Source organism: Catharus ustulatus, chromosome 1 (genome assembly GCF_009819885.2).
Source record: "Catharus ustulatus isolate bCatUst1 chromosome 1, bCatUst1.pri.v2, whole genome shotgun sequence".
NCBI lineage: Eukaryota > Metazoa > Chordata > Aves > Passeriformes > Turdidae > Catharus > Catharus ustulatus.
Window position 1 is genome coordinate 86,604,192 of NC_046221.1, and position 69,556 is coordinate 86,673,747.

At 43.2% G+C, this 69,556-nt stretch overlaps 4 protein-coding genes across 10 annotated transcripts; 3 read left to right on the forward strand and 1 right to left on the reverse strand.

The window, feature by feature from the left end:
- Positions 1–233: 233 nt before the first annotated feature.
- On the forward strand, positions 234–8,747 carry LOC116999912 (carboxymethylenebutenolidase homolog). 2 transcript variants are annotated; one of them, XM_033067038.2, is made up of 7 exons: positions 234–524; positions 2,015–2,139; positions 2,970–3,192; positions 4,738–4,845; positions 5,869–6,011; positions 7,170–7,261; positions 8,245–8,747. In XM_033067038.2, exons 3-7 carry the CDS (start codon positions 2,978–2,980, stop codon positions 8,422–8,424), a joined length of 738 nt encoding a protein of 245 aa, XP_032922929.1. In that variant the 5' UTR covers positions 234–524; positions 2,015–2,139; positions 2,970–2,977; the 3' UTR covers positions 8,425–8,747. The 2 variants fall into 2 exon arrangements, with proteins under 2 accessions (XP_032922929.1, XP_032922938.1); XM_033067047.2 differs by lacking the exon at positions 2,015–2,139.
- A 14,036-nt stretch (positions 8,748–22,783) lies between these two features.
- Positions 22,784–35,400, forward strand: LOC117010152 (serine/threonine-protein kinase SBK2-like). 2 transcript variants are annotated; one of them, XM_033085640.1, is made up of 4 exons: positions 22,784–24,943; positions 32,122–32,317; positions 33,036–33,238; positions 33,485–35,400. In XM_033085640.1, exons 2-4 carry the CDS (start codon positions 32,131–32,133, stop codon positions 34,052–34,054), a joined length of 960 nt encoding a protein of 319 aa, XP_032941531.1. In that variant the 5' UTR covers positions 22,784–24,943; positions 32,122–32,130; the 3' UTR covers positions 34,055–35,400. The 2 variants fall into 2 exon arrangements, with proteins under 2 accessions (XP_032941531.1, XP_032940669.1); XM_033084778.1 differs by lacking the exon at positions 22,784–24,943 and adding an exon at positions 25,191–25,262.
- A 15,845-nt stretch (positions 35,401–51,245) lies between these two features.
- On the reverse strand, positions 51,246–59,060 carry CCT5 (chaperonin containing TCP1 subunit 5). The gene is made up of 11 exons (XM_033072216.1): positions 58,888–59,060; positions 58,055–58,115; positions 57,792–57,956; positions 57,105–57,303; positions 56,146–56,338; positions 55,138–55,287; positions 54,698–54,817; positions 54,116–54,301; positions 53,022–53,159; positions 52,466–52,646; positions 51,246–51,530 (listed from the first exon to the last, which is right to left on the reverse strand). Exons 1-11 carry the CDS (start codon positions 58,990–58,992, stop codon positions 51,403–51,405), a joined length of 1,626 nt encoding a protein of 541 aa, XP_032928107.1. The 5' UTR covers positions 58,993–59,060; the 3' UTR covers positions 51,246–51,402.
- A 116-nt stretch (positions 59,061–59,176) lies between these two features.
- On the forward strand, positions 59,177–69,065 carry ATPSCKMT (ATP synthase c subunit lysine N-methyltransferase). 5 transcript variants are annotated; one of them, XM_033077613.1, is made up of 5 exons: positions 59,177–59,405; positions 59,759–60,090; positions 61,979–62,116; positions 62,855–62,905; positions 67,662–69,065. In XM_033077613.1, exons 2-5 carry the CDS (start codon positions 59,824–59,826, stop codon positions 67,857–67,859), a joined length of 654 nt encoding a protein of 217 aa, XP_032933504.1. In that variant the 5' UTR covers positions 59,177–59,405; positions 59,759–59,823; the 3' UTR covers positions 67,860–69,065. The 5 variants fall into 5 exon arrangements, with proteins under 5 accessions (XP_032933504.1, XP_032933512.1, XP_032933494.1 ...); XM_033077621.1 differs by having other exon boundaries at positions 59,773–60,090; XM_033077603.1 differs by having other exon boundaries at positions 59,819–60,090.
- Positions 69,066–69,556: the final 491 nt, after the last annotated feature.

Sequence of the window (69,556 nt, forward strand, 5' to 3'; positions counted from 1 at the left end):
CAGCCCTCTGATGACTTTAAATATGCCTCTTACCCATGGATGAATAATCTAAGGAACTGATTATGCCAATGTAGTGTTTAAAAGTGGGTGACCCTAGCCTTTAAAAACAAAGAAACACCCTTAAAAAAAAAAACAAAAAAAAACAGTGTTGTTTTTTTTTTTTTTCTAGATGGATTGTTCCGCTAAATCAACATGTTTTCAAAACTGAAAGGAAAAGCCCTCCAGGGGTGAATACCATCTCGCGTGGGCTCAGGAGAAGGCTCGGCGCTCAGCTCCCCATGGCAGCACACCCCGCCTATGCTCGCAGTGAAATGAACAGCTTTAAAGAGAGTCCCTCGTCACTGCTCCAGGCACAAAGATAAAGCCACGGGCTTATGTAACTCTCTTTTAAAGGAGCCTGATCCTTGCGCTCACCCTCTGGTTTTGTGAGTTAGCGCTTGCTTTGGGGATCCGATTCCGCCGCAGCCATCCAGGCTCAGCTCCTGCATCCTGCTCCTGCATCCTGCTCACCTGCAGTGCCACAGGTACGTGTAGGTCTGCTTGGGTTTTAGTTTAAACTCCTGCCTTTTTCTCCCAGAAACGCAGAACAAATGCTGGCGAGGTGTGACTCAGCATGTTCGGGAGACTTTCATTTTATTTGCAGGCAGAGTGCAAGCTCATTTAAATGCACTTGGGGGTTGCCTTTTTCCCTTTCTATTTCTTCCTTTCTTTTTCTGTTTGTGATGATGTTTCAGAAAGCTTTTATTTTCCCTCCAGAGGTGGGGAAGACCTCTGAGAAGGAAGACTCAGGAGAGTGTGTTGAAGGTGATGGTGCCACACTGCAATAGCTGTATTTTTACTGGCTGTAGATTCAAGTAGCTGAAAATTAATTCTTGTTTGCTCTTCCATTAAATTCTCAAGTGCTTGCAGGTGGAAATGGTGGTACACCAAGGCTATGGGTTTTCAGATCCTCCTAAAATAATAGCTTTGATAAGAGGGGGAAATCAATTTTTAGGTAATGTTTCAATAGCATCTTAGAAATGGAAAAAGATGCTGTTTGTATGCACTACAACAGATGCAGAAACACTGAAGTGTCTTGCCTATGCTACAGAGCTTGTGAGTCTCTATGGCTGATAAACCATACAAGCCACTGCTACCCCTCAGAGTCTTGTATCTGGAGATGTTTTCATCAGTAAATATGTCTACATCTTTAAATATTTCATGTTCTATGTGTTGCTTTACATTTTATCAGATAGTATGAGATGTTTTCAATTAAAGCCTTCGGGGATATACTGGTAAGGGCATTGTATTTGTGTTTCTGGAGTTCTGAAATATGTTTCTTTAATAGATAATCCCTGCTTTTGCAATATTTTTTAATTTAGTCTAATTAAAAGGAAACAGTTTGTGAATGGAAAATTAGTTATGAGCTTCTTCCTATAATACATTTGCACTGTATTTTGCCTTATATGCTCATTTATTCATTCATTTTTTCCTGGTAAACTTATTTCAAATTAGAAGTCATATATATGAGACCACAACATGTAAGGAAAAAAAGGACACTTATGGGATTGGTTTATTTAGAAAAGGTAGAGTACTAGTGTAGATACGTACCTAGAGATAATACAGCTTTCAAATATGACACAGCTTGTCTTGAACTGATCTGCAAGAATGAAATCTCCTCATATCTGCAGTCTAGCCCTGGTGATACTGCTTGGGAGATTCTAGGTTTTAAAGTCTGCGAATCGAGAATGTATTGGCCTCTGGAATTCTCTCCAGTTTTTCTGGCTGCCAAGTTATCTGTTGGCATTCCTAAAGGTGTTCCTTTACTGCCACAAATCTTTAAGTCCCAGTTGTCCAGGGACAAGTTCAGTAATCTGCTTTTTTTCTCTTTCTCTCTGTATTTTTGACACAGTCAAATTTGAAGATCCTTTTTTCTTTACTAGCAAAGTTTCTGTGGTAACATACATGATTTATCTGTAGAGAGATTGGGCAAAGCTTTATCTAAATTCTTTCTGTGTTCTTGAATCATTTGTAGATGCTCTGTGAATATTCAAAGGAGTTATTCAGGTCTGTTCACTCAGTTGGTTAAACTAAGCTTGATGGCAGAAAATCATTAACTTGAGTCCAAGGAGCTACATACAGATGTGTTAGATTCTGCAGGTACTTTTTGACCTTTGTGATTTACTTTTTTATTTTCATTTAAGCAATAGTTTGAAAAAAATTAACCATACCCTACTCTTATCTTCTTGATAAAAGATTTGGCTCAACTTTAAGCTTTTGGATTTTATGTTCAGTTTTGTTTTTTCCTGTCTTGGAGTTCTAATGCATTCTTTATTTAATATTCAAGAAATACAGTTTTATACTCTGACTTGTGCTGGTACATTTTTCTTGACATGTTTCTTAAGTATGCTTTTTCAAAAGTCTGCAACATCTGAGGCTAAAGCCATTAGAAAAAGGATTTATTGACACTGAAAATTTCAGTTATGTAATATTTTAAGTCCCTGGATGAAAATATAATGTGTAATTATATCTTTCTACACAGTAGCTGTTGTTTTTTGTGTTTCAAAATGCTGAGTCTTGTATTAAGCCTTACTGTCTACTAAAGACATTCTTGACACAAAATACACATGATGAAGAGTGGAAGGACTGGCTTTATTGCTATGTAAATAATTTGTGATGTTTGCTCTGCTGCTTGCTCATAACTTTGTTTTTACTGCACTACTCACTGTAGGGCATGGAAATCCTAGCATGCACCAGGTCCCTGCTGAAGACTTCATAACATGAGAAACTCTAACAAGAATCTTATTTATGTTAAATAACCTAACGGGCTTATTAACTAATGCTTCATTTTAGATCAAGCAGTAATGAGCATGTTCATCCTATTACTGTAGTGATTAAAAAATTCAATAGTGGGTGATACCTGATGTCTTCTGATGTTTTTCAGTGTGCCATGCTTTGGTTTTCTCTACTGGATATTTTTTATTCTTTAGCGTCACACATGGCCAATGAATCGAGGCCCTGCCCATGTGATATTGGGGACAGGTTTGACTATGGAGGCCGTGGGCAGGAGGTACAAGTTGGGCACATCAAGGCGTATGTCTGCAAACCTTCTGCCAGCACTGACAAAGCTGTGATTGTGATTCACGATATATTTGGATGGCAGCTCCCAAACACCAGATACATCGCTGATATGCTAGCAACTAATGGATACATGTAAGAAATACTACTCTTGTCAAAGTGTCTTTTTAATAAGAAAGTTTGTTGAACCATTTTCTTTCCTCATATAAACCATACAAACACAAATAATATCACAGTCTTTCCTTACTCCTTTCTCCAAGGAGCTTTCTGGTAAAACAGTGAAAGAAGTCTAAAATAATTGAGTACTCTCACCATAACGATGTCTTATAGTTAACAGTCTTAGTACAGTAAATTCACGAATACAAGCCGCACTGAGTATAAGCCGCATCCCTGGGTGTTGGCAAATATTTCGTTTTTTGTCCATAAATAAGCCGCACCTGAATATAAGCCGCTCTGTCGTTCGCAGCGAGGACCTGCGTGCAACAAAGTTGCCAAATAGTAACAGAATGGCGGCAGGGCGGGGTCTACTGGCTCAGCTAAGGCTGTGCAGGCTCGGCCTGCTAGGGGCTGCTGATGGGGCCAGGTAGCCCAGCCTGGCGCTGCCGCTCGGCGGGGCCACTGGGGGCCAGCTGCCGCTGCCACTGGGCTCGGTCACCATGGCCCGGCGCTGCCCTGTGGTGGCAGGCAGGGATGGAGCCCCCCGCCGCCTCCCCGAGCCGTGGCAGGGGCGGCCCGGGTCCCCCCTCTCCTCCCCGGGCCACGGCAATGGCGGCGCGGGGCCCCCCTGTCTCTCCCCTGGGCTGCGGCAGAGGAAGGAAGGAAAGAGCTCTCCCTCCTCTCTCCCCGCCCCCCGTGCTGCCTGCAGGCAGCCAGGCTCCACCTGTGGTGCAACAGAGTAGCAATTTGTAACAATCGCAAAATGCCGACTTTGCAGCAACTCAGCTCGGCGCTCTGGCTGGCACTTCTGAGGTTGTAAATGTCAGAAAATTATTCACATATTAGCCGCTCCTGAGTATTAGCCGCATTTCCGGTTTAGGAGCAAAATCTTAGTCAAATTGGTGCGGCTTGTATTCGTGAAATTACTGTAGGTAAGTGCATAAGAAGAGAGGGGAAACAGAAAATTTTCCTATTCTGCATCTTTCATCCTTCATGAGCCTGAAGCAGTCTGCTTCCTCCTTTCCTCTGTGCAACTTGGCTGTTGTGGTAAAAATTCCAAAGAAGCTGAACATCTTTCTATGAAGGGAAAGTGTATTAGCTTGTGCCAAATAGAGAAACAAATTCTCAAATATGTGAAAAGCATATTGAGTATCCTCTTTCCTGTATTACTGGGTTAGTGTTCCTTCTGGGATAAACATACATATCGTGTAAATTGTAGTTTCTTTGGTTTGGTTTTGGATTTCTTTATTTAAGTATGGTAGGAAACCACCAAGAATTTCAGTTACAGTTAACAGTTTATCAAATTAAGTAATGAATTTTAACAGGGAAAAATGTAACTGGAAATTATAGAGTCTTCTTATCAGATGTAGAATATCTTTGAGGATTGCTGGTAAAATGCTTTGGTATGGGTTAAGTTCTATGTATTCAGCAAAAGGAATTTGATGTGTAGTACATATGGTCTTCCTTTTAATCCTTTTCCAGTATTTTTTCATGGACATAAAATATTTTTCATTTTTCTTGCAGAGCCATCTGCCCAGATTTTTTTGTGGGACAAGAAGCTTGGAAACCTTCTAACGACTGGGCAACTTTCAATGATTGGGTGAAAACACGAGATGCCGGCAAAACAGACAAGTACAGCCATTGTTCCTTGTCCACTGAGGGGACATCCGTGTTTCATAGGAATTTCTACCTCAGTAAAAATGTAAAATTAGATCCTAAATTATTAGCGGGTCAAATATAGCTAGATGTCCACAAACAGAAATTTCATGCAGCTCATGGGACAAGCTCGTGGTTATGTGAGTGGTGCTTTATGGATAAAAATAGATATCTGAAGAATAAAAGTGCCCAGTGTTTGTACATAAAGTAGAAGCAAAATTAATGACTCAAAAGAAAAGAATCAGCAATGGAACTCACTTAGGCCACTTGGATCCCTCAGGAAGGAAAATTCCATGGATTTTAGATAGGGTGCTAATACACACACTGTATTTCTTCTGCTCCTCATCAGATCACAGCTAGTTCAAAGCATACTGTTTTCCCACTTTTCTGTATTTTTCCCATTTTTATCTGACACATAGCTTGATTGCATAAAGTAACAGCTGATTTAGAAAAAATAATTTGAAATTTGCTTCCACAATTTTATAAAATTTTGTCATCCTTGTGAGAGATACTTTGCATGTAAGTCACATTTGTGATAACAGGATGCTCTTGAACTGGCTGTGTGTTCTCAAACTTTTATTTTTTTAGTCTATATGATAACTGCTGCTATTTGTGAAATTAACTGGACTGCTGTTCATAAAGTCACCTCATGTCCTAGTAACAGTCATCTAGGAAGAATGATTTTCTCTTTTGTCTTCTCACCCGGAGTTTGTCTTCTATTTTAGAAATCAATAATAATATAGTAGTTTTGTGGCCAGCAGCCAACAATCTGGACCACCCAGTTGCTCTCACAAGAGGAAGGGGGAGAGAATAAGGGAAACAAAGCAAGAAAACTCATGGGTTGAGATAAAGACAATTTGATAAGTAAGGGAAAAACCAGGAGTGATGCAAAGACATCCCAGAAGCAGACTGATGCCCACCCAGTCTTTGAGTAGCAACCACCAAGGAGGCCAGAGAAACAGGCTAGAGCCTTAATTCACTTTCATTTGCGTGTCTCAGAGAAGTTGATGTCGTCCTCAAGTATCTAAAGGACCAATGTGGTGCAAAGAAGATTGGTGTCATTGGGTTTTGCTGGGGTGGAGCAGCAGTGCAACATCTGATGCTGAAAAATCCTCACTTAAAGACTGGAGTGTCCATCTATGGTAAGCCTGAAATACCTGCTGCATTCTGAGCAGAATACCACTGCAGGAAGCAATTCTGTAGGGCCGTTGCTGTAACAAAATTCAGTGTGACATCTAGAGAACAAGGTGATTTTACTACAAATTATCTATAAGTGATTTGATTTTGCACACTCATATTTTTACACTTGAGTGTACCCAGCAAGTTCTGTGTATTTAAAGAGTGGCATGACCAGGATGACATTTGTGAAGGGAATGCCAAATGCCACAGCCTCACTATGGCTGAGGTTCCTCTTGGCTGGTGATGACAGAAGGGCTTCTGGGCATATCTTTTACATCTTTTAGACAATGGTCCCTCATTACTAATAGGAAACATTTTTTAACTCTCTGCTTTAACCCTGTACTCTCATATATTACTCAATGCATTCATGCTGCCTTTGATACTTTTCTTATTAACTTCTGTACTTCTACAGAGCCCAGACCAACTTATATTAATTAGAGGTGAAAGCAAATTGAAGGTATTTTTCCAGAAAGATTATTGGGATTGTTTTGCTGCATTGATATGCTGCTCAGTTGAGTTGATTCAACAGTGTTACTTGCTAATATTTTACTTTTTTGTTGTAGTAATCTCAGGAATAAAAAGAGCAGGCAGGGTGGCAGCTGGTTAATTCTACTGTAACATTTATTTAAATATGTTTGAATAGTCAAAATTGCAATGTCAATTTGTTATGAAATGATATCAGTGTAAATATATGTACACTTAAATTGTTACCATGTATGTGGAATGATGAAAATTTACAATTATCTTAAAAATGGTTTTCCCAAGCCAGACATGAGCAGTTCCAAAGTGTCCATCTCTCACAGAACCCTGTCTCTGACAGTGGTCAGAAGCAGTTGCTTAAAGCAACCCCCAAAAATGGGACAAGTGTAACAATTCTTTCCTGATTTTTTTCCCACCGAACTGATCTCTGGTCTCTTTTACACAAAACAGATATTATCTTTAATGAGACTGCAAACATTTCACAACAAAAGGGACTTTTAAGCAAAGTGTGTTAAATTCCATTACAGACTGATCAGCTGTAACTGATGAAAACGTTCTGAAGTTTCACTGTATAAATTTTGTAGTGTTTTAGCTACTTTAGGTAGCATAACTCATTGTATGTATGTTTTCTTCTTCCTTAGGAGTGATCAGCCGTTTTGAGGACAAACACAGTTTGCTGCATCCTACCTTCTTCATTTTTGGCGAGAAGGATGACGTTATTCCATTGGAGCAGGTGAGTTTCCTATCACAGATATTTGTCTTTTTAATGCTTTTCATGCTTGTTTTGTAATTTGGTTTTTAATGAAAACAAAGTAGAAAACTAATTTGCAGTCTTCTTTCTCTTTCATTATTTCTTACAGTATTTCTGCACAAATTTATGTTGTTTATTCCCAAACCAAAAAGTTTTACCATGACACTAAAAAGAATTTTTGTTTCTGTTTGAAAATTTGGACGATTCTCATCAGTTCCTAGGAAAAGAGCAGGACTCCAAAGAAAACCTTCTGACAAATTTAAGATTGGAGATGCTTTTTAGTGATACCAATGGTCCATAAAATCTGCCTGTTCCAATGGAATCACTTGTTACAGGAGAATTAAAAAGATCCTGTGGCTATCCTTTTCCTTTTTCCACTGTCCTGCAGAGATTGTCCTTTCTGTCACTCTCTCAGCAGCCTTTCTCTGGAGCCTTAGTGGGGAGTCATTGGAGAAAGATGATTATCTGCCAGGGGGAACAAAGGGAAACATGTTTTTATTGAGTCATGTTGGCTTTAACTTTCCTAGCAAAAATTCTGATCACTTTGAACTGCTGATTTTGTCTCTGCCCCTCCTCCCTCGACTTCAAATTAATTCAAACTCTTGCCCCATTTTTTTTTTTATGTTAGGTCTATCAGCAGCAACTCCTACAGTATTTACTATTTCTCATGATGCTGAGCAGTAGGGTTTTTTTACCCTTACAGGTATTCAAAGTATTTCATATTACTTTTTTTTTACATTTTATACAGTTACATGCTGGTATTTTATTGGGGGAAAAAAAGCCTAGTTAAATAAAACAAGTGCAGTAACAGAAATGCATTTAAGTATAAAATTAGTAGAAGAGAAAACAGTGGCAAGGATAAATTATGTCTTTCAGAAAAGTAGAAAATGAGGACAGTTTTGGGACTGTAAATATAGAACATGTTAGCTGTGTACTCAGCCAACATAGAATGTTCTGTGTTACAGGTCACCTCGCTGGAGCAGAAGCTTAAACAAAACTGTAAAGTTGATTATGAAGTTAAAATTTACCCTGGACAGACACATGGGTTTGTGCATCGCAAAAGAGAAGATATCAATCCTCAAGACAAACCTTATATTGAGGAAGGAAGAAAGGATATGATCAACTGGCTGAATAAATATCTTTAGATTAAATTAATGGCATTAAACAAAATCAATTGTTGTAGGAAATCAGAAAATAATACAGGCTATATTGCTTAAGATGTTTTTACAACCATAAAAATATTTTGTAAAACTCTTCTGCAATAACACTACTTATTTGCTCTTACCTTCTAAGTAGGGGCTTAGAAATGATTTTTCAAATGCTGAAAGCTATAAATGTAAAGCAGGTTTTTAACACTGGTCTTGTATATTTTAAAATTATTAGAATTTCTTATTGCATATTTTCCAGCACCTGAAAGTTTAAATTTTTTATATCAATGTCAACACTATTAAAAATCATTGAAACTCTGCCCACACTTGATAAATTCTCTCCTTAAAGCTGTGTTTAGCGTTGTTTAGCTGTGAGATTTTCAGCTCCAAGATTTTCAGCTTTTAGGTAAATATAGTTCTGGGTTGGAAGGCTGGGAGATTTTCTTGGAAACAGAGTATCCTATTCAGAATTAGTGAAAAGGGAGCTAGAAAAGGGAAAGAAGTGTATGTGAGCAGAAAGGGAACTGCAAAAAGTTGGGAACCATGACTGAAGTGAAGAGGTTAGAGGAAACTACATAATTTCACTATTATCTTGATGCAAATCCTTCATCTCTCATGGTTTCATGGTTGCCCTACCTACTGAACCTAATTCATAGTTTAATCTAAACCAACCTCCAACATTACTTCCTCACCTCCACAAATCTTTCCTTTATCTTCAGGTTTCTGTCCGCTCTGATTTTATTGGGTATTGGTAAGGCACAGCCCATTCCTAGTGACTGGGGGAACATCACCCTGTTTCAGCTCCTTTGGACCCTCCCAGTGTAATTCCCAAAACCATGTGGTGAGGTCCTGCCTGTATTTGTGATGCTGAAGGAATAGATGTGGCTAAAATACTGTCCTGAACATTGCCTATTTTCCTCTCAGGCAAATACATGTGAGCCCAGGGAGCTTTCACAGAATATTGCCTTTCAAGTTGCAGCCCTTCTGTGGTTTCCACTGATCCACAACATTCTTTATTTTTTAGTTTGCTGCTGCCAGCCATGCCTGCCAGCTCCCTCAGGAAGTCACATTCCCTCTGGCGCTTTTCTAGCTGGGGGCCTAAGTAGTCTGTGGTGGAGTTGTAGCTGCATGTCTGTCTGAACTCCATGGTCTCTCTTTGGAGTCTCCCACCATGTGGGTCCCACCTCAGGTCCCAAATCCCCAGCAGTGCTTCAACCACCCTTCCATTTCAACCCCCTTCTTCACATCATTCCTTCCCTCCTGCAATGCACTCTGTATGTCCCATGAGAAGATGCTTCTGCAGTGCACTGGTTGGTTGATATCAAAGAAAATCTCCTACCTTTCAAAAAGATTTCATGTGGATCTCTGAGGCAAAAATACAAAATCTTCCTCTGCTCCTTGGTTCATGCCCCTGGTCAGTAAGTATTGCTGTTCTGTGGTTTGGACACTGCACATTGTGTTTCCATCTTCTTGCTCAATGATTTCAGGAGAGATGAGCCTTCAGTTCTTACTGGGTGCAGCCAGTGCAGGGAAAGCCTCCTCAGGTCTGCAGGGCGTGGTTTCCATGCTAGAAGAAATAGACCCTCCACACTGGAGAAGCTCCATGATGCCTCCCCTGATCCTCCCTAGGGCTCAATCTATGCAGATTCCCAGTGACTTATAGACAGAGGGAAGGGCCAGACAGTGACTTCTGTGCTTCCTGCCAGTCCTGGCATGGCTCTCAGAAGAGGAGAAGTTTCCCGGGAGAGAGCTGCAGACACCTCCATGCACTGGCACAGGCACATCTGACGTGTATGCCTGCCCAGCTCTAGGGAATGGGAACATAACAATGCACAAACCTTCCTAGAAGGAAGCAATGTAGGCTTGTGGTTCAGGTAATCTGTAAAGTGTAAATTCAGTTCCCAGCTCTGGATTCATGCCAAATTTATCAGGGTTGCTATGAGAACAGAGAGGGATGATGAAACTGAACTCTCTACAACTATTTCCTCATTTGGATTTTAAACAAACGAGCCTTGGTTTCTCTGAAGGTAATGTCTTGGTTGGCAAACCTGTCCAGCTCAGTTTTTATGTGAGTGAACAGATGTCTTAGGAAATATGGCTAAGTGTTGCCAATTTCCCCCTGAGATGGAGAAAGACTGTAAAACTAAAGACCATGTTGCCAAAATTAATTTTCCTTGGAGAATTCAGTCTCTTGCTGTAAGAGAGGTGTTGTATTTTATTATATATGATTTTATAGAAAAAAAAAAAGGTGCATTAGAAAAAGTTATTGCTAGCAGTTCAAGGGACATTATCCTCTACTCAGCTCTGGTGAGGCCACATCTGGAGTGTTGTGTCCAGTTCTGCCTTCCTCAGTAAAAGAGAGATATGGAGTTCCTGTAATGAGTCCAGAGGAGGGCAACAAAGTTGATGAGGGGAGGGAACCGGAACATCTCTCTTACAAGGAGAAGCTGAGAGAACTGGGCCTGTTCAGCCTCAAGGGGAGATGGCTGAGGGGACCTCATGTGTGTCTGTCAGTATCTGAAGGGAAGGGGTCAAGAGAACAGAGCCAGGCTCTTCTTGGCGGTGCCAGGCAGTAGGACAAGAGGCAATGGGCAGAATGTATGGGAAGTTCCACCTGCATATGAGGAAGAACTTTACTGTGCAGGTGACGGAGCACTGGAGCAGATTGTTCAGAGCAGCTGTGGAGTCTCCGTCACTGAAGGTATTCCAAGACTGGATGCAATCCTGTGCAATGAGCTCTAGGATGACCCTGTTTGAGCAAGGAGGTTGGACCAGATGACACACTGTGGTCTCTTCCAACCTTACCAGTGATTTTGTGATTCTGTAAAATACACTAAGATGAAAAACTCAGAAAACTCAATGCTGGCACAAGCATTTTGATAGCATCTGTTATCTTTAATCAGTTTAATATTGCACAAGCTTAACTTCTACTCCAATTTGCTTACCTTTTTACATGCTGAATGGGAGCTTTTTTATGAGTTTCAGTTAAATCATTATGGCAACAGATTTTAATCCACAAAATGCTTCTTCCACTCTGTTCCTTTTTCTGCATTGCTCACGGTCAAGTTCACATTTATTTTTGGTTGGTTTTTTTTTCACTGTGATGTCTAAACCAGATAGCCACTGTTTTATCTTGTTAAATTTTCTCAGCTTCTTTGACTCCTAAATTGGAATGGGCCTTTAGTGCAGAGGCCATTATCAGCAAAGATGAAGAAATGCACTCCTGCTTCCCTCACACTCCCCACCGGACATACATACATAGCAGTGCCAATATTCCCATAAAAGACTGTACACTCATTCACTATAAAAAAATGCCCTCCACCTTCTGGCCTGCAGGCAGGAGGGGCATCTGTGCTTTATCGTACATCATAAGAGACTGTGCACTTGCTTTAAAAATATGTCCCTCTATACAGCACCAACTGGATGGATGTGGGGAGCAGCTCTTCCTCAGCTGCAACCTCTGACTCCAAGGAACTATGCTGCTAGGTCTTGAAAGGGCTTTTTTGTCTTATTTTTTTCTTCAAAGCCGGCCCTAGGGAAAGAGCTGAATGATTGCTATGCTGGATTAGTGAGGCTTCAGGGCCAGAAGTCTGACCAGAATTTGAACTTGATGGAAGTTGAAGAATTGATGGAAGATGTGATAGAGATGACGACACCAATAGATTCAGGTCCAGCTCATCTGAATGCCTTGTTGTAATCCATTTTTGCCACATTCACAGTTTGCTGTTTAGGACTGTAGTTGCCTACATAGGTTGTGATCAAACTGGAGTCCATGCCTTTAACTGATGAGAATTCAATGTGTTTTGCCACAGACCAGGAGTGGTAGCTTAGGCACTAGAAAGGCGCACTGAGGACACAATTTCTGATGTAGGTTGTTTCGTCACAGGGGCAAAGAACAATCTAGTTTCATTTGGAATAAGAAAAAAATAAAGGTAGATCCACTGAAAGCACTTTAGTCAGAGCTCCCATGGGAATTTGGTACCTACTTCCTCTTTATACTCTCAGAAGTCTCCAGCACACTTTGCTTATTTTCTGATTTCTCACATTTGGCACTGAAGTTTATCAAAGCCCAGTGAATAACAGAATGATAAATTTCAGAAAGTGAGGAGTAGAATGGGCTAGTGAAGCTTCAAAACAAAGTTCCCCTTTCAGACCATCAGTGGAGCAGATGGTGACACCTGTGGCAATACATTTCCTTTCCTTCCCTCCCTGCCACTGCTGTACTAAGAGCTCATGAGGAAATTTCACATCTGGGCTGGTAGTTTGCCCAGAACTTCAGCAAAACTATGCTAATGTAATTTGTTAGGGGGATTGCAAGTTATTCCAACTGCACTAATAAGCTGTTCTTCAGTTTTACTTCCAGTTGTTGAGCTTACAAATTGTTGACAATTTCTTTAAAGTTCTTTCTTTTTTTTGCAGAATCCTTAGAAAACTGAGAAAGTTGCTAAGAAACTTTAGATGGGTGGCTAAGCCAAAGTAAAAAAACTTTGTCTTTCAGTAAAGAAAAAACCTTTTATTTCCCTCTGACTGCTTTGAGCAAAAAGCAGAAGGTAATTTTTAGGCATGGATGTTTGCAAGAAGAAAGAGATGTGGGGGAAAGGATAAGCTTGCATGTTGTTGTATATATTTGCAAGAACTGTAGTTTGCAGTGCTCTGTGATGCTGCTTTGGAGAGCAGTGAGCTGTGAAAGCTCTCCCTGTCAGTAGGCCAGCAGTAGGGTAGCAACTCAGGGAAGGTTAGCAGTGCAAGGTAAGTTGATCCTGTTGGATAGCTTGAATAGAATGAGAGCTTGTGATTGTCCTGCCTTTCCCCTCTTCTCCTCACCCAGCTGGTTTAGCTCCAAAATCACTCTGAATTTTTCTTTCTGAGACACAGATGTACCTTGGGTGAAAATTAAAGGGACAGACTCACTCATGTGTGTTATCTACTGCAGATGAAACCAACTTCTGGCTCCAAGGGCAAGGTATGGTAGAGGTGTCCTCCTACTCAGGGTTGTTCCTGCTCTGTACAGGTTGTATATCACACCTGTGTTTTCAGATGTGATAACCAGAAGAATGTTCTCTATAGTGGTGTATAACAAATAGTGTAAGAAAAACTAAATAAATAAAATGATGGGACTTTCTTTGCTGATATAACTGTGAAATCACATCAGTAAAATCTCTCTAAGCTGAAAAAAATGGGAGTAACAATGTCCTGCAGCAGCATTATTAATTGCTGCTCATCTCCAGCCCACCCTTTGCTGATGCCCCTTTGCTATGTAACACCAAGGCAGAGGGTAGCACTGCTGTGCTTGCCCATCTCAAGGCTGTGGCAAGCAAACATTAATTTGTTCTGCTCACAGCCTGAGCTGGGCTAAAGCTGCAGAGCCTCCTCAGGTGGGTGATTAGTTAAACAATCTTAGCAGACTGTATCAGCTTGAATTATTATGCATAGCAAAGTGGGACTGGGCTTGTACTGTAGTGACTGGCAGCAGGGCTAGAGGGCATACAGTTCTATCCTTTTTTGCCTCTGCAAAACACTGCTGAGGCCCAGACCTAATTATCTGTCTGCACAACATCTCACTTTTGCACATTTGTCACTTTTTGCAGATTGAATATCTGTGAGCAGCTACCTATGGACACCTAAGTGACTGCAGCTACCTAAGTCACTCCATGCAGAGCAGCAGAGACCACAGAACAGGAAGAGTTTTAGGATCTTTCCAGCAAGCTTGAGAAGAAGGAAGCAGAAGGAGTCTGATAAAGCTGGAACAGACAAAAAGTGAAGAGTTACCCAGCGGGATGAAGAGAGAATGAACAGTTGGCTGTGAAGAGCAAAAATGTGGGAGGTAGTCACTGAAGAGAGCAGAGAGTGGTGCTGTTTGATGAAAATCAGAGTTATGGCAAAAGTAAGAGTATTCCAGAACTTCAGCACAAAGCAATAGTGACACTGTGAACAGGAGAAAAGGAGATCTGAGACTGACCCTTGAAGATCACTTTCACTAGTCCGTGTTCGTCCATTCATTGTTTTCTTTACTAATAATCTGTTGATTATTAGTGAGGACAGCCAGATGGAAAATCAAATAGGTAAATAAAAGGTGGTATAGAAAAGACAATAGAAAAGGGACAGGGAGAGGTTAGGCAGGAAATTCAGACGTGGGGTGCTAAGGTGAGGAAAAAACATGGGCAGTGGTGGTGCCTCCTGAAATCACAAGTATCTCATGCCTCTGCTCCACTTTCCTGACTTAATGAGCCAGGAATCAGCCCTGACTGAACACTATGTAATGTTAGCAGAGATGTCTCCATTAAAGAGGAGCAAAAATTCAGCAGTACTAAGTGGAGGTACACTGTGGAGAGAGGTAAAGGGAGATCTGCTTCAAAGGAGAGGCAATGAGTCAGCACCGGAAAGGCAAGGCAGAGGATGCCAGGTACCCAAGAGATTTGAGGAGATAAACACTTCTGACTGTCACTAAGCCTTTCTCCATCACACTGTGAGCAATGGCACTCTAGGAGACAGGTGGCCTTCTGTTGCTTCATGGCTGTTGCTGCGTGATTGGTAAATCGTATGTCAAAGTTCAAAGCTAAATTCTCAGGAATTGCTCAACCCAAGATAATGCCAGGAAGCAGTCAGCAAAATCGGTGAGAGGATGGAACTTACTCCTCAGTAAGACAAAAGCTTCTTGGGAAAAAATCACCACCTGGGATTTTTCTCACCCACCCCTTTCCCTTGCTGAGCCCTAGTTTCATTTTCTCTCTAAATGTACTTTTTCTGCTGGGCTGATGCCAAGTGGTACATGCAAAGGGGGCTGAAGACAAACGTGTCAGGATGTTTCGGTAGAAAGTCAAGGTAAACAATTCAAAACAAGAGGTAAATCAGGAATTAATAAAGAGTTAATTATTTCTTTCTTCCATGTAAACTGGGGGATGGTGAGTCTGAAGTCAGGAAAAGAGCTGGAAGAGAAAGGAAAAGAAAGATGTCTGTATAGGTTCATGCTATACCAGTAAGAGGGAGCTGGGGAGGGCTTGGCAGCTCCCTGCAGGCTAATGGGGTGGAGAGGGTACCATTCCAAGCCTTACTGCTTTCCAGCTGGCTCAGATTGAAGGTGCTTGCTATTCCCATGATATCTCTGATAGCATCTGTCTAATGTACTAATGACAAGATGCTTCATTCACCACTCAAAAGAGGGATTAGGGCTCAAATCGCCATTCCAGCTTGTCACTCACCAAGGAATTAAAATCTTCTTTGAATGAGGAATTTACTGACCCCGCGGGAGAGCCTAAGACTGAGGAAATGATGCTTTAAACATGAGATCACTGAAATAAAATAGCTCATTAGCTGGAGAGCATTCATCTTTCCAAGCTGTGGCCGAGAGCCACTGGACAACATGACACAGGCACCACTCTCATGGTCCAGCCAGATTATCACAAATACCCCAGACATGTCCTCCTCTGAAGAAATAGCAGAGTATAGTGCAGGAACACCAAGAAATGGTTTTTAAGGACTTTATGTGGTTGTTATGGAATAGGCTTTGATCTGTGTCTTCCCTCATGGAGCAAATTATCTACTTCTTGTCTTGACTTGCCACTGACAGCTGGCCATGGTCACAAATCTGAGTCAGGAACTATGAAGAAAATCACTTTCAATTTCATCTGAGCAGAAGACTGATGCTGATAACAATGCCTTAAATGAACTTACATAAATGTGCCCGCAAAGGAAGACAAGTGTCCTGTAGCACAAGCTTGTGATCTGTGCTGGCTCATCTATGCTATGAGGTTCTACAGTAGAAGTGAGCTGGTACTGAACTAAATGCGCACAATGGTGGAGAGCAGCAGTATCTCAGGAAACTTGATGGTTGGGAATGATACACAGTCACTCTAGGTGCTCTGCGTTCCTCCAGGAATTATTGACATTGTGGTTTTAGAAAGTCTGAGGACACTGCCCTCCTTCTCCCCTCCCTGCTCTCCCCCTCCTCTCCAGCCCCACCTAGTTTTTGAAATTTAGAATTGTCCAGGAAATAAGATCCTTTAATATATTAACATTGAATTCCAGGTCTTACTATTTTGCATTGGTTGTGGGGGTTTTTTTTGGTTGGTTAATTTTTTTTTAATTTTGTTTTTATGGGTTGGGGCTTTTTTTGCTATGCTAGGTCTAGCTTCTCTTCATACTACACATAATTTTGTTGGAATCATTCTGAACTTATCTCCTTTAGAATACAAGTACAATTTGAGTCAAAATATGCTGCAAGTTGAAGCAATTGTGTTGCAATTGATGGAGTTACCATGGATTGAGGGACAACTCAAGGTCAAAAGACCTTCTTTTTTTGGGTTCCTTTCATCTCTGAAACAATCCCTGCTAACATCTCCACACCAGTGGCTCTCTCCAGCTCTCTGATGATGGAAGGCTCTCAGCCTCCCTTGACAGAAGCCTGTTTCCATGTGATCAGCGAGGCTGATGAAATCTTTTTGGAAGATTTCAGCTGTACCTGAGCTCCCCTAGGAGTGAAGCACAGTTGGGTAGCCTAGCTTGTGTCATGTCCACAGATCATTCCTCAGAAGGTAGTTCCCTGGATGGGCTATGCAACCTGAAAAATCTCCAGAACCCACAGCAACTGACAGCTCCCACAGGGTAGGATAGTAAGAAGGCAAGCCCAAACTAGCAAATCACAGTCCTCCTCAAGTCTGCCACAGCTGTCCTGCCTCCTTGTTTCTGTGCAAAGAAGAATTGTGGGTGCAGGGATGTTGAACTTGAAATCCCTACCCTTGCCATGTGTGTCCATCCAGGCTAAGGAGATTTTTCTGTCTCTTCAGATTCCACCTGTATGTCTGTATATCTGCCTGCTGTTCTTTGTTGTCCCAGGTCCTCAGCTATTCATATACCTAGGTATTCACTTAGTGTCATCTCACACCAGAGATCGATCATTGGACCACAGTGGCAAGGGAAGGTGAAGCTCAGACTCTAGAAGGTCCCTGATTCAGAAGAATTAAGTCTTGAAGGTCTTGAATTTAACAGATCAATTCTTTGGAACTGAATTTCAAACTGGGTAAATGAATCTGTTCAATTAATGCACTTTTCTTTAGTTTAATATCACCCCTCCAGTGCCATTTGAGTCCAGTTTCCACTGTTATATTTTCTCCAAACCAGTCTAAATTTCTTACCTCTTCCCTCCAGTAACCTTGCAGATGTAGCAAGAGTCATGCCAGCAACCACGGTCCTGGGAAAGTGACAAAGATGTATTTAACTCAAGATGTGAGTTTGTCAAGATGTCAGACTTTAAATATTTATCCCAAGGAGTAAAGGAATTTTTAAAGCTTTCTTTTACATCTGTCTGGAAGTCAGACATGCAGCTGTGTACAGACAGTGATATAGTTGCTTCTTCCACCTTCCAGCAGAGGAATGCAATGTTTGGTGGAAACAATTTCACTCCTGATGCCATATTTGTAGTAGATTGGTCAGAGGGAACAACTTAGCTGGAAGTAAGACCAGACAGATACTTTGAATGTTAGTAAGTCACTTGGACTGCATGATATTTGCCTGAAAGTCCTGAAGGAATTCAAATGTGAACTGCAAACTGCTGACCGAGCTGTATAACATGTCTGTCATTAGTGTCTCTGTGCCTGAGCACTGATGGACTCCTGGTGTAACCCATTCACTATAAAAATTACTGGTGAATCTGACTCCCAGAGAGTAAGAGACAGGTGTCTATTGTAAAGGCTAGGACTGAAGAATAGTCTTGGTAATAGTCTTGTGATAAAGACTCGGTGTGGCTGCTGTAAAGGGAAATCCCACATCATAGCCATGCTTGATTCTGTGAGGGTCTCAATAAGCACAGGAAGCTACTTAAAGGTTGGAGGAAAGGTCCTTTTATGGAATGAAAGCTGAGCAAGCAACAAGAAGCAAAAAGGGAACATGGCACACTTCTCAGGGAGGAGAAGGAGAAGGAGAAGGAGAAGGAGAAGGAGAAGGAGAAGGAGAAGGAGAAGGAGAAGGAGAAGGAGAAGGAGAAGGAGAAGGAGAGAAGAGAAGAGAAGAGAAGAGAAGAGAAGAGAAGAGAAGAGAAGAGAAGAGAAGAGAAGAGAAGAGAAGAGAAGAGAAGAGAAGAGAAGAGAAGAGAAGAGAAGAGAAGAGAAGAGAAGAGAAGAGAAGAGAAGAGAAAGATTATCCAGTCCAACTGCCTAACCACTTCAAAGTCAAAGCATTTTATTAAGGGCATTGTCCAAGTACCTCTTAAACACTGACATGCGTGGCAGCATTTGCTACCTCTCTAGGAGCCTGTTCCAGTGGTTTATCACCTTCTTGGAAAATAAATGCTTCTTCATGTCCAGTTTGAAGCTATCCTGGCACAGCTTTGAGCTGTTCTGTCACTGGAACCAAGGAAAAAGAGATGAGCTCCTCCCCCTTCACTTCCCCTCCACAGGAAGCTCGAGAGACCAGTGAGGTTTTTCTCCAAACATAGCCCTAGGAGTACAGTAATTTCACGACCATAAGGCGCACTGGACTATAAGGTGCACCCCCCGGGAGTCGGCAAAATTCGCAACTTTGGAGATCAGATAAGGCGCACCGGACTATAAGGCACACTTTTTTTTGCAGCCAGGCTCCGTCCCCAGCTCCCCCCGCGCGGTTGCTGGCCAAGGCTCCACCTCAACCCAGCAGCCATTGGCCCCCGGGACTGCCTGTACCCAGCAGGGGTGGTGCCGCGGGCCCCCAGGCCCGCCTGTATCCGGCGGGGCCGGGGCATGCCCGCCGCTGCTCCGTGCCCCCTGACCGGGGCCAGGCTGTGGCCGCCGCTGCTCCGTGCCACCTGCACGGGGCCGGGGGGTGCCTCTGTAGGGGCAGCTCCGCCTCCACAGGGCCAGGGCGTGCCTCTGGAGGGGTGGCTCCGCCTCCACGGGGCCGTGGCGTGCCCACCGCCACTTCGCCCCGCCTCCACCTGGCAGCCATGGCCCTGCCGGCTCCCCCTGTGGCTCGCAGCTCTCACTTCCAGGTAGGCAAATTTTTTGAACTTTGTCCATCAGATAAGGCGCACCGGACTATAAGGCGCACTTACAGGTTCTGGAGAAAATTTTAGTCAAAAAGGTGCGCCTTATAGTCGTGAAATTACTGTAGTTTTATTCAGCATCTTCATGGATGACCTAGGGGAGTGACTGAACTCCCTGCCTCCCTTCCTCTCAATTTTTTGGACAGCCCCAGGAGAGACAAGTGCAATGCCTTGACATTAGACAGAGAGCAACACTTGGAATAGCATCCCAGCAGCAGTGGTTCCTAGGAGCTGGTTGGTAGAAGATGTTTTGCAGAGTGCTGGCCTTCTTCTCTGTGCAGATGAAGCTGTAGGGATGAGGTAGGGTAGTGCAGAAGGTGTTAGCCTTCCTCAGAGAATAGGAGTTTTTGCCTTCCAGACCATTGCTAGAGGCAAGCAAGAAGCTACTGAAGGAGAGGCAGGCAGTAGTCATCATTTTGCCTTGCTTCAAGGGTACTGGTAAGTTTTGTTGGCCCTGACCAGCCTCTCCTGGGTCTCCCATTGCAACGTCTTCCCATGGGACCAGGAAAGCCATTTCACCTCAGCCCTGGGCTTTTAGTCCCTGCTCAAACTGTAATCTGGTCTATCTTTCCCAGGTATGCTCATACCTGCCTGGCAATCCCCACATTGGATTGGCCACAGTGCCACATTGGATTGGCCACAGTGCCACGTTGGATGGCACTGACTGCCATCACCAGGAGAGATAGTGACCTGTTGTAACCCTGTACCCTGATGCTTTAAGAATGGTATGTCCCTTTAACCCTGTAACCCCTGCAAGACCTATGGACTGACCCCCTGAATTCCTATTGGAAAGAACCTGATACAACACCCTGGCCTTGCCCCGCTCCTCAAATACTCTGCAGAGCTGGCCTGGGGTGCTATCATGTAGAACAGATGAGATATTAGAGGCTCTTAATCTCAGGAGTTTAATTCTTAGGCTTCCATGAGGGCAGAGCAGGAGAAAAAGAGACCGAGATAAGAAGTTCGGGGGTTTTTCTAGGGTCAGGAAAAGGGGAGGGGATATTTCTTGGCTTCTTTCCAATAGGAATTCAGGGGGTCAGTCCATAGGTCTTGCAGGGGTTACAGGGTTAAAGAGACATACCATTCTTAAAGCATCAGGGTACAGGGTAACAACAGTGACCTACAAACCAACTTCTCACCTGGACCCTGGACCTTCCTGTTCTCACCTTGCAGGAAACTGGGTCAAGACTTGGCTGGAGACACCTTGTCCTGCAGCCTTTTCTCCCTTGTCTCCTGGATCCCAGATGCTTAGGAGCAGTTGTCCCATCGGTCTGCCCTGACAGAAGAAAACTTTCCTAGCAAAACATGTTGTCCCTCCCCCACCACCCAAGTCCACTGTTCTTATTCATGTCTATCCTTTTTTCCTGCAAGACCTCACTACAAGTCTTTCCTTCTCAATATCTGTCACCAAGCCATCTGGAGTCCCAGCCAACTCAGCCTCCTGCAGTGGCACCACCTTACCAGGCTAGGATGGGAACTGCAAGCTGAGTTGTCTCCTGAATATTCCCTTCCTGTACCTGTGGTGACAAATAAGCCATAAAGTTTCAGGGAGAAGGCTAATGTACACCATGGTTATGGGATATTTTATATTGTTTTAAGCCCTGGAGGACAGGCTGGGAGAGATGGAAAATGTTGAAAATACAGCTGTTGTGGATCCTGTGCCTGTGTTGGGTTGGAAGGGCACTGCCCCAGCATTCTCTGAGGTGCTGGGATCAGTGCTCATGGATTCCATTGGATTAGCACTGCCTCTTGCAATCATTCTGCACCCAATGCACCTAATAGAAATGTGAAGGGAACAGGCTGAAGTGGGAGTGAGCAGAACGCTTTGAAGCAGGTATGGTGTTCAGTGGGTGACCAGAGATTTCAGGTGTGAGGGGTTTGGACAGAGATGGGGAACATGGCTGGGAAGCACTTCTGGGGAGCAGGGCCCAGGCTCAGCGTGACTGTTGTGTTAGCTGGAAAGTGAGGTGGGACACTGTACGGCATTGTCAGGAAGGCGGCCAGCAGATTCCTCAGTGATGGGGTAGCACTGAATGACCTCAGAGCACAAATGGTCTGTGCAGCTGGTGGACTCCTCTGAGCACCCTGCCTGTGCCAAGGAGAGCTCAGGGCCCCAGCTCTCCTGGGAGGCAGCCCACACCTTGTAGTACCCTGCAGATTGGCTTGCCTGCCTGTCTGCTGAGGCTGGTGGAGAGGAAAGGGTTGACAGCTCACAGAATTATTAGCAGAAGAAGCAGAAGGGTAATAGGGAAAGTCAAAGAGTTATTCCCCAGTACAAAACTGGATCTGAAATGGGCTGAGCAAAATTTAGTGCTGGAAATGAAGGGATTGTGACTGCTCTGAAAAACTGCTATCACAGATGTTCTGAGTCAGTTGTGGTCAGATGTTGTGGTCAGTTTGAAAATATAGAGACAAACTAAACATTTCCATATACTACAATATTAAAAGAGCAGTACCATTTTAGGCCCTTTAGGTAAAGGAACCTGACGTACATATTTCAGCAGCTTTCTCTCACACATATCCCTGCTGATAAGCCTCCACACATTCAAAGAGTGCTCTATTGGGTTCAAATGGCATCAAATCTTCCATCCCCCTAGATGCTTTTGGTACCTCTGACAATACAGAATGGGAACTAAAGAGCTGTGTGGGGCTGGGTAACCCTGAAATGAGTACAGACCTCCTCACCCAGCTCCTGTGGAAATCATCAGAGTCATTAGCCAAGGTTATTGTGAAAAAGGGTTCCCACTAAAGCCAGCACTTGGGAAACTGAGTTTACTGCTGAAAGTGTGTTAGGAGAGCTAGTTCCCTCTGTGGTCCTTAGGGTACTTACTGGAAGATGGTGGACTTCTCTTTGTAGAGGCGGTGTTCCTTTACAACCATACATCTGGCATCATCTGACTACAGAGCACTCTCAGACCTGATCCTTTAGAGCTGTGTGTGCCTGTACTTGAAGAACTGCTGCTGTTCTGATGTGAGTGAAACAGCCTGCTGTGTGTATGCAGAGGATGAGCAATTAGGGAAGAGAAAGAAGGATGAAAAGAAGAGCCCTTCTTGACTATGTCTCTACTGCAGTTACTTCAGTCCAGCTGTTCCTCATGCAGTTGCCACTGCTATGACTTTGTGACACTGGCTGCCACATCTGGTTCTTGGAAATTTTCATATTCTGTTATTTTTCTGTGTACTACTTATTCTGAGCCAGACATTCAAGAGACAGGTATTTGTCATGCTAAACCAACCATATTTCAGAGGAGGAAAATAATGCATTTTCATACAGTATTTGCTACATATCATAGGCCATCCCCAATGCTCGTGTGTGTCACTGGAATGGGCTGACCCTGACTGGATGTCAGACTACCACCAAAACCCCTCTATCACTCTCCCTTCCAGTGATGGACAGGAGAGAGAAAACATAACAAAGGGTTCATGGGTTGAAATAAGGACCAGGAGAGATCACTCACCAGTATTATCATGGGCAAAACATGCTTGAATAAGAGATATTAACTGAATTTATTGCTAATGAAATCAGAGCAGGATCATGAGAAGTAAAATAAGACCTCACGAAACACCTTCCCCCACACCCCTCTCTCCTTCCTAGCTCTACCTCCTCCACAGCCTGGGACCAAACTTTCCAAGACATTAAGGCAGTTTTGTTACATCATGTTTCCATATTCTGTCAGTGTTGACTTTGACCAACATCTTGGTTGCCACCTAGACAAAATGTGTGTGCAGTGTGGGTGAGAGAGGTGTAGGTGTTAAATTAAATTCTGAAATGCACTAGTGTGGACTTCATTAGTAGTGCAGCAGCTCTATGGCCTCCAACAGCTGTCCTGTGCCCAGTGCTCAGGGAGTGGAGGTCAGGGATTCTCAAACACGCATGTGATACACAGTACGTGACATATTCCCTGTCAATGAGGAATGCAGGACAAGCCCTGCAGATGAATGGCAGATCAGGAGCATGCCCTCAGTGAAATTGCTACTTGTCAGTGCACTTCAGGTAAGGCTGTGGAAGAGGTCTCTTCTCTAAACCAAACCCTTCAGCCGGTGCCCATCTCAATAGAAATGGATAATGTAGGGATTCTGTCTCTCAAAAAATTAATTGGGAAATAAAGAAGACTACTGTATTTTGTTCCTAAATCTGGAAACATGTTTAAGATAGTGCTTGCAGAGAAGGACAGCGGGACTGGGGGAGTTAGGGAACCTGGGCTGCTTTCCCAGCATTGCGTTGTTAATTATAATAAGGTTGTTGTAAATTATAGCAAGTCCCCAGGGACATTTTTCAGTTCTGACTTGTCTTTCAAGTAAAGGTCATAGTCTCACACTTTCCACCAGAAGACTAGATTATACAGGGTCCCTGTTCCTGGAGAGCAGTGGTTACACTACACCATTTATCCCAGTGCTGAGTTCTTGGACGTTGGATAGGTTTCTTTGGTACACTCACATCACCCTTAGCTGCAATGTTCCTGCCTGTAGAGACTTTGCACATTGCAGGCTGTTCCAAATCACACCTTTCTGAATGGGTGTGAAGGCACAGCCTTGAATGGCACAAGACCTTAAGGTCATCAGCAAAACAATCTAATTCCGTACCTCTTATCCAGAAGCACAGGGACATCTGGGAGCCTGACTGCTAGTTCTCTTGTTCTCTGATTTGCACCATCTCTGAATGGCAGCAGACTGGCTCTTCACAGGCCTGTGTCAGCAGTCCAGTGCATCTCACTTCATTGCCCCTCTGTGAGGGCACGCCACTGAGTGACAAGCCCTTGGCATAATTATTCTCCCTTCTGAGATCTGGTGAGATGGTTCAGTCTTGTGCTGGAGACCCAGAGTATTTATGTTTATGGGGGCTGCTCTTTTCTCTTAGACTGTCTTTCACCTCTCCCAGCCTTCCTCCCAATTCTTTGACCCCAAGCAGTGCCAAGGCTCATCACTACAAGCACCCAGCATGGGCTCTAGGGAACAGGGAGGCCAGTGCTGTGACACACCCATGTCTTAGCTGCATGCACTACTGCTTCAGATACAGATCCACTTCCTCGAGAGAAAAAAAAAAGAGCAGTGTTTTAGAGCCTAGATCCAGGGCCTGCATGGGGTCCATGCACTCTGGAGCTGTTTTCATCTCCATGCTCAAGTGGAAGAAGGAAGACCTTGGCCTAAGAGTATGCTCTGGGGGCAGGTACTGAGAATAGATGGAATGCTTGCAAGTCTTTGTAGCTATCATTAACGATTTCAGCTTCACCACGATGCTCTGCAGTACTGGTGTGAGAACTGTGACCCATTGAGCCCCAAGAGGAGTCCTTGAGCCAGCCATGGTCTGTGCCTGGTCTCTGATGCTCACTGCACAGGCACCTTTGGTAGCCAAGGACAAGCACTGGCAGCCCATGGTTGTTTTGATCCTACCATCAGGAACGGAGTCCTACTTGGCACAGCCCTGCAGCAAGGACCTTGTTCCAGCGCAGGCTTTGCTCCTTGGGCTGTAACGAGAGCCCAAGCCGGAGCAAAGGGCTGAACGAGGTAGGTCTGCCAGTGGGTCCCTGGGGGCTTATGCTATGGCTAGAGCAGAAACAATACCACTCCAACTCCTGAAACACATCCCCCTCCAGTAAGAGGGTAGACGGATAGTCCTTTCCCCCTCTTTCCTCGCCTCCCGGAGGTCACCTTCAGCCGGGAGGCAGTGTCCCCCAGGCCCAGAGCCATGGGGACGGGGCGGAGCGTCACGCTGAGCCCCGCAGCTCCTGGCAGCCCCGTGCGGCTGCTGGCGCAGGCTGAGCCCGGCGGCTGCGGCGAGGGGAGCGCGGCAGCGGCGGCTGGCTGTGCCGAGCTGCTGGACAAGGTGAGAGGCTTAGGACAGCCGGAAAGCCCCGTGGGAAGGGAACTTACAGCGGCGGCAGGATGGAAGGCACTGGGCAGGCGTGTAAAAGGGCACCCACCCCTGTCAAGCTGGTTTTGGGGACTCGAGGGTGGTGTGCGCACCCGTTTCCCCCAGGGCTGATGGAGAGCTCGTTGGTGGCTTTGCCCTGGAAGGTCGCTTTGTATCCTCTTGTGTTGGGTGGGATGGTGCTGCGGTCCTGGCGGGTTGGCTGGGAGCAAGGTGTGATGTGGCTTGGTCCCAGTGAGATTGCTGCGGGTTTGTGTCCGAGGAGGCTGCTGTGCGGAGGCTGTGGAGTGCTGCGAGCTGCCGAGAGGCGTGCGGGGCTCTCCGGGAGCTGCTGGGTGTCCCTGCCCAGGACAGCAGTACGCAGCCATCTCTCTCTGCGGAGAGATTAAGCCTAACTAGCCTGCTGACCAGTTTCAGAGAGAAGCTCGTAAATCTACCGGCAATAAGGCCACAAGCAAACATTGCGATAATCTGTTCTTAGCTATATTAAACGTGGTTTGCACCATATTGGACCTTTTAGGGAAAAAAAAGAGATGCTGTTCTTGAACCAAAAGTTACGAAGATAGAAGGATATTCTTCCATAATATTTGATTAGATTTTTAGGGGAAAATATCCTTCTTCACAGAATCTGCACCACAACGGAGGTCTGAAATGGCCTCGCTTCAGCTTCATCTATTGGTTTTATTCTAAAGCTTTTACTAAACTGGGAGAGCCCTTTTTAGTGAAATTCCAGTACTCAGAAAGGTGTATACAGATGATAGAGTAACTTCTTCACTGTCTGTTTGATAAGCTATAAAGGCAGCTCCCCTGGAAGTTTCCCCTGTAGTTTTCAGCCCTCTTGCCATTGTTATGACTTTTCTCTTGTCCTTTTTCTGAACTGTGGGCTCACCGATATCATTAAAAAGGTAGAAACCATCCAGTAATTGGTTCTGTTGGTCTATCAGCCTCCAGAAGAGTTCAGAAAATTTATCCAGGTATTCTCCATGTAAATATATTTTTAAAATTCCAAGAAACATCATTAAAAGGTAGATAAAGAAGCATACAAAGCAGAGCAAACAGAAAAATAAATTTATTATAAAAATACAAATTCCGCTGGTGTGTGATATTCTCAATTGTAGTGCAGAATCTGTTAACAGGTGGCCAGCTCTTCAGAAATACAGCTTCCCTAACTCAGCTGATTTTTGGAGATTAAATTTCAGACTGTCTCATGGCATCTGTATGTAGGAACCTCTGCAGAAACTGGAGTTCACCGTAAGAGGCACATCGCCTCTGAACAGATCTCTTCTTTTGTTACAATCATCTCAGCCTACGGGAAACTGAACAGCTGTCTCTGGTTTTTGTTTTGTTTTGTTTTGTTTACAGTGAAGCTTACTTTCTTAATTTAGCATTTGGAAAATGTTCGTTTGACTCTCACTGCTGATGTCTCCTGCATCTGATTCTTTTCTGGCCTTCTCTTTACCAGAGTGAATGCAAAAGTAGAGTCTGTAACATCAGTAACCTTTGTTCTGTTATTCTCTTAGACTTGTATCTGTAACATTAAGATGTGTATCTATATCACTGTAGATTATTTCTACTGCAATTCTGTATCATCCAGTGTCTCAAGGCCTGTTAAAGTAGTGAGGCTATACCAAATCTACATTTCTGGATTTATATAGTGCCCATTAAGCAGCATGAACCTAGATGTATCTGATTAATATGACTTTTTTTCTTTCTTTTTTCTTTTTGCTGCCACCCATCCAATACCAGAATAAAATCCTGACGTCTTTGGTCATTTGAAACACTTTTGTATGTGTGTATGTGCATGCACTAGTTTTATCAAGGAACACATTGTCTACCCAAACCCTTTTTGTGCCATTTACAAACGTTTTCTGGATGATTTCAGTGTTTTCTTCTAGATCATTGACAAAGGTAAAAGTATTACAACAGAGTTAGGATTGACAAAAAAAAAATGTTGTAGGGTGAGAACAATAAAATACGGTCTTTTCCTGCACTATATGCTTGGTTTAAAAAAACTAATTAAAAATGTGTCTTGGTGTAGACCAATGTCAGGACGAATTTGTACAGATAACTTTCAGGAAACAACCAGTGAATGGGACATTTCAGGTGCTGTATGAACCAATACCAGCATGAGAACTGCTTCAAACCAGCAATTTAGAGGATGGTGGGAAGTACCTGCAGATCACTGGTCCTTACACAGCCCCTAAGCAGAAGTATGATAACAACTGAGTGATCTGAATTACTTGATATGCTAAATCCATTTGAGCAAAATGTGCTTTACTAAACATGGTGCAAAAATATTCAGGTAGAAACCAGGTAGGCAGCCACAATAAAGGGTGTTAAAGAGGAAGTTAATTTTTCCCCCAACATTCCCCAGTAATTTGAAAAAACTGTGGACACATAATGGATGTATAAGGTAGTGCAGCATGTGCGTCATTCCTGCAAAAAGTGATCTTGAGGCCACAGCATGAGGCAGGGGGGAATTCTAGCTAAATGTGTTACAGGAGGCTAAAAACCCCATAAGGCAGTCTCGGTTTTAACATGGGGGATGGGAGGAGAAAAATGATGACACTTTAGATAAGAGCCAAGAAACAGATCTGAGAGCTGGACAATTGGGCTGGATAATCTGAGAACTTGGTTTGACAATTAGACAGAAAGTTATTTGAAGGCATTGAACCAATCAGAAGACTTAGGGGTGTCTTGATCAGGGAGCATAGAGATGCTTATTCTCAGTTCAAAATGTGACCACATTTTGTGGCAGAATCACATTTGTTTTTCAGCTAACTGATGCAGGCATTACAGAAGCACGGTGTGACAGATGCTTTGTGAAGCCTAAGTATGCATCAGTTAAATGCATAGCCTGAGCTTCAGTGTGATGGTTTTACACAATGTAATTAACTGAAAATATGTTCCCATAGCCTGCGGTCATACCTCTGACCAGAGTGCATATAAATCCTGCAAGAGTCTGGAGAAATTTAACAGGAGAAATTTATTAGAAACCTTTTTTCTCTATCTGAGAAACTTAAGCAGCAGGTTAGGTAAATCCAGATTAGGTTATCATATGAATATCTAACAGCAAGAATGTTCACAGTGTCGTTTATAATTGACCAATTGTCTTTGGATCAAGTCTGAATGACTTTGAAAGAGATGCCCCAGATGCTATTTGTTATTTGGTTTGTGTTAAGGCCCTGTAGAAGGTCAGACAAGAAAGTGGACCCCACATGCCATATGCTCAAGGCCATTTTTAATAGAGTATCTTTGATATGAGAAGAGGCTGAAACAGCTGAAACTCTTCAGCTTGAAAAAAAAGAAGGCTCAGAGGGGATCTTATTGGTGTATATAAATATCTGATGAGGGGTAATGAAGAAAAGGGAGACAGACTCTTCCAGGCAGTGATCATTGATGGGAGTCTCCATCTATGGAGAAGTTGAAGACCTGGCTGAACACCTTCCTAGACAACCTGCTTCAGTTGCTGCAGCTTGAGCAGGCGAATGGGATTAGATGATCTCAAGAGGTCCCTTCCAACCTAAACACCTCTGTGATTCTGTCATCATAGCACTATGTGTTATACAGAGATCACACTGTCTTTGGTTTTTGACATGTATGAAGTGCTTTTCTGCACTAAATATATTAATCATTTTGATTGAAGAACCAGAATAACATTACTTGGACTAAGACATATCTCCATAGGCTAGATCCCTCTCAGCTTCTCAGAAGTATCTCCTGATGGTGTAAAAGATAGGAGCTTTTTGATGCTCTAATTAAAGATTCTTTTGAGGAATTAGAGTTTCTCACAGTCAGCAGCCTGGAAGCAAGACCTCTAGCAGGGATGAAACACAGGAAGGATAGTGGTGGAAAGAACAGTTTTGAATAGGAGTCTGCCTGCTACCTTCAATACAGCACAGCCTAATGATGAATGCATCCTGGCCAGGGCCCTGGTGACCTCCTCTTCAGTGCTTGTCAATCTGCAAAGGGAAAATGACGCTTCAGAAGGTATCAGAAGTAGGTGCAGAGCACCAGACACACTCTACTCAGCAGTGACCCAAATCTGATCTTCACTTGTTTTCCTAGATAATCACAGTGTCATCTCAAAGAAAGACCTGACAACATCAACTATTTTCTCAAGTGTGGACTTTGTTTTGTAATTAATGATTCCAAGGGCAGCAAGGACCAAAGTCTGCAAACTGTTCTGGAGTGACTACAGCTGGGGCTTCCTTCATAAGGAGCACTGATCAGACCCACAGGTCACAGACCCTCAAGAAACTCTACCCATATCCTCTGGATTATCTGTTCTTCTAAGCTGGCTCGTTTACTTTATTGCTGTACTCTGAACCTGGACCATTTGTCCTCCGATGCCAGTGAGGCCATGGATGGAACTATGGATCTGTTCCACCTATGTTGCAGTTGACTTGAACTGTGGAGTGAAAGTATACAAGAATTTTTGGGATTTGGGTTGTTCTATTTTGTTTGGTTTTTTTAATTGCAAAATCTTATGGACTGAAATTTGACTCCCTAAAGTGATTTGAGAACCAAGAATATACAGAAAAGCATATCCTCCCACTCACAAAAGCAAGTTTTATCATAGTAAATAGGAGAGAAGTGATGAATCATATCAAATGGATGAAACGTAAATAATTCAATGCAAATGAAACAATTAATAGATATTTGAAGAGTATGTAACTTTTGAATAATACTGAAAGTTAATGCAGTAAAAGACTGTAACCTTTATCCTAAACTGCAGTAACAAGGGGGCAGCATACAAGGGAGCAAATTTTACCTAACTCAGGTTTGAGAATTTCAGTTATCTAAGAAAATTGTGAACAGTTATTTGTCAAGAACTTGTATATGACCATTAATTTGATATAGGAGAAACACTGTCTTGCAGAAAATATTTTCTGATACCTTTTTCATAAATATTGATATAAAGTGTTCTTCAAATGACAAGCAGACATCTCTCTTCTTGTTCCACACCACTATTTAATGTGGCTTTAGGTGATCTAATATCAAAGGGAGGTCTATGCCTTTCCCAGGTCTATTATATTTTAGGTTTTTTCTCTATATTCCACCTAAATTTTTCTCTCTATAACACCTAAATAAGGAAGCACCAGTTTGGAAATATTGTTGGCAGGGTGGATCCATTTGTGAGTTCTGAGATGCCCCTGCTGTCTGGAATTTCACAAGCCTCATTGTCTGGGCACTAAACAGGAGAACTTCAAAGCAAAATCTCGAAAATATTTTCCAGATTCTTTTTCCCTGTAAGTTCTCCCCAGCCTTCCATTTATCCCCTCCCATGCAAACACTTGCACATTGTTGTACTCTCTACAAAATGTACTAAATTTGACTGCTGTTGACTCTTGCACCAAGCCAAAGCCTTTGCAGAAAAGTTGGGCCAATACTTGGCACTTCTGAATTGGATAAGATTTAGAAATGCAGTCTAGGAGAAGGGAAGGAGAACTTTCCCATGAATAGTCCCAGGTACCTGTAGAAATCCAGCCTTGCTGCAGATTTCCCAGGTTTAAACAATTTCTTTCCAAATTTTTTTATTTTGAAGAATGACTGGCTTTAGCAGCAGTGGAGTTCCTTTTCAGAAGAGAGATGTGGACATACTGGAACAAACCCAGACTGTGAAGACAGTTAAGATATGGGAGTGCCTGTCATAGGAGGAGAAGCTAGCAGAGCTGGGACTGGATCAGCCTCAAGAAGAGAAGGCTTGAAGGGAATCATCTGATCGATGCATATGAGTACCTGCTAAAACAGACAACCTCCTGACTGTGGATATCACTGTGGTATCTGATACTGGATAGCGTAGTATCAGATGATACTGAGTGACAGAATGAAAGGCGGTGGGCCTGAAACAGAATTTTTATTTGAGCACAAGTTGAAATCTTTTTTACCACAAAGGTGATTGCACGCTGGAGCAGGTCACCCACAGAAGCTGTGGAGTCTTCAGCCTTGTAGATATTTAAACCTGGTCTGGGCACATGACCACCTGCTCTAGTTAACCCTCCTGTGAGCAGTAAGTGGTCTCCAGAAGTACCTTCTGCCATTTACTGTCCTGTGACTCTGGTCCTGTGACTTTGCTCCAAGGCCAGGAGGAACTCCCAGGCCCAAAGTGCCTTGTTCAGAGCACAAGGAGGTAGATGGGGAGAGAATGCTGCCACAGAGGCCTTAAAATGCTGCCTTGTAGCTGGCTGGGAAAAGTGAAAGTACATTTCTCTGAAATGGGTCTGAAGCAGCTGGCTATAGCTCAAAATGCCATTGATGTCCTAGGTTACTTCCTGTGTAAGTTACTTGGCTGCACAGATGCATGACTTTTGGTCAGAAATGTCATCAGGCATGTGAGGTATTGAGCTCTCTTTGGCTTGCTCAGGGCACTCTGCCTTTTGTCACATGCTAGCTGTGCCTCTACCTAAAGGACAGGTCTGTCTCATCCTCAAGACTTTCTCCAGTAAGCAGCAGAGGTGGAATTCTGAGTAGAGAGATGAGGTCTTCTGCAGTAGGCTAAAGAGAGTAAGTGTGGGTGACTGGGTCACACTTGAAAATCTGGGACTTGGCTAATGTTTTGCCTGTGGTCTAATATTAGGCAAAAGGATTAGAGGGCTGGAGGAGGTTCCCTTCAACACAGAGACCTTGTCTAGGATGAGGGGCTTTGCCCAGAGATGTGCTGTATAAAAGTGCAAATTCAACTCTAGCACAGCACCAAGAGTGCTCAAGCTCCAAGTAGAAATATGCCCTGTATGGTTTGCCTTGCATGTCTGATCCGGCTTTCTCTGTGTGTGCTGTGATATTCCTGACTCTGGCTGTGGTGTTTATGCAGCGCTCAGCGATGGCCGAGAACTCAGCTGTGACTGCAGCAGTGTCAGGGAGAGCAGCACCAACCAAGCTAGAGGAGCTGCTGGAGATCACCGCTCAGAGCCTGGTGCGCGCCGAGGTGGCTGAGCACTACGAGGTTATCCGGGAGTTGGGCAGGGGCAAGTATGGCCATGTGATGCTAGTGACCCACAGGCAGAGAGGTAAGGAACTGGCTGTGCCCTGTGAACCACTGTGCCTTGTCTCCTCTCCGCTCACCAGGGCATGGGGTGGGCTGGTGGTACCTCAGGGCCAGGCACCAGGCGTGGCAGGGAGGATTCCCAGGGAGACCAGCAGGATGGGGACCTCCCCAGCCAGGAACCATTCCATTACATCCAGCCAGGGACCAGGTGATTCCAGGGGTAGCCCAGAACATCTGGCAAGGTTGTAGTGACGAGTCAGGTCCAAGATCGAGCTGGGAAATTATTCCACAAGTCATGATCAAGAGAGTTCACAGATAGGCCAGATAGGTACCAGCATGGATGTGATATAAATGGAAAGCAGTCCCACCACAAGGTTCAGTCACGAAGCCCCAAGCCTGAGCTGGTACCCTAAGGCCCATGGACAGAGGGTGTGAATGAAGGTCCTGAGTTGGCCATATCAGTGCCCTGACACTGCTCTTCCCCAGTAATCCAAGCTCAAGGCTGATGGGTTCATGTATCCTGAATGTTCCTGCTCTGCCCAGGGCTCTTGTGCAAGCCCAGGGCTCAAAACTCACACCCTGGCAGTGCCTATTTCCAGAGCCGGTGTCTACAGGGTATATCCACACAAACTTTGCACTAGGGACCTCCCTATGGCTGCGACTGCCCAGATCTGGGGCTGCTCTGTGCCGCCGTGGTGTGTGACTTCCAGAGGAGTCTAACTCTCTTTTCCCATCCCCAGGGACTCCTATGGCTCTCAAGCTGCTACCCAAAGCCAGTACCAAGCTGCACACCTTCCTGTATGAGTACTGTGTAGCACTGTCCCTCGCCACCCACCCTGCCATCATTGGGATGTTTGGAATTGCCATTGAGTCCAGCCAGTACTATGGTTTCCTCTATGAGCCTGCACTGCACAAAGACCTCATCTCTATCATCAAACCCCGCGTGAGTGTTGCTACAAGGCCATGGGGATCGGGCTGTGGCATTTGGCCCCTCTGAAGGCCGGCTGGGTCAGAGGGAGGGAGGTAAAGGCAGTGGCTGTGGGTCTGTCTGGGGTCTGCAGCATTAAAGCACCCTTGGGCTGGTGAGGGGAGGATTCCGAAGGTCTTTCCCAGCACAGAGCCAGGTGGGAGCCCGGCTGGCAGGGCTGCTGAGGTGCCCCGTGTGTGCCATCTCCCTCTCCCCGTGCAGGATGGGATCCCTGAGCCAGCCGCAAAGCAGTGTGCCAGGCAGCTGGTGAGCGCGCTGGAGTTCATCCACAGCCGGGGCCTGGTGTACCGCGACATCAAGCCCGAGAACGTGCTGCTGTTCGACCCCGACTGCCGCCTCGTCAAACTCACGGACTTCGGGCTCACGCGGCCTAAGGGCACCAAGCTCAAGCTGGTGGCCGGGGTGATCCCCTACACCGCCCCCGAGCTGAGCAGCACCGCTGATGCGCAGGGGGTCCCCATCGACGCCAGCATGGATGCCTGGGCCTTCGGAGTGCTGCTCTTCTGCCTGCTGACCGGCTACTTCCCCTGGGAGCAAAGCCTGCCAGAGGACCCTTTCTTTGAGGACTTCATGCAGTGGCAGGAGACAGGCCTGGAGAAGGACGTGCCCCGGCACTGGAAGCGCCTGACAGCTGAGGCTGCCGGGATGCTGCGGAGCCTGCTGGCTCTCGATCCCGCCAAGCGTGGCCCCGTCAGCGGTGTGCTGCGCTATGTCGACTGCCCTTGGCGGCTGGAGGATGCTCGTGGAGAGGAGGCTGCTGTGAAGTCCTAGAGCCTGCTCCCCACGGCAGGAGGGAAGGAGGGTCTCGGCCTGCAAGGGGCTTCAGGGTTTGGGCACCGTGGTGGCTTGGGCATGAGAGGCCATGGTGACCCAGAGAGCAGCTTCTCTGCAGCACTGTCCCTGCTGCCACAGTCAGGCTCCTTCCCCAGCTGATGGTCCTCACCCCATGGCTCAGTGCTGCCCAGTGCCACCTCCTCATGGCTTGAAAACGTCTTCCTGTTGGAAATGACTGTGTGTGAAGCATCCACTTGTTTCCTAGCCGCAGGGAGTTATTTAGGCTGCAGCACATGCTGTGTCTCAAAATAGAGCAAAATATGTACTTTTGTTTTCCTGTATGTGGCTCATTTTCTCTCATAATAAATGCCTGTCGGGACCCACTGTTGGTTGGAAAGCAGGGAGCAAGTCAGAACTTGCAGCTATCTCAGGATAAGCTGTCCCAGGCAGGGGCCATCCCTGACTGCTGCCTGTGCCTGCAGCAGGATCCCTGGAGGGTGGCTTCAGGCTGCTGGGATGGAGGGGCTGGGCACACCTCAGCACATGGCTGTGGATGATGGCTGGGGAAGGGTTGTGGTGTTGAGGTTATCTCATGCCAGCCCAAACACATCTCTTCCTTTGTGTTGCCTTCAGGTCCTAAGACAATGTCCTTCATGCTCTTTTAGATGCCTGGTTACCCCTCGAGATCTTCCTTCTTCCCTTTCCTATAATTTTTTAACCCTTCCCTAGACATACACCTTTCCTAATGCCCCATATCCTCCTAGGTGCACATTTTAGTCCTGAAAAGGGAAAGAGGGAATTAAGGGTTAGTAGCCCTTTTTACTTTTCTGCCTCTTTTCAGTCCCCAGGATTTTGCTCTTAGTAAACAGCATTTAACCTGCACTTAACCTGGTCTTTGGCTGGAAATAGTCACAGCTCATTTTCCACTCTCAGGGGCTTCATAACTTCTAAAAATGGAGTGTCCCAGCACTATACTTTCTAGCATTTCAGCTTTTTTTTCATGTCAGACCCTTTCCTGTACACACTCTTTCTTCTATGCTTCCCCACCCTCCAGTTCTTTTTTCCCAGCTTCTTTTCACCCACTGGCATTACTTAACTTTTCTACTAACACTACACATCACCTTTTTCTCACTCTTCTCAGCAACATCACCTCTGTACTACTATTTTGTGCTGTTTTCCTGCTCCCTACACCACTTATGCCTTGGATCTTCCTTCCAACTCCCCAACCTACCTCAGCAAACAGCACTATGTTCACACTGTCCAATACACAGTTTTCTTGTGCTTACTTCCATCTCTTAGACTCTTTCATTACTTGAAATCATAATAAATGCTGCTTAACTCCAGCCTGCTGAGATTTGGCTTTAATTACTCTTTAATTACTGTAGGAATAGCAGAGGAATGATAAGGTGCCATCACAGTCCCTGTATTTAAAGTGGAGAAGGCTTAAGACCAGTAGACCTAAAGGCCAGGTAGCTGGCTACTATCCAGTGAAAAATAAAGGAAAATTTGTTACAGATGCTTGCTAATGGAGAATTACAGAACAGGAATGTGGCTTTTTGGAATGAGACATTCAATTTTATAATGAAGTTGTGTTTGATACAGTAAATTCATAGTATTATGATACAGAGTTTTTGTAAGGCATGACCTATTGATAAAAAGAGAATTGTGGTATATTGCATTGATTCAGAAGATGCACTATGCAAAGTCCATAATATATAGATTAAGTGAATTGAGAACTTTAAATAGGGAGAAAAAATAATTGTTGCTTGGAATGCTCTATTTTGTTTGGTTTTTGCAGGGATCAGTTGTTAAATGAAAACTAGTTAACATTTCCAACCATGATTTTAAGGAAAATACAAAGCAGGTATACCTTTACAGATGACACAAATATGAATAGGGTGGTAGTGAGAGGAACAGGCTACTCAAACAGATCTGAATAGCTTGATAAGTTAGGTATATTCAAACAGAATTTTCTTACAGGCAGGAGAAACAAAATTAGATAGGAACACATAGGAATAAAAGCCATCATTACAAAAGGACCCCTAAAAACTTGCCAAGAGGATACACAAGATTACACGAATTCTTACTGTGTTGTCCTGTTAAAAAAGGCAAATGGGCTCCTTGCATGGCTAAAGAGGAGCAGAGAGTAGACATGGTCAAATCTTCAGCAAAACAGCTAACAAGATTCCTGCTGGCCTAAATATGAGTGTGCGAAGTAGGAGTGAGTGATCAGTATTTGATACCTCATGGGGAAATCCTAGGTATGGTGCCACAATTGCAGGCAAGTTGGAAAACTGGAGGCATTCCAGAAGAAACCATAGTGGGACTGTGGTTTAAGGCTGTAAGAAAGCCTTAAAAAAAAGTTAACAAGCTGAACTATCTAAAATAGAAAGACTGGATGGTGAATTGATTATGGTATAGAATACTGAGAAGAAAATACCACCTACTAATGACCTATTTTCATTTGAGAACAATCCAAGAGCAACCATGAGAGGTTGAAGCCAAACACTCCAGTAGTGAACATGAGACCATTTTATGAGCAGAGGCTGAGAGAATGGAGAATATTCAGCCTGGAGAGGAGAAGAGTCAGGATGGATCTTGTATCTCTTTATACTTCCAGGCACAAGTATAAATTGAGAGAGGGGAGGCAATTAAACAAAAGAAAAATGGCTTTACGGTGATGTTGGCCAAACTTTGTAACATTGGTTGTGTGTCTGTGGCTTTGGAGATGTTCAAAAGATGATTGGACAAGGCTCTGGTAAACTTTCTCTAGCTACCTCTCTTTTGAGAAGGAGAATGGTGTAGGCAATCTTCATATGTCCTGTCTGGTATCAACCATGCTGTGATTCCACAACATTTTTTATTTTGAAGACACTCTGTCATAGCCAAAGATGTTAAGGGCTCCCAAATATCTCTCCTTTGGAATTGCTCAGCATGGTCTCAGCAAAGCTGCGTGCAAATGCAAAACTGGCTTGACAAGAAAGAGTTAGCAAGATTTTAGGATTTATTCCAAATTGAAGTAAACCTGAACTGATGGAACACTGACATCTTTGGGGAAACAGATCAAGCTGCCCCATGCCATAGGGCCCGGGCTGTTTTTTTGCAGGAGCCAATAATGCAAATGAGGATCAGTGCTGCCTGACAAACACAATGTGACAGGCTGATGGCAGTGAGAAGTGGCAATCACCAGTATTGTTTCTCTGTCTTCTTTGTCACAGAGCCTTGAGACTTTGGTAGAAGGGGTTTCTGCTGCCAGAAAGTTGTGTGGTGATGAAATCAGCACTGTGACTGCACCATGCATGTGATGGTGGTGGGTACAGGGCTGCAATGAGGCAAGCACAGATTTGAGCGCAGTGGCAAAAAGCTCTGTCCTGAGCCAAGTCCCCAACTCAGGTTTCTTCTCTCAGTAGCTTGTTCATAATTGCAGCTGGATTTCTCAAATCAATTAATAAACTGACTGGCAAAGACTATCCCCAGGGGGTCTGGAAAAGGATCTGGCTGCCCCCATCACCCCGGAGCAGCTGTTGGGAGAGGCTGAATGGAGCAGAGCTGTGTGCAAACACGCCGGCCCTTTACACACCCAGCCTCTGGCTGCAGGAGGGTTGGCCAGGAGCCCAGCACTGTAAAGGGCAACATTTCAGCTCATGTAGGCACGAGGGATGGGATGGATCTGGTGTCATCCCCAAAGGGGCATCAGGTGGCTCTGAAGAGGAGGGAAAAATGCGGTACTTGGCTCCTCTCTGGATGAAATGAAGAGATAAATCAGGTAATGACCGAGCTCACCACACTATGTGAGTTCTGGCTACGGGTCCAACAAGTGTGAATCCAGGCTCTGGTGCCCTGATGCCTGCAGCACACTGCAAGCACAGGCTGGGAGCACGGATCCCATGGCTTCTGGTGGGATGTATGCTCTATATTTCTGGATCCCCTTGTGCACCTCACCATGGATTCTGTTTCCACTTCTTCACTGTGCAGTCCACATGTCTCCTCATTAGTTATACTCAGCAGCAGTCTGGGGAATGCGGTGCAGATCAGAGACTGCAGGGTGTAGGGAAAGTGTAGACCAGCACTCCTGGTCGAAGGGTGATGGCATGAGCCTGGATCTGTTAACTGAACAGATGGTTTGATTCTAACTCTTCTCCCAGTCAGAAGTGCTGTTAGGAAGACGTGAGAGTGAAAGCAATTTGCTAGACAGAGATGTGAAAATTCAGGCAGATTTGAAAGTGATGACCCAAGCTGTGATAATGGCTAAACAGTGCTCTAGATGAGCCATCTGAGAATTAAAATACTGAATGTTAAAGAGAGCCTTTAGGCAAATTATTTGAGCTAACCACAGGTTAGCAGTGTCCCCAACACAGAGGCTGTTCTGTGATGCTGGTTGGACACAGGACATAGAAGGCAGGGTAGGACCAAATTGCGTAGTGGAGTCAATGTCATCTCCTCTTACTACAGGTAGAATAATGAAAATCACTCTTTTGGAAGCTGAAGCAGTGATTAAAGACAGGATAGAGACCCAGCCTTCAGGGATTTAGTAGTTAGGCTTCTGGAGTAGTTTCTAGAAGCTTGCATATAACTTTCTTTCTGCCTTGTCAACTCCAGCACTGTGTTACTTCGATCCCTTCCCACTTAAAGCCCCTTAAGTATCATTACTGTGACTGAATCAGTTTCTTAGGCAGGGTGGCACTCCCCAGAATTCCCTGAACAAGACCACATCCTGACCACCCTGTGTGACCCTTCCCACTCTGCGTGTCAGGGCTTGAGACTTCAAAAAGACTGAGCATCACTTACCAAAAATGAGTCGGGTAAAGCATCTCAGGCCAGGGAATATGATAGGGTAGATGCAGGACTGCATGAGGTGTGAGCCTCTCTTCCCACGCTGCTTATTCTCAAGTTTTGACTTTCCCTTCAAAGACAAAGCAGGCCAGAGCTTTGCTAAAGCCATAAAACATGGCCCTGTTCTGAGCAACTCTCCTTCTGAGCACAGGGATGGGAAGAAAAGGTACAGTAATGTCATGATTATAAGCTGCACTGAGTATAAGCCGCACTTCCGGGTGCCAGCAACTTTTTGTTCTTTGTCCATACATAAGCTGCACCTGATTATAAGCCGCACATTACAACACAGAGTGTGATAAAAGGTATCTGTTCTATCACCATCTGTTGAGGGTGGGGGCAGTGATCCTTATCTCCATGGGAGATATTCTGCTAATGGGCCATCCATTGAAACCAGGCGGGGCATTGTTCTTTATCTTTTCACAACCCATCCTTCCTCCAGCGAGTCATTTTCTGCTCATGGCCATTGAGTCCCACTGTGGGACTGATAAAATTACTGCATCCTATTGGAAGTTGCTCCAGCCAGGGGGAAGAGCCCAACATTTCTTAAAAAGATAAAATCAGAGGTTTTGGGACACTAAGGGAGCCCCTTTCTCCACTGGACTCCAGGGGAAAACCGGATTTCTCCACATCACCACTGGACCTCCGGAGGGAAACTGCACCTTCTATAGGAGCACTGCTCCAACTGAACCACATCTGTCACTGCAGAAGGATGCAGCCACCATTTAATGGGACTGTTACCAACACCCTGCCTGACAAGGTGTCAGGTTGTACTCTGACTTTGTCAGGGTTTGGAGTTTGTTTCTTTGTAGTACTGCATTTCTATTTTAATTTCCCTAGAAAAGAACTGTTATTCCTAATTCCCATATCTTTGCCTGAAAGCCCCTTGATTTTAAAATTATAATAATTTGGAGGGAGGGGGTTTACATTCTCCATTTTAAAGAGAAGTTCCTGCCTTTCTCAGCAGACACTTGTCCTCCAAACTAAAACAGCAACTTTTTGTTCTTTGTCCATATATAAGCCGCACCTGATTATAAGCCGCACTTTGGGTTTGGACCAAAATTTTAGTCAAAATGGTGCGGCTTATAATTGTGAAATTACTGTAACTAAGTAATAAAAATGGTGGAATTTGTTATCTTTCATTTTTTCTCATGTAGGGGCATGTTGGTGACAACTGCAACCCAGCTGACTACTTCTAGAGCTGCCTGTAGCTGAGAAGCCATGAGAAATCATAAAATGCCATTGTTGTGCCAGAGTTGCAGGATTGAAAGTGACTGGAGCACAAGATACCTAGTCCCTGACATGGAGATTGAACTTTTAGCCTTTTTTTACCTCTATCCTGCATCCCTGGGTGGAGATGCAGAAACAGCAAGATCAAAGGAGTTGCCTTGGTGTGTTTCACATTCTGTAGGTTGCACAGTACCTTGCTACCCATACTGTAATTTTAGCTCCCCTTTTGCTGTGCTGTGCTGTGTTGCTGCTGACCACAAGAAGAAAGTGACCACTAGTAAATCCCCTAATGGCTAGTATCAGCCAGCATCCTAAACTTCCCTACTTAGGATGGGAACCGAGGTCTGACAGCCAGGCACACTAACCAATAATCTGGGCTTGCCCATATACAGGTCTGCCTGTTGCTGTGATGCGTTTGTTTTCTTTCCCCTGGGCTGACAGGCAGCTGGGCATGTTTATAAGCCCTGTGCCTTGGCTCAGCTTTGTGCAAGAGAGGGAGGAAAGGGGATTTGGCCTGGCCCTGGGTGGTGACAGAAGGCAGTCACGGCTGTCACACAAACTAATTGCACTTCTAACCCTCTCTGCTGTTTACAAGCTGCCCCCCACCAAGGACTCGTGTCTCTTGCTGGCACCTCTGTCTCAGGGTAGACTCACATAAGGCTCCAGCTTCCCTGGTAGCTACCTTCTCTATGCTAACTCAGATTGCAACTTCCACCTGTACTTTGCTGACATATTTCTTAGGGGATAGCAGGAAAAAGGATTAATGACTGAACAGATTTATTTAAATGAGGTGCTCAGGAGAAAATATATCTTAAGTGGTAAAACACTAGTTTTTTTAAAGTGTGTATCTGACATCTAGATCTACAGTGCTGGTTTCAAGCAAGCAGTCCTGTTACTGTGATTAGAAGTGGTGCAGATGTCTTCAAACTTGAACAGTTCTGTGTCCTTGACCCCAGTGTTGCCCTGTGCCTGGTGCAGCTGGTTGTCTTCCCTTCCACTGGCAGAGTACACAATGGAAACAGAGCAAGGACAGAAACATCCAGGCGTTGGTTGACATCTACTGAATCTGCTCTTTCCAAATTCAGGTAAACTGGCAGCTTTCACATCCCCTTGTTCTGTCACTAACAGTTGTTGCAGCTGACATGTGCTTTGAGATAGTATTTTATCTTCCTCTTCAGGACAGTAAATCTCACATAGATTGCCAAATGCAGAGCTAACTCACAATTGTCTTCCCCAGGGGCATCCTGACAACTCCTTCAGCAGAGCCTCTCTCTGCTTTACCCTGCACCCCTTTCTGCAGTTGCTTTATAACTTTTGTCCGCTGAGCCCTTTTGGAAGAAACCAAAATACATTTAATTGTTCATACCTTCATGATCGATAAACTCTTTGATGCCTACAGGTCACCACTTTGATGCCTACACCACTTCCCTGAGGTGTGGATTTGTTTTCCTCTCCAAAGCCCTGGAAGTGAACAAGAGGACCAAATGGTAGACCTCCATGCCTTTGAACTGGACAATATGGATTAAGTGCAGGAATTTTACAATACACCAGATTTACATGATGGATCAAACTACACATGTCTGTCCTAGTCCAGGACTCAGCATTATGGCATACAGCCATGCATGTATCACAGAGGCATGACAGGAATAGATGTGCTGTCCTCAGAGGTACAGATTATGCCAGGTGAGTGGTGAGAGCTGTTCCATGGACATGAGGCTTGGGTAAAATTACAGTGCTCATACTGCTGTGGACTAACATCTCTTACACTGAAAGGGAGGAAGTTACCAGGGACTCCTTTCCTCCTTCAGCTCTGAGGAACTTTCAGGGATTTTCCTTCTGTGATACAGTTTATTTTCTCCCCCTTTCTTGCATTGTTTTCAATCTTTCTCACTCTTTCAGCCCTGTTTCTGTATCACTTGCCCATCCACATTTTTCTCTTGCTGGGGTCATCCTGGTACAAATGAAATATCCTTTTATACCAAACCCTGGAAGAGTTTATATTCTCATGAAGCAGCACAGGGCACTCATTGTGCACCTCAGTGTCTCCTTTCACTGATTTGGGAGAGCTGCCACTCATTTGGATCAGTTCACCTCCTTGTACCACTGCTCTGGAGACTGTGGCAAGAAGCAGCATGCACTCATGTCCTCAAGTTCCCCTCTCTCACATCCATACTGCTCATCGTACTTCAGAGAAGGTTGCAGTGCTTTTATCCCATCAGGACTGTTTATCCCTCAGCTGGACATGTAAGAGGACACTCGCACAAAGAGCAGCTGCTGTTTGGGTACTGCTGGTAGCAGGGTAGGAGGGGACTTCAGCAGGCAAGTTGGGTGGCTTCTATTCCCAGCACCGGAGGAGGTGAGAGCAGAGGGAAACTGGACCTCCTGGTGATTCTCTGCATGTCTTTGAAGGTATCCATTGCCAATCTCTGAGTTTGCTGTTGCTGAACTTCCCATGAGCTACTGAACTGATTGGTCTCTTCTGTACTGCTCCATAATGGAAATCTGTGGATGAAGTGGGACCATGATAGGCAGCCATTCTGCCCTACCCCTGAGCAGCCTGCCACCCTCCCACTGGTTCCTGGCTACACAAGGGCATGTCAGGAATTGGATAGGGCTGGCAGAGACCTGGCTGTAACAGGATGCCCCTGTCCTTTCCTTTCTTTCTGTGACTGGAGAGAGATGAGTTTATGGCATGTGGTGTGTGGGGGCTGCCAAGTGGCACTGGTGGAAGGAACGATGGCACCTCAAGAGGTTAGCTTGCCACCATCACCACAAATCTGTTTGGTTCAATGAGTGGAAACCTCTCTGATAAGCAGTTTGGATACAAAGCAAAGTCTTGAGCTGCAATGTGGGTCACCCAGCAGGCTGGAAACGTTGTTTTAGTAATCCTGACTTCAGGTCTCATTAATCATTAGACATACCACTGTTCTTCCAGAGTTAAGCAGAGAATTGCAAGTCCTGACCCTGACTGCTCATTTTCCTTTCCGCTCATTCCCTTCCTACCTTACGCTAAGGAAAGTAAGGACAAAAATGTCTGTATGGAGCCAGGTCCTGTTTCCTGTGTTTCCAGTTTTTGGCATGGCTACTCATCTTGCCGAGCTCTGATACAAATTTTGTTGTTGTTGTTTAGTAGCTCTTTGCACTGTTTTCATCTTGCTAGAAAGAAGAGGATGGCTGGGTATGATTCTTATGTTAGAACTATGCAGAGGAGTGTAACAGGTCAAGACCAGTGCTCAGGTTGAATTAGGCTGGAATTTACATCCCTGCTTCTAAATTTTCAGCTTCTTCTTAAGGTTTGAAGAAAATGGCATGGAGAAACTGCTATTTTCCCATAGGTAATCCTAATCAGATGGTAAAGAAACAGAAAGAGAAATTAGAAACTCTTTGGTAGAGGACAGGAACCTTTCTTTACCAAGAGCAAAACAAGAGCATTTGCAAGGCTGGCTCACTTTAAGTTGGATACTGCTCCACTCTTTTTTCTGGCTCTTTCCTTTATTCTGGGTCTCATGGGATACTGGAAGAAATTTCTATGCTGTCCACGAAGCTGTTGGTTTGCAAATCTCCCTCATTAGCCTTAGCTTCATTGTCTTTGTGATTTGAACATGTATTTACTTCAGAGATAAATCTAGTTACCATTTCATTGACAGGTAATTTTCTTGCAATTAGGAGGCAAAGGCTGCTACCTGGCAGGCTGCAGACAAGGGAAGAGCTTATGTAGACACATATTGCTTAGATTAGAGGAGTAAATCTCACCCTTCTGTACAGCTTGTCAGGCAAGCACCTGCACACCTGTCATATCTGGGCAGTCACTAAAGCAGACAATTTCTTGCCTGTGCCATGGGGCTGAAAAGAAGCATTTAAAAGCAGAAAATACATGTCTTGAGACAGACTTCACAGCCTCAGAGAAGAATTTATTGGATTTTCTTCACATTCACACATTTTATTTCCTTATAAGTGATGCCACTAGGCTAGTGATAAGAGAATAACTGAGAATAGTTGTTGAGAAAAGGGTTTATAGCCTTCTCAAACCTTCTCAGATTTCAGGCCTACAGTTCTGCTCCAAGATTTAGTTATGTTAGTATGCAGAGAGGATAAATGTACATGTTTACTGTAGGTGAGTAAATGGAACAGTAGATAAATTCAGCGTTAGATTAGGTAGCATGCAACTGTGGTAGTATGTAAACTGGGATATGTGTAAATTATCTGTATCCCTCCTCCCTGATGGAGCACAGCCTGAGTGTGTACTGTTACTGATCTCTCAGGTCCTGACTTCCATGGAGATCCTGGCACACAGAGCAGAAGCCAACAGGACCAGGTCTCTGATGTGGACAATCAGGACACCAGATCTACTGGATTATCCTCTGTGTGCCAGACAAGACCTCTGCTGTCTCATCTGTGGCACTACTTAAACCCTCATAGGAGCTGGCCCAACTTCCTTTAATGACCTGGAGCAGAGACTCCAGCTCAGATCTGGAAGAAAGGATTATACTCCCACACTAACTATTGATGGTGTGTGGTCCAGTCCCCATTATGCCTTATCTGTAGAGTAATTTCTCGGAGCAAGGCATGATCTGCTTTGTGCATTACCTTAAAGGGGCTGTTTCACTACAGGAATTCTCACTGCCACATCTCAGTCCCTTGGATGCTCACAGTGCTGCATTGCAGTAGCTGAAGCTTCCAGTGCTGGGAGTGTGCCAAAGATTTAAACACCCATACCCACTATAACTCCTGCCTCAGGAATCCAGATTTGCCTGGGACTTAGTAACATGACCTGTTTTCCACCAGCTCTAAAGTGTCCCCTCCAGAACTGAGTTTCATCTTCTCTCATACTTAGTTTAAGCCAAGGAATTAAATCACTGCAGCGGCCCCTGAACTTGTTGTCCCTGTTAGCTTCTGCACTTCTACTCAGAAGCATTAATATTCACTGCTCAGCTTTGGAATGGATACATCCTCTGTTCCCTGCTCTTCCTAAGCAATCAGAAGCTGGAGGTTACATACTTTCTATGTAAAAAGAGAAGAAATTGCTGCAAACTTTCTGTGTCAAAGAAAAGAAGGTAAGGCTGTGATCTGTCCGTCTCCTGGGCACTTGCATGATCCCTACATGAAATAGCAAGAGAGAGGGCTTGACCCAGATCCTGGGGAGTCAGAAATGGAGTTCCCATGGGATTTGTAGCAGTAGCTTTTCTTAGGAGCAAGTCATCATAGCTGAAAAGCAAGACAGCATAGTGAGTGTAAAGAGGATGTACCATTGCAACCTTGTGCCGAAGTTACTCAGCTAAGGGTGTTTCCTAAGTGGATTTTCAGTCATTTCAGTCACTCCTCCTTCCCCACTGCTCACCGTACTTCACCTTCTGTCTCTCTGTGCCCACTCCCAGTCAGTAGCACTTGCACTCACTTAACCTTAACTATTAGTGCTGCCCTTAAATCACAAGCAGTGCTGGATACTTGCCTTTCCCAGCCTTTGGCCTTCTTCCAATTACAGCGGACGCGTTAACGAGAAGACCTCATATCTAACTGTCTAGTCAAGGCACTTGCAAAATGCCAGCCAGCACAGTAGCTGGATGTGGAAAACAGAAACCAGCTAACGTCAGCTCAGAGCAAAACTCAAATTCAAAGAGTAGCAGAGAGCAGGTAGAGTCCATGAACAGCAGGGTGAGCACGTCAAGACATGGTTCAAGGGTCCTTGGAGAACCCAGCTGAAGGTGGGAACTATCAGCTCCTGCTGGTGGGTTTTGGGTACACACACCTGCAAGCAGGCAGCTGGGGAGTCAGCGGTGCACACAGGGCAGGAGATTGCAGAGGACTTCTCGCTTGTGAGCTGGGTGATGAGAACGGTCAGTGAGTGATGAGTACGAGCAGCTGGTAGAGAAATTCACCTCGAGACAGTCCAGTTTAGAGAGTGGGAACTCAGCAATTTTAATGTTAGGCAGTTTTTTTAAATGATACTCTGAGAACTAGGTGCCATAAGGCACATAAATCACATCTTGAAACTGAGACAGTGTGAGACCCTGATGCCCTGAGATCAGAGCAGCTGAGGTGACACTAGATAGTTCCCTGTGTACATGGGCTCTGCTTGTGCCAGCAGGGAAACCACTCCCTCATGATCTCGGGTGAAAAGATAAATGACATTTTTTAAGAATCAGCTTGGTTACTTATGAGTTTTAGAGAAACAGACAATTTTCTTCACATGGTATAAAAAAGCACCATATTGCAGCAGAAATCACAAAATCTTTAAATTCAAACCAGATTTTAAAATATTTGAGTTATATTTATTTTTCTTTTAAAACCAAATAATTTCAAAGTAAATGTGAATTCAAGGAAATATTTTCAAGACTGTTAATTTAATATCCAACTAATCAAAATATTTAAAGAAGGAAAGCAATGCTGCTTCAGTGACATTTCTGCAAATTTTAATCGGTTAAAGTTTTTTGTTCTTGAACTCGTACAAGATTGACCCAAATACAATTTTTTTTTTTTCTCGCAGAAATTAGGCTATGGGCAGAATGTACTCTTCCTGCAACTTTGGACTGTTTTCCAGGAAAAGAGGTACATCTAAAAGTCTTAGATGCACCTCTTTAAAAGTCTTAGACAGCTTCATAGTTTTGACAATTGCCTTGTGAGAATCAGAAACAATCTGCCAGTTCACCAGAATTATTCCTTGCTCTTTACATCAGCTAGTTTTATGTATAGCACAAAGTTTGAAGAGCTTGCCTCAACACAGTTATACTTCCACATTAGACCAATAGTTTAACCTAATCCAATATCCTGTCTCTTAAAAAACAGTTATAAGAACAGGGCAAGCATATAGTCACAATTCCTTAAAGACACTTCCCAGCTTTCAGCAGATTTTGACTTGGGAGGAGTCTGCAGATGGGTGGAGACTTTAAGTGTAGTAGTTCTTAATAGATTTTTTTCTCCCCCATAGATTTGAGAATGACACTACATATTGCAGCCCAGGGAAAGGAATATATCATCCTTGGCAGCACAGCTGGTTAATGCAGAGAATGAAGTTCCTCATTGCTGCTCCCTCTTTAGCCACTGCATTAGAATACTTTGAAGATGATACTGAAGAAGTCATTATCTTTTCTTGTTGCCAAAAACCACTGTAGCCCATTATTAGCCCTACTTCAAACAGAAAAAAGAGAGTACACACCAAGTGTTAAAAATCCTGTGTTACTCAGCTGCTTGACTTTTCTGGGAGGGAGAGAGCTCTTCTGCTACTACCCCATCCCTTAGAGCTGATGCCTTTAGCAGTCCATGATAGCATTACTTATACTGATCTATTTTCTTAATTCTAATATATTTCTTTACATCCTGACTTAAGTTCCAAGTGCCCACCATTCCCTGTGATCAAGTTAACAGATCTTGATTTCCTTGAGGTTTCCCATCTTCTCTTTGCTCACACTACTTTTACTTGAACAGACCTTGCTTGTACATTGCAGGAGAGCTGCTCATGCCAAAGAGTAAGGACTCATTTAATGGCCTTCTGAAAGTCTCTTTCCAGACTTCTGGCCACTGTTCTCTTCCAGAGTTCCTTGGCTTCAATGTACCCAGACAAAAAAAAAAGCAGAACAGATTCAGCCACAGTGACCAGTGTCAGTGAAAAGTCAAGATCACCTGGCAAGACTAAGGACAAGCCAGAAAGTCAAACCAGCATCAGTATCACCAAGGCACAGGCATAGCTGTGACACAAGCTCAGCCCATGCCCTCTCTCCTTCCCTGAACTAAGTGCAGCTCTGGAGCAGAAGAGGGAGAGCTTCTCTCCAGCTCTCTCTCACCTCCAGCATTTTCCCATTTTCAGTGAGCACCCAGGCACCAGAGAGCTGGCAGAGACCTCTTTCTCTCAGTGCCTGTGCTGCTGTGAGCCAGGAACCTCACCACAACACAGCTACTGGTCCCAAATAGGTCAGGGAGGAATTTCACAAGAAACACGGATTCTAGTGCATGAACACCAGGCAGGTATCACAGAGCCCATGTCTTACAGAGAATGTACTACAGCTTCACTCCATAGTCATTTGAGTTTAGCAAAGTGTGTCTTGTGTCACAGAGATGAGTTGTTTATAAAGCAAACACTCTAAGTCCATTTAATTAGCTCTCTAACATGGTGAGAAATCTTCCCTGGCAGAGAGTTCCTGGGAAACCCTCCATGACATGACATGGAGAGGTACTTCTGCACAGGGAAGACGGACAAAGGTAGTCACCCAGACCCAAACCTCACAACTGAATCATTACTCCTCAGATGATGATGTGTCCAGAGGGTGTAGTAACCATCCCCACAGCCTAGGTAACAGCAATTTTTAATGCTCTCAGGCACAGTCCTGCCATCCTGCCACAGAGGAGAGCAGCTACCATGGTGCCCCCTTTTCTGTGCAGACTCAGCATGAGGACATACAGCCAGGTAGGTTCTGGAGCCACTCAGATTAATTATTTAAGTAGGTATCTTAATATCCAAATGCTTTGATATTAGAGGGAGAGCAAACAGACCTGTGGATTAACAAGACCTGCTTGACTTGCTCCACTTATGATCCTATCCATATACCAGTCACATTGGATCATTGGGATGGGCACTGTTCACATGACAAGGCATCTTTCCCCATACAGTATGCAGAAATGATCAAAAAACAAGTTTTTTCCCTCAACAGAGGAAGAATGCTTTTGTATTAAAAAGTGTCTGTAGAGAAACAAGAAAGTTGCTTCACAGCTCTGCTTAACCCTATTCCTCAAAAAGATCCATCAGACTGTGGTGCACCTGAAGTCAAAAGCTCAGCCCTGAATGCACAGCCCTGACAGTGGCTGTGGTCTAAACGTGACTGGGAGGAAGCGAGAGGAGTCTGTGTGCTGTGCTCCTGGCAGCCTTGCCTTGTGCCCCTGCAAAGACACGTGTGTCAGCACAGAGGTGTGAAATCACAGAAGGAAAGGAGCCCAGGCTTGGGAATGCAGCAGGAGAGACGAATAGACAAGGCTGGGAAGAGGCAGCTGGTAGCAGGGGAACTAGAAGCAGCAGGACATACAGGCAGGGCTAGGTTAAGGGTCCTAGGAAGATGAGAAAACTTGGATCTAAGAGGACACATGGAACTTAGTCATGAAATTATTACACGTTACTGAGTCCTTGAGGCAAAGTTGTGAAGATTCATGTCTTGCTGATGACATCTGTGCTCCATATCAGTGATGCTGGGAAAGACCTGCTGGCTGCCTCAGCTTGCTTTTAAAAAATCGAGATGCAGCCTGCTATGGCAGTGATGGGTGGATGTTGCCCTCCCGTGGTGAACCCTGCATTTTCCCAGGAGTCATGGAGCAGTACACGAACTGTAGGGCTCATGGCCCTCACTTCCAAGCACACCACCAGGCCAGGCTTTTATTTACCAGTGGTTACAAATGCACCAAGATAATTTGAACAACGGTGTTTACCTCCCCCAACCTTGTCATTATTCAGATGGCTCCTGTTTAGTTTGACCAGAGCCAGACAGCACACCAATTACCAATACGGGTATTCCCACTGTTCTGTCAAGCACAAATGTAATTACTCATGCTGTGAAAGTGTACCAGTTTGAGCTGTAGTTGTTTCATTAACTTGGTATAATAGTTCCAGCTGCATGTTGTGATGAAAGCCATTTATCCTCCAGCTGCCTCTATGCAGCACTGACAGTGCTAATGCCACACATTTGTTATGTTGAAGTACAGACCCCTGAAAAAAATTAACTTCCATTTTGTACAATTTTATCAAATTATTCCTTTACCAAGCTTCAGACTTCCATACTAAGATCTAGTTGAACATTAACAAATATTTATATATACAGAGCACTGAATTTTTATTTCCTCAAGCCAGATCAGTAAAGCCATAATTTCAATTTTCAAAGTAATTTATCCTGTGTTCCTAGAGGCTTCTGCAATAAGCAGCAGTTTACAGCCAAAACCTGTAACTACACGGGGTTTAGATGGGAAATGGGGTTCAACTGTGCCAGGTGAAAAACCTTAAAATTGGAATAGCTGTTTTCTCACTTCCTGTCACATGCACAACTTCACTATGAGGTGAAAGGCGTCCATTAGTACAAGTACACTGCTCCCTTTTAAGTTCTAGCTACAGCTGTTTTCCTTTTGAATTAGCAAACAAAATAAGAGATAGCTCTACATGAGCCCAGGTATTTATGTATGGGTTTTTAGTCACACTTACAACCCTGAACAAATTCAGAATGCCAGAGCTTGGCAGCAGTAAAACTCATAAACTGTCCACTGAACTGCATCTAAATGAAACTAATTTGGGAAAAGGCAAAAGACTAATGATGAAACACCCACTACTAATTTTTTTATCAATGATAATAAAGCATTGCATATTTATCCTCAAACATTTCTAGAAATAAAACCAGTCCTGTAATTAGTAAACATGTTGTTTCTACCCTTCTTCCTCTATCAACACTCTCTGAAGGGTTTTGTTTGATTAAAGTGAGGTAATCACAGCAAAAACCAATCAGAACATGACCTGCTAGCAAACAGTGGCCAGTACAGAGCTTCTTCTGCCCTATGCAACACAAGTAATGCCAAGTTGGTATTTGTAACACTTCCCTTCCTTTTGAAATCCTTCTAAGAAATTGTGCTTTAGTTCTAGTCTACCACTTGTTTCTTGCTGATAGTTTCACAGACAAGGCACCTTACTAATCAGTTTTACTCTACTACTCTAAGATCATACTGGGGACCTTCTGAATAAGTGCACTCAACTGTGGTACTATAGACAAAGTTCTGGGAAAAGCCCTCATTTGGCTGAATGTGCATAACCCTGGAAAAAATCCTTCCCTAACCCTCATAAATCAAAAAGAGGACAAGAAGAGAAAAAAATTGAAGCAGCTGGAAGAATGGAATACTTTATATCATCAGATTGAAACTTCATACTTAATATATTTAACATATGAGAATTACTGGAGGCTAAAATAATTAAGTAATATTTAATTAAAATAGTAACAGACCTCCTAAAATGAAAATCTGTGAGCTTTCCCCATAAGGAACAATGGAAAATGACCCATTAAATTTTATTGCTGCATTATTTATGTTTTTTCCCCTATCCATTCAGGAAGTGTTTTCTATAAGTATTTCCACCCGTTTAAGAAAAGATGCAACAATATTTCTGAAACAAGTCTTGAAATCACCAGTGCTAAATTGTTTTATTTCCAACAACTAGCAGTTACAGTATGTGAAACAAAAAGTGTCCAGAATAAATAGCTGAAGATGAAGCATCAGAATACTACCGTCTTCGCTACTGCTGTGGCCCCTTAATGTTTCCTGCTTCTCAACCTTCACTCTTCAGATTCTCCAGGCCTACGGATATCATCAATCTTCAGGATCATTCTAACAACCTGAGTCGCCAGAGAAATCTGCTGTTTCTTGCCAATCAAGGTTTCTATAACATGCTGCTGCTTCATATCTGCCAAAAGGAGGTAGAAGAATTAGACGCCCTTTTGAAATCTAGATGTAACACTTAACCTATAAGTGTTATTAATTAATAGTGAATTCCACATAATTTCAAAGAATATTTTGAAATTACTACTCCTAGCCACTGTGGTTTACAAACATAGTTTGTATAAACTTGAGTTTTACATCTGGGTTCTTACCAAAGATCTTAGGACATTAAGATACAACTCTTTTTCCCACTAGGTTGTGCTTTTCAAATAGTAATGCAGAATGGTGAAAAGCAAAATTTCTGTACACATATATTAAAAGCAACATAAAGGCCGAGAAAATGTTAAAGAAGTGAAAGGTCAAATGCCATCAAACAGGAACACCTAATCAAAGAAAGGTTATGAATGTACAAATTACCACATTCTTTTCTGAAAAAAACAACAGAGAAGAAGGTAGCAGAAAAGTGCAGATCCAGCTGAAAGTAAGATTTCATACACTGGCTTCTTAGTTTTCACGTATTTGCTCCAGGTTTATTATATATGCAGACATACTGGTGTGAACATCATTGTCTGCAAAGACTTCCAGCCATTTACTTCTTCACAAGCTGTTTCTCAAAACAACTGTTTTTAGGACTGCAGTGTAACCTGAATCACTAAAACTGCAGTATTTAAAGCATAGCCTGCTTGCCTCATCCTAAGAGCAGCCTTCTTTCCTGTACTACAATATCAGTCAACATCTTCAACTAATCTTGCCACCAAAAAAGGTTTTCAGACAATTATACATTTTCCTCATGGTAGACATACATATACTCTCCAAGCACATTCCCATTTATTATGGCAAGGCACCAGAGTTAGAAAAATTCAAGTGATGCAGAGGTTTAAAAAAACACACAGTGAACATTTTGAGCTTGTGAGAAAGAAAAGCTTTTATGCTCCTCCTTGTCTACATTGCAGTTCTTACCATTTGTTCCCTTCTGCAAACAGTCAATGCCCAGGGCAGGATTATTTTCTTTCACCTGCCTTGCCCGCACTTCGGTCATTGTCTGTATTGGATTCATACCGCTGTTCTCTGAGAGGGCCATGGGAATTACCTCCAGGGCATCTGCAAAAGCTCTCACAGCATACTGTTCCAAAGATGGGCACTAGAGGAGAAGAAATTCAAATTCGTAAGCCATTAAACTCTAATGTTAGTAAAAGCAGATTTTCATACTAGATATAAAATACATACACACAATAGGCAGATTTTATTTGGAATGTAGTAACTAAACAAATACCTCTGAATGTCAACTAGTTGAAAATTAAAAAAAATTCAACTGCTCCTAGCACAGAAAGAAAAAAGTACTGGTAATGACTTTTTACAGAGACAAGAAGGATAACTTTTAACACTAATTATCAGGGAATGTCAGAAAGCACATGTTACAGAACTTTCTGGAAAATATTTGAAGTTGTTCTGGAATCTCCTAAGGCAGGCTCAATCCTTCATGCCTTAAAGAAAATTTTAACTGTTCATTTCTTACCTTATCTGCTGCCTCACTGACTGCCAAGGCACAAGATATTTCAGCTGCACCACCACCATACACAATACGATTGTCACGAACAAGATTCCGGATTACACACAAGGCATCGTGAAGAGAGCGCTTTGCTTCTTCAATGATCTGGAATTACAGAACAGTGTGTTTGGCAATACACACATCTGAAGGCTGTGAAGATGTAGTTCCCAATACAGACAAGCAAACTGCAAATAAATCTAGGATTTTTTTCATGGCCCCAATACAATTCTACTATTGCTATGTTATACTCCTTAAAAATCGAGAACGTTGGACATCCAGTGGCAAAGAATTAAAAAAATGCACAAAAATACTCTGTTATTTGTTAAACCTGTAATTTGAAGTAACAAAAACTTACATAAAAGGTTTTTAATCTTGCATATATATAAGGCACAAAACACAGAACTTTAAATGCCAACATTATTCTCAGACTGCAGTTTCTGTCCACTTCTCACTTGAACAAATGTAGATTTTGAAAAAAACCACTAACCTTTAAAGCAGTATTTCTGCTTTCTTAAAAGAAAATTTCAGACTAGAGTATCCTCTTTTTTCCCAAAAGTTTTTAATTTAAAGTAAGACTTGACCTATAGTAAATACAATTTAACACATAAGCACTTAAAGTGGTCTCAATTCAAGGGGAGTGGGGGATATATAGTTTGCAGTAGTTTAAGGATTTAATTTGAAATTATTTTAAATGGACTAAATCAGAAGTGATACAACTAGGTCTACAATAAAACCAAAGCTTTCAAAGATGCTAATATGTCTTTAGTCATAAAAGTGACCCTCTCATGAGAAAAAAAATTTAAGAGCATCCACAGGTAAAATTATTTCTATATTTATGAACTATATGGTCTAATAGACAGAAACCCAAAGTTTTAGTTTAAAATCCTAGGATGTAAATCTAACAACTTCCTTCTGACACACAGTCCTGACTGCCTACATGCTTTACCCCTTCCTATCTGCCCACGCTGCAAGGAAAATGTAGAGGAAATTGAAAAGAGTGTACTAGTATGCTTCCCAAAGAAACTACATTTTGCAGCTATGTATCAAAGCCAGCATCTCACCATTTTATTTCCTCCTCTAATGAAAATGGTGACAGCTCTGGAGTTCTGACACTGTTCAATGAGGAGCATTCTGTCCTTGGTTGTTCCGAAGGAGATCTCCCGGACGACTCCTGCAAAGCCCAGTTTCTCTGCCGTGAGCTCGCAGAAACGAGGCACAATGCGCCCTCCCGTCGCAATGGCGATTAACTGAAGTCAAACAGACATGACTTATTTTAACAGGATTTTTCCATGGTGTTTATCAGAAAACAGAACTAGTGGAAAAGCATCTGTCAAACGCCTACTCTAAAAGGTTATCTTGTCATCACTTTGAAGCACTTCAGCCAATGTATTATTTCTGCAAACAGCAGAATTCAAAAACTTCCCTAGACACCTCAAACTATTAAGTAATATACATATGCTCCAGTTATAAACCATAATTCCCTTCATGGTAGTTTCTTCTCACAAATCCCCAATCATTGTTCTCCAATACCCACCCATATACGCAATTATGCAGTGATACCCAGAAAGCCTGAACTTTCAGCTGATACAGCCTATTCTTTCATAAATGTTTTAACAACTGGTACAAATCCCAGTTTTACTTACTTCTATTTCAGGTCCACCAACCCAACGCACAGCAGGCAGCTCATTCTGGAGCAGCAAGTGATTTGCCTCATCATCAAAACCCCACTGGCAAATGGCAAGGTTTGCACCAGTGTCTTTTATCTAAAAGCAACACAAATTATCAACCTTCTGATCAGAAATAACAAAGGAATGAAAAACACTCTTATGGTTTTAATTCTTCCAATTTTCTCAAGACAATTCTCAAGAAGAACCCTCTGGCATATCCAGAGATCAGAATATATCAAACCAAGCTGGTTTCTCTTTCTTACATTAAATTAACTTTGATTCATAGCAATACACTTGCTTATATGTTGCTTCCCACAAGGATTAGGAGCTCATTTACAGGAATAAATCAATGCACTATGCTGTTTGTTTTTAAAGGCTATGAAAGACAAAAGACAGAAATAATCCCTAAAGGATACCTGCTTCACCATCTCTTCAAACTTCTCTTTTTCATATTTCTGCAGTGCCTTGTAATCATCCACAGATGTGACATCAAGCTTATGTTTGGTTTTAGGCTTAGGTGGTTCAAATGGACAAGTAAGGATCGCAATTTTAGCATCTTTTAGTTCCTGGGCAATTAAAAAAAAAAAAAAGATGATTTTTGACTGACCTTATTAACATCTCTTTCTTGTATTTGCAAAACATACAGATGTATATTTATAAACAGAAACGTAGGAGGAAATGTGAAGACCATTTGACTTATTCTAAACTTAACTAAGTATAACTAAGTAATTCTGCCAATAATCTCAATGAACCACTTAGAACAAATTCCATAGCTCCAAGACACTGTTTAAGTCCTTAACAATCTTTACCAGTCATGCCTTTTTATGGTTTAACGTTTAAAAAAACGAAAGAAAAATCCAAATAAACCATTCCTATCCACTGTAACCACTGAGAATACTACTCATCTTTAACAACTTTTCAGGTATTACATGTCTTATTTTTCACTGGTCTTCTTTTTTACAGGATTAACATCGTTACCCGCTAGGTAAATATTTTAGAATAGCAGAAGTTCTCTTGAGGTACCCTGCCCAAAGACTTGGAGACCTTACCTACACCAAGTATAAAACAAGGAGAGCTTCTGGGGTGTTCCAAACAGGACAACATGGCAATTCATAAAGGTTAAGAATCTTGACACTGCATTGCACTAAGCATATTAAGCATATCACACACGAGGGATAATTTCTACATAACACAGAATCTCGCACCTGTTCTCACTTAGCAGTACAGTAATTCCTCCCTTCCACCACAATTTACAGAAAAATTAATGCTCCTTGCCCCTTCCTGTGTTGATATATGAATGAAAAGCCAAGCCAAAGCACAAGACTGTGCAAATACTTCATAGATGCTAAGGTGACATTTGAGGTAGGCTAAAATTCTTATTTAAGCCATTACACAGAAGTGATACACACAAGCACATCACTTACTTTAGGCATCTGTGGATGACTGAAATCTTTATCCACAATCACTCCTTTAACCAACTGTGTATCTTCCAGTCTACCACCCACTTTGCCTTGCACTTTGATCAGCTCAAAATCAACATCTTTACGCTCCATGTCTGCTACTGTCAGTACAGCATTCACAGCAATCTCTGCCATTTGCCTGTGACAGCGATTCACTCTAGGTTGGAAAAAAAAAATCAAATCAAGTTGTACTCCATTTCCACAACTTGGAAGAAAAATATGATTCTATCAATCAATCTTAAACAGCGCGAAGTACCACTACACCAATCAACTTTTGCACACTGTATTAAAAAAGGGGGTCCTGCTTGTTTGCTCACAGAAATAGAAGGTGCTGGCTATGATAGCAAACAGAACACACAATATGGTTGGTGTGAGGAACCTTTGTAAATGGAGTCTCAACACAGATTTTGCACAAGTCAGGAGAACTAAGCTACTAAAGAACATTCAAGAAACAGAAACCACTTGTAAGACAACTCTGCAAAGGAAGCCCTTTCAATGTCTAAATTTATAAACTACACATAGAACCCATAAAGGAAAATGAACTTACAGAACTATCCTAAGTTAATTTTTTTTTTAGCACAAAAAAACCCAAAAGATGATGTGCTATTAATTTTAACAGATTTACATTACTTTTGGAACCTGCTACGATGCAGAAAGTTGGAACTAACAGGTTAGAATGAAACTGATGCTGCAGCTGTTTAACTTTATGGAATTGACCCTTTGGAGACAAAGGATTCACAATTTCTTATCTGAGACAGGAGTCCACTGAGGAATTACCCAAAACAAAAAAGAGCCTTCAGCAGCACTTCAACAACATACACAATTTAATAATCCACCAAAACCACCAGGATTTCTCCCTTCCATGCAGAGGGTTTTCAATGGAAGGATAAATATTAATTCAATATTCAATTTCTGTGACTTACACTTTAGAGCCCAGAGTTGTCTTTGCTGTCTGGATCAGAGGCTCAATGTTCTGTGGATCAACTGGGAAGCTGTCACTGATTTTGTCGAGATGCTCAATAGCAATGCGTGCTGCCTGCTCATAACCATCTGCTATTCTGATGGGATGAATGCCTCGGTCTAGCAACTGCTCAGCCTGCTCCAGTAATGCCCCAGCCAGAACTATTAAAAAAAAAAAAAGTTTTACTCTTGATTAGTTTTAAGCACATTATCAACAAACTAAAAAAGCACAGTTTCTGATTTTTCTGCAATATTTTAGGAGATCAAGGTTTCCTAAAAAACCAAAAAAACATGAAAAACCCCTACTTGCTTTGCTTAGCAAGAAAACCACATCATGTTAACAACAAAATGAAGTACTGGCATCAAGGCAAGACATGGAGATTGCAGAAAAAAATTATGCAGAAGAATTTTGAAAGTATCAAGGAGGCTCTCAGCACTACCTTAAAATGTAACCAAACTTAAAAAGACACAGAAGACTTCTTCCTGATTAGAAGACTTCAAATACAAGAACTGACAGAAATACTGCAACAATAAATACTCCAAAGAAGTGCTACAGAAAAGCTACTGTTACTTCTCATATTTTTTTTAACAGTCGAAGCAGCTTGATTCTAAACCTGAAAAAGAAAGCTAAATTTAAAATACTGTCTTACCAACGACTCCAGTAGTTCCATCCCCAATCTCATCATCTTGAGATTTAGCCAGCTCCACCATAAGTTTGGCTATCTGGTGATCCACATCCATCATATTCAGGATAGTAGCACCATCATTTGTCACAGTCACCTCACCATCCTTGTCCACCATCATTTTATCCAAGCCTGAAAAACACATGTTTGAAGGATAAGAAAAATTTTGAAAATTCCCCCCCTCCCCAACAATTACTGAGAGAGAACCACCAAAAGTTTTTCATTGTTACCATTGGGCCCAAGAGATGTTCTCAGAGTACTTGCTACAGCCTTTGCTGCCATTATGTGAGACTGTAAAACAAAGGACAATAAAGACAGAAATCAAAACATTGTCATGCATTCCGAAATCACAATATTAAGCTAAGGAAAACACTTAGCTTAAAGAGGAGTGCAAATGCTGCAATTTAACTGACAACTATGACTGAAAAAGAATCAGTATGTGTGTATTGGTTTTATGACAGAAACACTTCCTATGCCTTTTCTTGTATTGATTGCACTGGCTCTACTAAAGAATGCAACAGCAGAGCAGCCAAATGACAGCCCTAAAGCTCAAAGTAGGCAGCAACAGAAGCCGAGAAAGCTAAAAAGAGAAGGCAGTGCAATTTTACCCGTCACAGAATCATCACAGGATGGTCTAGCTTGGAAGGGACCTTGAAGATCATCCCCCTGTCAGGGGCAGAACACCTTCCACTAGACCAGGTTGCTCAGTGCTCTACTCAACCTTCTCCTGCCCCAGGAATGGCGAATCCACAATCTCTCTGTTCCAGTATCGGCTCCCTTCTTCCGTCGGGATTTGTACCACTCGCACTCAGCCCCGGCCTTCCTTCGGCGGATTCCCAGCCCCGGGGCGATCCCTTCTCTCTTCCTCCATCTCTCCCGCTTACGGGCCTAGTCCAGGCTCCATCCGCCCTGCGCCTCGGGCGGGGCAGCGCCTCGCCCCAGGAGCTCCATCCTCCCGCCCCTCGCGGCAGCATGGCATGGCACAGCACGGCACAGCATGGCGCGGAGCGGCCCAGCCAGCGCGGGCCCGCGGGCGGCCCCAGCGGCCGCCCCGCTCGCTCACCTTGAGCGCCTCCAGCCCCATGAGACGCGTCTTGCGCTCCTGGTCCTTAAGGATGAGGAAAGGCCGCCCATACTCGTCAAACGCCAGAGTCCCCATGGCCGACATGACTGCACCGCCTGCTCCGACCGCCGCCGCCCGCGCGCACCGCCGGAAGCCGCCGCGCCCGCCGCGACACCGCGCGCCGCCCCGCGCCTGCGCAGCAGCCACAGCCGAGCCTTATTTCGCGGGCGGGACCTTTGTGGCGCCCCCAGCGGAGCCTTCTGGAAGCCGCCCGGCGCCGGGGGAGGAGCGCGGCGCTCGTAGCCGCACCCCCGCCTCACGGGGGAGAGGAGGGGAGGAGGGAGCATGCACTGAACAGAGCGGAATACGGGCGGCCGGCGAGGCGGCAGCCGGCTGCGCCGGGGATGTGAGGGCGGAGGAGGGAGGACAGACACACACGGTGGAAAAAGTGTGCGCGGCGCTTCTCTCCGGAGCGCCTTCGGAAAGGTTTCAGTCCCCCACCCCTTCATAGTGAAGTGGTACGACCCTTCCCTATAAGTGTTGCAGGCCGAGAGTGACCGCGGGGTGGTTATTGGCGAGTTGGGGGTTGTAGTGAGGAATGTCGCTGTGTCCCAGGGAAAAGTTCCTCCGCAAAGGAGGAGCAGTAACTCCTGGACGTGTCCCCGTCGCGGCTCCCGGGCTGTCTGTGGCGGGGAGGTTCCTGCCTGCGCCGCCCTTGAGCTGTTCTGGGGCGCGCCGCTGCCCGCCCGCGTGTGGAGGGCCCGGGGTTTCAATGGAAACCGCGTTCCTGCCCCCTCGTGCCTCAGCTTTTCAGCAGCTGTAGCATTTCCCTGGGATCGACTGGTGTTTTTTCCCCTCTCTTACTTTCTAGCTTTTTGCTACAAGATACAGATCTGTGTCAAGTGAGCGAAAACGCTGTGTCCGTCCCCAGGCGCGATGTCCCAGGCGCTGCCGAAGGAGACCCCGCGGGAGGAGGGCGAGGGCGGCTCCCGGAGGAGCAGCTGGGGGCTGCTGGTCACGGCCGGTGTGGGAGGGACCTTGGTGGCCCTCTATGCTGTGGCCACCCCTTTCGTGACCCCGGCCCTGAGGAAGGTGTGCCTGCCCTTCGTCCCTGCTACCGCCGCTCAGATCCAGAACGTGCTGAAAATGTTGGAAAACAGAAGTGGCTCCCTAGTTGACATTGGTAGCGGGGATGGCCGCATTGTAAGTCATGGATGTTGCCTTCCTTTTAGATCACCTCTTAAAATTAAGTGCCAAGGTGCCGGGGCTGCATTTTCTCACGCTTAAAAATGTATTGTCTCTGGCATCCGGTGGTTGTGTCCGAGTCTTATAAAAAGGATTAAAGCTGGGAAAGGTTTACATTCAGTTTTGATGTTTTGCTGCAGTCTTACCTGTAGCTTGACCAAAGTAATTGGCAAAATGTCATCGTGGTGACTGGAGGTAATCACAGTGCATTCACTTGAAAAGATGCAATCTTTTGAGTCTTGTTACTGATTGACAAAGAGCTGTGGTTCCACAAAGTGAGTAGCTGCAGCAAGTGAGGCTGAGATGCTTAATGTAAAAATGTGATAGAAACACAAAAAAGAAATGAGCAATGAGTGTTTGATTACAAAAATAAAAATCCGGTGTGGTTAGAACTGTAATCTTCACACCTTTGTGCAATGCTGGTTTCTCCACTTCCAAACCCGTGTGGTGAAACTGGAATAAACACTAAAAGAAATGGTGAGAATCATGAAAGAAAAAGTGGTACTGTGTTTCCAGGATATTGCTTGAGCCCCAGTTTGTGAAATGTGGTGAGGATATAGTGGAGAATGCCGTGGTTAGGTTTTTCTTCAGTTGCTGTGACATTTTGTGTGCTTTTTCATAACTATCTGCTTCAAGTCAGATTTAACAACAGGGTGGTAGTTTTTGATGGAAATATGCAAATTCTTGAATGTTATCTTCGTCTATTTTTTATGTGAATGAGTCAACTGTTTGTCCACTATTTGTTACATTTATTTGGAACCCCAAATATGTGGAGATGGCTTGAATTGTGCCTGGATAGGAAAAAGACCAAAAAACTTAGTCATGAGATAAGTGCAGTTTCTGATGCCCTCTCTGTTCATCATTCTGGCTGCTGACTCCCATCAGAGATATCTAATTTGAATAGGTAATGTGTCATTAATTCTGATACATAGGTGCCTAAATGGAGACTGAAGACTATTTGGAAAGCCAGGTGCCTAAAATTGAATGCTTGTTACTTCCTTGATGCATCTGTCCTGAAAAAAGTCTGTTCAGATGCTTTAAATTATTTAGCACTTACTCGGCTATAATCAGTGGATAAATATGAAGATATTTACCATATTTTGAAGTGTGGTAAAAATGTCAGATTCTTTTGGTGAATTTGCAAGTGCTCTGTGTGTGGTGGAAATGCATTATTTTAACAGTGTGAAATACACAGTCCAGGTAAGGCTGTTCGAGAAGTTCTGCTAAAAAATGTGCACTTCCTGATTTCACCTTGCTTGTTTTGTAATTGACAGTTCATCAGGCAATTCCTGATTAGAAGTTGGCAGTAACCTTTTAAATTATGTCTTAAACCTTTACTGTAGAAATCAGTGCATTTTTAAATTTCTTAAAAATGTAGATCAACAGATTACTTTCAGATTCTTTCTGTTGGTTTGTCACTTTGGTTCTGATGCAGGGGCTGCTCAAGTGCCTGCCCCTCGCCACTTTTCAAATAAGTGGTCTAACTGAGCATTTGATCACTGTTCTTTCCATGATCAGTGTTGGTACTCTCTAATTCCAAGACAGTGTCATTAATGTGTTAAATTAAACTTTTATGTAAATCACAGATACACTGCAAGCTCCCAACTTTACCCTATGAATGTTTGTTTTCACTTTGTATGCCTGACTATATTTCAGTTGGACTAGTAATAGTAGTAAAATGTAGTTTTGAGGTTTTGTTCACTATACAGGTAATCTGTTGGGCATTAAAATCAGGGTGACTTAGAAAAGTGCTTTCCTTTGATTTATATTTTAAATATAACTGTGTGCTCCCATTTAGTGAATAGACTTTTATGTTTCTAAGTGAAGATCTTTTTCTTTCCTATAGGTGATAGCAGCTGCAAAAATGGGATTCCAGGCTGTCGGTTATGAATTGAATCCCTGGCTGGTCTGGTACTCCAGATATCGTGCCTGGAGAGATGGAGTACATCAGAACACCAAATTTTATATTTCAGACTTATGGAAGGTAGGTAGTGAATTATGTAAGAATGAATCTGGGATGATTGAGAGATTTTATAAGTTTGGAAATACTTTCCCGAAAGAGCTGAATACTGTCTGACCACAAGGTGCTATACTGGGCTTTGAGCAAAGTACTTGTGCTGGGAATCTGGTCTCTATGGGCTCAGAATGCTGTTCTGCTGCTTTTATGCTTTATTCAAGTGCTTCCTTTATCAGTAGAGGCTTCTTGAGCAAGCCTGGGCCTGATTAATTGTGAGAGAGGGTTTTTTTGGCTGTAGGGATGTTTGTATTCAGAGAGGAGCATAAGAGAACTTCATGGCACTGAGTGGAAGAACTGAGTAATTAGAATGCCTAGAAAGTTTTTATATCTAGCTAACATTTAACAAAAGAAGGGGCAAACTTAAAGCGTATGTGATTTTATCACATACAGGAGTTGTGAAAATAACCCTTTAGTTATTAACAGAGTCATGTAGGTATTTTCTAAATTAATGCTTCCTGTGCTTCTAGAATTGCTATTCCATATTCTTGGCCAGACAGTAGAAGTTTTTGCTGCTCAGCAGTATAAAGTTTTCTTTATGTGGAAATTTTGGTGATGAAAAGTTGATAAGGGATCTCCTTACATATTTTTGGTCTAAATCCCTATTGAAAGAAGTGCAGCTAGAGGGATTAGGAGAAAAGAATGGTGAGAGTTTCTCCAACTATAAATGCCATTTTCAATAAGATTTGTTCTCAAATTTTATTTTAGGTTTCTTTTTCCTGTTATAGAAATGTTGTTGTTTTTGGAGTACCTCAGATGGTAAGCTTGCTACTGATATTTTATTTTTATTATATTATTGTATTTTATTATACTGTTTAGTTAGTTGTTACAGTGTTTAATTATTTTAATGCCAAGGCAATCACTATTAATACATTAATCTACAAAATGAATCAATCTGCAGATGGTCAAAGGTAGTCAATAATAATCATAGAATCATGGAATATTAAGGATTGGAAGGGATCTTAAATGTCATCAAGTCCCATCCGTCCTGTGCATGGGGTACTTCCCACTAGACCAGTTGCTCGAGGCCTTATCCAGCCTGGCTTTTAACACTGCCAGGGTTGGGGTTTCCAGAACCTCCCTGGGCAACCTGTTCCAGTGTCTCACCAGCCTCACAGTAAAGAATTTCTTCCTAATGTCTAACCTAAATTTCCCTTTCAATTTTTATCCATTCTTCCTTATCCTGTCTCTGCAGTTCCTGATGGAGAGACCCTCTCCAGCTTCCCTGTGCATTCCCTTCTGACATTGGAAGGTTGTCATGAGGTCTCCATGCAACTTTCTCTTCTCTAATTCCAATGCCCCTGCCATGAGCAGGGAGAGTTTTGACTAGACCAGGTTCCTCAAAGCTCCATTCAACCTGGTTTGAGCAATTCCATGGCTGGGGCATCCACAGCTTCTCTGGGCACCCTGTTCCAATGCCTCACTAACGCCATGTGAAAAATTTCTTCCTTATACCCAATCTAAACCTACTCTCTTTCAGTTTGAAGCCCTTCCCCCTTGTCCTGTCGCTACAGGTCCCTTTCCATCTTTTAGGCTTCCTTCAGGTATTGGGAGGCTGCAGTTAGGTCTCCCTGGAGCCTTCTCTTTTCAAGGCTGGACAAACCTAATTCTGTCAGCCTGTGCTTCCGTGTTGCTTGTTCCTTTGCTAAGGCAAAGGTGTGAGATGAGTGAGTGAAGAGCTTTATGTGATGCCATACCATGCAGCATACGCTGAAAACATTTCTGCAGCAGTAAGCACTTCCTATTCTGTGTGGTGTTGTTTGCTTGTTTTTTTTTTTCAACAGCACCAGAAGTAAATCTCACTTCAGATTCCAGTTTTAACCCGTATTGGAAAGTGAATGGATATGGGTGGGACATTAGTGAGCAGCACTGTCATGTTCCTTGTGCTGCCAGCCCTGGGTGTTGTGTGCTCCCTTGCCTGAGTTCCGGCAGGGGGCGCTGAAACGTTTGGATTTGCAGTCAGGAATTCTGCCATTGCACCGAGGGGAAAAGTGGTGGTGAGGAAAGCTGGCTTAGTAAACTAGGAGTAAACAAATGCCCTGGGAAAATTGTGAGTAAACTCAGACGAGATACTGAACTAACTTTTAAATGTAATAAAGTGGGATACGTTAGTAACAGCTGTGATAGAAAGGGCTCAGAATAACTTTTGTAGATCCAGTAAATACTAGGTTAAATTCTTTCAGCAAAAGTACTGTAATAAATGAAACAGATGCAAGTGTATGAACCTCTGTTTCCTGAGCATTTGTTTGCTTATGATCCCCTTTAAATTTACTTTATAAGTTGTTAATGCTCAGCCTCCTGAATGACTAAATTAATTTTCTAGAATACTTAATGCTTTTCTTCTTTTTTACTGAGGAACAATAGATCTTTTGCCTTTTTAATAATGCTGGCCTGATTTGATGCTTTCATGCAGTGTTTTTATTTCATAGCTTTTAAAACCTGAATTTGTTGATCTTCAGGGAGGACTAAGACCTCTTGTTCTTGCAAGCATCTGGGGGGAAGGTGTGTTTGTTTCTGAGTTATTGCAGAGAGAGACTTACTTGTTCAGGGTAGGATGATGGAATTCTTGCCAGGTGTTCATGTTTGCAGCTCCTGTGTATTTTAACTGATTATATACTATACAAAAGGTTTACTAAGCTATGTATCTATGTTGACACACCAAAAAATTCCCCCAACCCTTGGCTTCACATAAAATACAGTATGATTGTGGCACCTAATGGAACTGATATATTTAGATTAAAAACTTGTTTGACTGGTTCAAGGATATAATTATTTTTGGCTAAACTTGGCTGAACTATTAATGATGCTTTCTAATTTGTGCTAATATGGGCATGCAGTGTCACAATTTGTATAATTGCTTCTAAAAAATTAGTCCATATCTATATTTATGTTTTCTGTAGCAAAAGTTTTTCTGGTGTCTCAACTCAGTTTTAGATAACAAGTGAGCTTCTTTTTCTGGTTTATTTAGGGTGCTAGTAGGCTTATTTTTCTAGATGTTTAAGACAGCAAAAATGTTTCAAACCATTTGAAGTGTGGATGAAATCAGAGCTTTAAAAATATTTGGAGGTAACTCTTTGTTATATTAGATCTATGACTGTAGTTTTCCTAAAATATTCCATTGTTGGCTTAAATGTAGCTATAATAGGATATTACATCAAAGGCACACCCTGCATGTATGTGATAGTGGAAACTCTTTGCAGCCTTCGGAAATGCCTTTTCTTTAGTCAGTCTTGCTTTTTGATAATGTTCTTTTGGGTTTTGTTTATTTTATCTTTTTTGGTGAAATTCTATGTATTTTTGTCTTTGTGACTTAAATTCAGGTATATTTGTGAATAACTACTGCCTTTTGAATTTTTTAATATTTAAACATTACATCATGATAACCAAAGTAAATAGTTTTTTACATGCGACATAAGTTGCCTGTAGAGTTTGCCGTTAAAATTACTTATTCAGATATAATATGTAAGAATAAAAGGAACTCCAAATGGATTTGCACTGCTGATCTGCTTAAACATACCATCAAGCTTTTCCAAAGGACAAAAGTGTCTAAATCTCTTAGGTTTCTTTTTTTTTTTTCCCCTAGAGCATAATCACTATCTGGGATGGAAAATAAATTTATTTTAAGTCTATATGTATTAATTTATTTCTCACTTAATCCCTGGCAGAATTTGCAGAGCACTTAGTAGAAAAAGAGCATCTGAGTGGTCAGGGTGTTGCTCTGTTCTAGAAAAGTAGTAATATTTCCCCTGACTTTCATATCCTCTCAGTTTTTGTGAATGGAGGAAAGCTGGACTGTAGGTGTTCAGCCAAGAAGAGCTGCATAGTAGTATGTGACATGGCTCCCCTCAGCATCCTGCTCTCTAAATTGGGGAGAGATGGATTTGGTGGATGGACTGTTCAGTGGATAAGGGATTGTCTCTATTCAAGGGTCAATGTCTCAATGTCCAGATGAAGATCAGTTACAATTGGTGTCCGTCAGGGGTCTGTATTAGCAGCAGTCCTGCTTAATGTCTTCATCAGTGATAGTGGGATTGAGTGAGCTCTCAGAAAAATTTGCAGATGACACCAAGCTGAGTGGTGCAGTTGATGTGCCTGAAGGACAGGATGCCATCCGGAGGGACTTGGACAAGAATTGGGCCCATGGGAATCTCATGAGATTTAACAAGACCAAGTGCAAGGTGCTGCACCTGGATCAGGGTGTACCAGCACAGGCTGGGGGGTGAGCAGATCCAGAGCAGTCCTGACCAGAAAGACTTAAGGGTGCTGGGGGATGAGAGGCTGGACATGAGCCAGCGATGTTCATTTGCAGCCCAGAAACCAAACATGTCGTGGGCTGCATCTAAAGCAGAGTGGCCAGTAGGGGAGGAAGGGATTCTGCTCCCCTATTCTGCTCTGGTGGGACCCCACTTGGAGTGCTGCATCCAGCTCTGGGCACCCCAGCACAAGACAGATGTGGACCTTTTGGGAGTGGGTTCAGAGGAACTCCTTTCCTATGAAGGTGGGCTGAGAGAATTGGGTTATTCAGCCTGGAGAAGACTTGACTCTGGGGGGACCTTGCTGTGGCCTTTTAGTACTTAAAGAGGGCTTGTAACAAGGTGGGAACAGACTTCTTAGTAGGGCCTGTAGGGACAGGACAAGGGGTAATAGTTTTAAACTAAAAGAGGGCAGATTCATATTAGCTACAAGTGAGAAACATTTTGTGAATAGGATGGTGGAATATTAGAACAGGTTACCCAGGCAGGCAGTAGATAGGGACTGGATGGGGCTCTGAGCAGCCTGATCTAGTTGAAGAGTCCCAGCCCATGGCAGAGGTGTTCAACTGGATTACCTTTAAAAGTCCCTTACAATCCAAACCATTCCATGATTCTACATTCTGTTTCATGGAATGCTGCTGAAGGGATATGTTAACAGGGTGTGGATTCGACTAAGTCCAATTTCAGTATTATTTAACATAACAGTATTTTACCATAGAGTGACAGCAGAATGTTTGCTTTGGGTTGTTGTCTGTCTGATGTTTTTAGTGTCCTAGGATTGTCTTGGGATTAGACTGTAAATTGTGAGCCATGATGACCTTTGAATATCACACAATAGCTCATTACCATGGGGTGTCATAAATAGCATAAATTCAGGGGGCTGAACTTTCATTCCCTCTGAGAAGAATCCCACTGAATAGAATTGTGAATTGGAACATGCGAAGTCTTTCCCTGAAGTTTTAGGATTTTTTTTTGTTTTGTTTTGTTTTTTAATTAAGGGATAATTTATGGGTTTTGATTTAATTTGTAGATCTTAAAGTTATGATTTCCTTGATCTCACCAGTTGGGGCACAATGACCATTTTCTTGTTTTAGATATTCTTTGTCAAGGCATCAAACCCAAAATATAAATCAATACTTTGCTAAGATTTTTCCAAAAAAATTGCTCAAATCTTGGATTTTTCTTGACCACCTGAATTAGATTCTAAAGAGAATGCTCCTTTTTTTTACTGTTTCTGAGAGGTTTTTATTGTAACTCAACAGATGCCACAGCTGGAGAAGAAGCTGGAAGAAGAACTTGAATGTAATGCCAGAATCATTGCCTGTCGCTTTCCTTTCCCTTGCTGGATTCCAGATCATACTACTGGAGAGGGAATAGACACTGTGTGGGCTTACGATTTGAAACATTCTAGAGGATGTGAAACAAAAACCTTTGAAATTGCACCAGAGACAGAATCTTAAACATCTAGTTTGGTTTCCTGCAGAAATTTTTAGCTTTGACTGGACCTGTCGAAGATAAGATTAACATGGAGAGAGCCCTGGCATATGAAGATGTGTATTCACTGTAAGAACTGAAGTATAGTGATTGTCTGAAAGTACACAAAGGTTGCTGAAAGGTGTAGTTAAATGGCTTAATATTGTGTTCTGGTTTAACCCCATCTAACAGTGAAGTACCACACAGATGTTCACTCACCCCAGTCCCCAGATTCCCCAGTAGAATGGGAAAGAAAATTAAAAAAAAGGTCATACCCATGTCCATGAATTGAGATAGGAATATTTAATAATTGAAATAAATTTACTGATAATAACAAGAAGAGAGGAGTAAAACCCAAGAAAGATGAGTGATGCACAATACCCTTACACACCACCCATGACAGATGCCCACCCCATCCCAGAGCAGAGACTGGTCTGTCCTTGCCAGCTCTCCCCAGTTTATATACTGGACATGATGTTCTATGGTGTGGAATATCCCTTTGGCCAGTTCAGATCAGCTGTCCTGGCTGTGCTTCCTCCTGGTTTCTTGCAGACCTCCTTGTTGGCAGAGCATGAGGAACTAAAAAGTCTTTGGCTTGGAGTAAGCACTGCCCAGCATCAACTAAAACCATTAGTGTGGTTTAGTCTTTTCTAAATCCAAACCACAGTGCTGTACCAGCTAATAGGAAGAAAATTAACTCCCAGCTGAAAGCGGAATATGTAGTTGGTCAAAATTATGAAAAAGTTTTTATAGAAGTGGAAAAACTTCAATATGGAAAAGGGGTTAGAACATCATTCACTGCAGTTAAGGGGAATATAGGTGTAAGTTCAAATGCTCAAATTTGTGAACTTAATATATACATTCTTTCTGATCCCACAGAGCATTTGGTATTGGTGTTGGAATGGTGTGCAAGTGCCTCCTCAAATGAGCTGTATTTCCAAAATGTTCTGAATTACGTATGCCAAGTACGTAATGCTGCATAGACAAAACTGATGGAGTATGATGATGACACCGATGTTTTACATCGCAGCCTCGAATGTGTTCTTTTAAAAGTTGAGTATGCTAAAAGGGACAAATAATAACAAATTGTTTGTTCATTAATACAAGTGCTACCTGTGATTATATTAATGTATTTTTATTTAACTTGGGATCTATTTTAGCGTCAGCTGGAAAATAAACTCCAAGTAAGCTGCTGCCCTTCTCCTTTGCCTCTTTCAGTGAGGGAGGGGCAAAACCAGAAATTATGGGGTGAGATAGCAATTTATTGAAAGCACAAAGCAAGAATAAGACATGGCACAGTAACAACAGCAATATTAATAGCAAAAGGATACAAAAAGAATGTATTTTATTGACAAAAATGGATGTTCACCACTGGGAACAAGATGCTTCCCATAAATCGTGTCTATGTGGCTTCCTCAGACAAAGGCAGCAGGGTGGCTGGCCACCTCCCAGTAGTGGATCAGCAGTTTTCTTTGGAAACCGTGCCCTCCACAGCTGGCATGCGTGGTGTAGAATAACAGCCTGGTCATGGCACTAAGCTCTGGCCCTCTATGCAACCAGGACAACTTGTTATGTGAACACAAAGCTCCAGAAGGATGCTCTTACTGAGCTCTTATTGGTGGCGACTGTTGCAGATGACCATAATTTTTTCAAATCTTTCTGATTTAGGAAGGGCTTCAAAAGT

What these genes read in the sequence shown, in the direction of transcription:
- LOC116999912 (XM_033067038.2), top strand. Translation starts at nt 2,978, where the DNA reads ATGGCCAATGAATCGAGGCCCTGCCCATGTGATATTGGGGACAGGTTT. An exon ending in CTAGCAACTAATGGATACAT is followed by an intron (nt 3,193 to 4,737) that starts GTAAGAAATACT and finishes TTTTTCTTGCAG; the next exon opens with AGCCATCTGCCCAGATTTTT. An exon ending in GATGCCGGCAAAACAGACAA is followed by an intron (nt 4,846 to 5,868) that starts GTACAGCCATTG and finishes TGCGTGTCTCAG; the next exon opens with AGAAGTTGATGTCGTCCTCA.
- LOC117010152 (XM_033085640.1), top strand. Translation starts at nt 32,131, where the DNA reads ATGGCCGAGAACTCAGCTGTGACTGCAGCAGTGTCAGGGAGAGCAGCA. An exon ending in AGTGACCCACAGGCAGAGAG is followed by an intron (nt 32,318 to 33,035) that starts GTAAGGAACTGG and finishes TCCCATCCCCAG; the next exon opens with GGACTCCTATGGCTCTCAAG. An exon ending in TCTCTATCATCAAACCCCGC is followed by an intron (nt 33,239 to 33,484) that starts GTGAGTGTTGCT and finishes CTCCCCGTGCAG; the next exon opens with GATGGGATCCCTGAGCCAGC.
- CCT5 (XM_033072216.1), bottom strand. Translation starts at nt 58,992, where the DNA reads ATGTCGGCCATGGGGACTCTGGCGTTTGACGAGTATGGGCGGCCTTTC. An exon ending in AACATCTCTTGGGCCCAATG is followed by an intron (nt 57,957 to 58,054) that starts GTAACAATGAAA and finishes TGTGTTTTTCAG; the next exon opens with GCTTGGATAAAATGATGGTG. An exon ending in TTGGTGGACCTGAAATAGAA is followed by an intron (nt 54,302 to 54,697) that starts GTAAGTAAAACT and finishes GTTTGACTTCAG; the next exon opens with TTAATCGCCATTGCGACGGG.
- ATPSCKMT (XM_033077613.1), top strand. Translation starts at nt 59,824, where the DNA reads ATGTCCCAGGCGCTGCCGAAGGAGACCCCGCGGGAGGAGGGCGAGGGC. An exon ending in GTAGCGGGGATGGCCGCATT is followed by an intron (nt 60,091 to 61,978) that starts GTAAGTCATGGA and finishes TCTTTCCTATAG; the next exon opens with GTGATAGCAGCTGCAAAAAT. An exon ending in ATATTTCAGACTTATGGAAG is followed by an intron (nt 62,117 to 62,854) that starts GTAGGTAGTGAA and finishes ATTTTATTTTAG; the next exon opens with GTTTCTTTTTCCTGTTATAG.